This window comes from Zosterops lateralis (genome assembly GCF_965231275.1).
Source record: "Zosterops lateralis genome assembly, chromosome: 5".
NCBI lineage: Eukaryota > Metazoa > Chordata > Aves > Passeriformes > Zosteropidae > Zosterops > Zosterops lateralis.
In genome coordinates, this window is record NC_139766.1 from 42809280 (window position 1) to 42872601 (window position 63322).

Here is a 63322-nt window from a genome sequence, read left to right on the forward strand (position 1 = left end):
TCTTCTGTCCTTGCCAGTCTGAAAAGGACAAATAACCCACACATTCCAATTCATATTTTAATCCACATAATGGTAAAAGGTTTAAAGAACTCTACAATTTTTTCAAGTGCTCTTAATACCTAATTACCTAAAAAATACCCTCCCAAGAAACCCAACAAAACACTAACAAATAGAACATCTTGCTTAATGGAAGAGATTATCATAAATTTTAGCACAAAACATAGCAATAGAGTCCAATTGCTCTGTCATACTCTAGCATAAAAATGCCAGCTTCAACACAAGGATAAGTGAATCCACTTAGTTTCTGGTGAAAACTGAAGAAGTTTGAAGGACATACATGGAGATATACAGCAGACCTCTCTAATATATCCATTGCTGGAAAGTCGTTTTCTCTCTCTTAGCTATCTGGAGAGAAACAGAGCTGTTGGCTCAAACAACAGTGACTGAACATTTTTTCACTCTAGTGCACACTGATAAATAAAGGCTACATTCAACTGAAACAGGAATGAGCTTCCACAATCAGTACCTCAAGTTCCTTTGAAATATCCCCTGAAGGCAAACCTTTTGTTGAATAGTATCTATGAGTAAAATTTTCTACCATTTCTGGCGGGCTACAAAATAAGAATCAGAACAATACAGATTGAAAAGCTCTCATGAGATCAAATTTGCCTAGCTGAGGTTCTCCACTTGAGTTCTGAATACACTTGAAAGTGGATATTACATAATCAGTCTCAGATTTAATGTCTGACCACCCTCAATGTAAAATAGTTTTTCTACTACTAGATTGGATTTAGCTCATTGCGGCTTCTCTCTGATGCCTCTTGGTCTGTCACTTGGCACCTACCAGAAGAGTTTGGCTTCATCTTCCCTGTAACTACCCGCCAGACACTTTAGGACAGCAACAGCATCTTTCCTTCAGGCTAAACAAACCCAGCTCTCTCAGCCTCTCCTTGTATATAATTTGCTCTAACATCCCAATGGCCTCTCTCAGGACTTAGTCCAGTATATCTATGTATTTCTTGTACTGGGGATCCCAAAGCTGAACACAGTATTTCAGATGCAGTCTCACAAGCACCAAACAGAGGGAAATAATCGCTTCCCTCCACCCGCTCTCCATGCACTTGCTTTTCGTCTAGTATGCAGTTGGCCTTCTTTATTGAGAGGATACATCACTTGCACATGTTCAGCTTGTCTACAGGGACAGCTAAATTATTTTTTGCAGTTCCAAGTCCCCAGACTGATTGATTCCTGTAGATAGTAAACTCATCTTCATTGCTTATGTTTTTAAGAGCATCTGGGCTACAGTATCTCATATTTGAGTACTTCACACTGTCATAACTCTTCACAGCAAACCAGGAAAGCTCTGTTTATTGCTCTACTCTAGCATAGGATGTAAGCACAAAAGGCAAACCAAACCTTTTCATTAGGAAAAAAAAAAAAAAAAAAAAAAAAAAAAAAAAAAAAAACCTTTGATTTTCAACCAAGGCCAAGACAGCACTGGCAGAAAGCAAAGTTACTGTGTATCACCTCATAAATCCTGGACTCTGTTCATACTGGTATGGAGCTAGGAAAAGGCTGCTATGAGTCATCTCTCAAATGCTGTAAGGTTACACCAACCTGAGTGTCCCCATAACATCACTTTACAGCCACAAAATAAGTATTTGGGACTTTTGTTTGTGAACATACTATCATTTACGTCCTCTTCATTGATATGTGATGTACAGAAAGCATTCCTTGGTCTTCATTTGGCTCAGAAAAACAATCCCTGTCATGCCATTGGGTGTCTGACCACTAAATTATGTAATTAATCCTGTGGAGGAGGGGTTTGGAAATAGTACTTCATTATGAGCAGACTGCAAATCTCAGTCTCATTTTCTTTGCACTGTTTACTTCAATATAAAGATTAATGTATCTGTAAGCAGAAGTTAGAATGATAGATAACATCATACCCTAAAAATTTTGCTTTGAAAAAATAAATGTAAGCTAGCTATAAAGCATTTGATATTGTAATTTCCTGGTGTAGCTTACCAGGAGCAGAATGATCTTACCAGCTCAGTATCAAAACCGAATGCCTAATTCTTTACTCCTTTACAGCCTGTGTTCCTATACATCTGTAAGGAATGGGAGCAAAATGCTACCATTTTAGCAAGATATGTTCCCCACTTTTAGCAAAGAGTGAAATCTGCCAAACATCCCAAAGAGATTTTGCCAAGATCTTCATGTCCATTCATTGCAGCCATTACACCTGAAACTGATTTTTTCTGTTAAAACACAAATTTGAGACCACAGTTGAGCTTCCATGAAGACTTAGTAAAATAATCCTAAGGCAGTACTGAGGAATAATTGCGACAATTAGGTATGGACACATCAGCCATCAAAAAATAGCAGAATGGCCACTTGGTGCTGACACCAGCCTCTTACCTCCTCTTCTACTAATGCATTTAAAAGGAAAAAAAAATTACTCTCTTTCTTCCCACCTTATATATGAGTGTATGAGTTAATAACAGCTGTGCATTAACTACAACATATCAGAGTCACAAATAGGATGGCATTGAATACCCCTCCACTGAATACTTTGAAATGTATTACAGACTGGTGATAATATAAAAGGATTTGAGAAGACAAGAGATCCAGGAGAAAATTCAACAGTGTGCACATGTAGAACTATAGAATATCATGAGTTGGATGGGATCCAAAAGGATCATGAAGTCTAACTCCTGAATCCACACAGGATAACCTAGAAGTTAAACCTTCTAAGAACTAACACTCCTTTAACACTAACAGACTTGGGGCCATGATCACTACCTGGAAGATCTTGTTCTAGTGCTTGACCACTCCCTCAGTGAAGAACTTTTTCCTAACATCCAAACTAAACTTACCCTGCCACAGCTTCAAGTCATTTCCACAGCTATAATTTTCATGATCTGGCACACTATTTTATAAATTATGCCACCTCTACCTAAAGTCAGCTGTTCCTATTTTAATATCTGCTTTAGCTAACAGGATGCTCCAGATTTCAAAGAAGTAAAATACTAATAACCTCTATGCTTTTCTTGTTATTTTTCACCTCTTGTTAACTTGCTTATCTGTTTCAGAACAACGTAAATATATATTTCTATACCAACAAGACCAGCAAAAAAAGTTAATGAGGTTATGACAATGGTTAAGGCACTCATTAGTATGATGCTGACTTAATAAAAGGAATCTATTTTAAGAACAGCAACAAATGTAAAGATAATATAAAAACTGCTGCCCTTATGGAGGCAGGTGTAGACCCACACAGAACTCTGTGCATCAGCAGGGAGCACAGGGAATAACTAAAGCAGAAGTCACAGCTGCCAGCTCTTGGGACATGGCATATTGAGAAGCCACAAAATTAGATGACTCTCTGAAGTAATCATGCTTACCTGCACAAGGAAGCATAACTGGAAATAGTACCTTCTGGACATTCCTAGTCTGTATATCTTTGTAGGTACAGCACTCTTTGAAATCTATACCTATTTCACAGGGGAGAAACTGTAGACAAAAATCTGAGTTCCCACTCAAGATTTTTCTTCTTGAAATAAGCATAATATAGACATAGGATAGAAAAGAACAAGTCAATTTTAGTTAAATCTGGAGTTAGATATGAAGCTTGACACAATAGAAGAAACACTGTCACAAAGCTCACTTGCTGATCACAGCAACTGGACAAAATCAACTTTAGAAGCATTAAGGGGAGAAAAGCTACCTGCAGAGGATCAGAATAAAATAAAAACCAAAACCTGGGGGATTAGTGGGTTTGGGGACTTTTTGTTGCTTTTTTGGTTTTTTATGATTGACTAAGCAAAGCTTTTCAAACAAAGACATTTCCAGTATGTAAAAGGAGCCTACAAGAAAGCTGGAGAGGGACTTTTTACAGGTATATATAGGGATAGGACAAGGAAGAATGGCTTTAAACTGAAAGAGGGTTGGTTTAGACTATAAATAAGGCACAGAAGCCCTGACTGCTATAGCTTTCTAGTCAGGCAGCTGTTTCTTCAGGAAAGCCAGCATGTAACAACACAAGAATAAAAAAAACTTTTTGTTTTCACAGCTACACATTGTAACTTCCCCTTAAACAGCTACATTCTTACACAGTGCAGCAGATTATGATTGAAAAGTAGGGGAAAATAAGATTTAGATACTATATATCATATCACTGTTCCCCGATATTAAGTTATGTTTGAGTGCAATTGATTGTCTGTCACAACGGTTACACAGAGATCTATTTCAACCAGCACCTGCATCCTACATACAGTATTCTACAACACCAAAATACCATTTTCATCTCTGAGTAGGGTATACATCAGACCAGACAAAGTTTAAAATGGTAATATGGTACAAGATTGAGGTTTAAATTAACCCCTGAAACTCTAAGAGCAGATACATGTCACTGTGGTACAGTTTATTCAGTATGTTTTATTGATACATTTTGTGTCTGACTTCCTCTTCTGTACAAAAAGCCCGCTTGACTCAGCCTAATTCCCTGGCTGTGAAATACATTTACAGATAATTTCCAGACAACCAGATCTTAAAAGTTCTGATCACCTCTATGCCCAGTAATTTTGGTGAATTTTATTGTGATTTTCTATTCAGCAACAGATTTTTTAAAAACATGCTCATATTTAACATATTGCTTGCCTAAGCCACACTGAGATATTTTTAAGCATTCATTCTTTTTCCCACAGACTGACAGCATTTGACAGAAAAAAATATGATGCAACAAAAAGCCATGCACCCTTGTAAATACTTTTACATCAAGTGGTTCTTCTGCTATTAAAATAATGAGTACTCAGTAAAAAATGAGTTTGACCCTCTCTGTCTTGGTAAAGGCAACCTGGAAAATGTAGGTCTTCACCACCACCACCCAGAATCTCTTGGGAAAAGAACCTGTCATCTGTTGAAATACACCCTGAATAATATTGAACTAAAACACTTCTTTTTATAAATAACGGTGAAAAGAATTGTAAAATATTGCTTTAAAACATTTCAATTGCTGTATTTCAACACTTAAATGTCTTTTTTTATAAATAATATGCATCTCAAACTTACTGTAATACAAGCTTATAACATTAGACAATATAGTTCTCTGTATAAAGTAGGTTTATCTTCCATAATAAAAAAATCTATCATTTGTTTTTAAGAGAGCACTGTGTCAATTACATACATGTATACATTTCTTCTCTTAATTATCAAGTTCTCTGTAATTAGTTTACCTCTTAGATTTGGAATGGAATATCATGGCCCCAGTATAAGCTGGCATGGATCAGGCTGAAGGAGGAATGAGAGCATCTCCACCCTACTCTCTTCTCTGCCTCAGGTTTTCCTGGAGGACTCTTCTCCTTGCTCACAGCAGGAATACACCTGAATGTCTCCATAATATCCCAAAGACTGTGCTGTTAGCTGGGGCACCTCAGTTTTTCTTTAGCTACAGGTCAATGACAATTAGCTGAGAGTTGACAAAATATACTTTTGTAGAACCCTACTTTTGATCCTTCTGGGTGTATAGTTAATTAATAGTAAACACCACAGTAAACCACGACTTGGATTTTGTGTTTAGAAAAGATGAAAGAGGCCCAGGATTAGAAACTGGTGATAGAGGGTTTCCACAGGCTTTATACCATTAAAGGACAACTTGAAAAAAAAAATTTAACTCCTTAACACAAGGAAACTTGTGTTTTAAATTTCTAACTATTGCTAAGTACCTGCAGTGCAGAAAAGTAAAACTGCTTTCAAAGGTGGTAACCAAAATACTATATATAGTTCTTTAAATATCTTTTATGCAGGTTAAAACTATTCAGCAAATGGATGTCTTTTGTCCATAACTCATTGATTGACATGCATTAATTGATTTTCTTCCTGAAATAGTATCAGGTAAAAGTTGAACTTAAGTCTTGGACAAAGACCTCAGAGTAAGGTGAAGATAAATCACTTACAAACAGCATTTATATCATCAGTACCAATGAGGCTTCTTTGTTTATTGAAAGACTGTTAGAAAATGTATTAATAACTTTTAATTTAATAGACTGTACTTGCCCAAAATAAATCTAAGCCATTTCTAGGCCATCACAATTCATCAATTTAACTTATTACATGGGAAGAAATTCTTAATTGCCTCCAGAGTAATTTATTTTAAATTAAAGTGAAAAGAATTCATAAATTAATCATCCTTTTCAATTATTCTTTTCCAAAGCAGTGGGCCCACTTATTTTCAAGAATATTTTTCCTACTCACAGAACATAAGACCTGCACTCAGTAAAATTCACTGAACACCCAATTTAGTGCTGCATTTTGCTTAGTGACACAGCTTCTGCCCTGACATTTTCAGTCTTCAGAGTGATTACAAGAATCAAAGGAAAGCAGGCAAGGACTAAATTGTGAAGTCAAAACTGGAGTCATCTCTAATGACTAATCAGTATTCAAGAGCTAAACTTGTATTCAAACCAGTTTATCTTCTCTACAAATACCAAACACTACTTCAACAATCTGGAGTTTGATATTTCAATGAACCAAGTGCATTTGTAGGGATATTTCACTTGGCAAGTTATAAAGAAAATTATTTAGATTTTTACCATGTTATAACACTCTCTTCCTAGTCCCCAGAGGTGGTAACTCAATAACGGCAGGGTAAGTCCAGAAAAGAAGCAGTCAGAGGCTAAAATCCACTTGAGAGCTTTTCAATAAATTTAAGGAAGGTTAATCAGGCATGCCAGAGCGGTGTGCAATTTACCAATGGCCTATCAAGTTTCCATGATGCAGCACTTATTGCAATTCTAGTTAGGCATTATATCTACACTTTAGGAGAGAACTATGATTGAACTAATAGCAGACAGAGCAGCTGCTGTTCTTTGTCTTCTTTCTTATTTTGATTTGCAAAAGGTTGGAAAAGAGTCCTCACTTCCCAAGAGGATTGGAATAAAGGGGTGATCAAAACAATAGAGTCTGATGGGATATTCTTCTACTTAAAAAGGAAAATACAGCATATGGCATACTAGGCTTTCAAATTAGATGTCATTGTCTCAAGTCTTGGCTTTTGGATCTTTAAAAGGGTCAACGTCTCTATCAAAAGGAAAATGGATAGCACCAGCCATTTGTCCCAACATCCAAGTAAGATAGTGAGTATCTCCATTTTTGTCTGCACCTGACATCTCATGATCATGGGATGGCTGCACCAGCTGCTCACCAGGGACATCAGTGGCTGCCAAGCCTGCAGGCAGCCCTGGCCACTGCAAGATATAACTGGGAATCTTGAAGGGGACACAGTCTCACTGTGAAGGCAGAAGTCATTTTCTCTCCAATATATTTGACTCCAACAAGAATATATATTTTTAATGCTCCAAAAGGGTAAAGTCATCCCACACTAGTGGGTTTACTTCCTCTCCTGAAACACGCTGAAAATACAGCCAGGCCAGGCCTATCTGGAAATCATGACTCTCTGGCCCTTTCCCTGGTGGTGTTTTCCTGTACTGCCCCTGCCCAGCTGCCTGTGCTGCTCCCTGTGTGCTGCACGACTTAGAGGAAACCTTTGACTCTGCAGAATTGTCCTCAACAGAACAGAAGAATAAGAAATATTAAATTCCCTTTAATAAAGTTCAAGCAATGAAGCAAAATTAACCCAAATCTATCCAGATTCAAAACAAAGGATGTCTGAGTAGAGTTCTCCCACAGCTATAAGACTAATCTTAAGGAAAAGTGCACTCCCAGTACTTGCTTCCCCGATAAGCACATTATCTCTGCTTCATAGGCTGCCTACTGCATGGCAAAGATGAGGTGACAGGGTGCAGCTAGTGCAGGGTGGTTGCAGCCTCCAAAGAAATACACTCTTTATAAAGAAAAAGTCCTGTGGCAGCTCAAACTCAGCACTGTTTAAGGCAGCCTGCCCATGCAATCAGCAAGGGTAGATTTTAACATGGCAGGCTTGCTGGGGAAAATGAGCTCCTGAAAGCTCTGGAAGCTAGGCTGAGGTAAGCACCTCTTGACACAGCATTTAGTGTCCATTTTAATTGCACACATTTCCTTGGCTCCAAATTACGATAAATTGTTAAGGCAAATAACATCTCAGTTATTTAACTGCTAGGGGCAGCCAGCCTGTGCTGTAAATGGATGATGTCTCAGGTAATACATATTCTTCCCAAAACCACAAAAGTATATATTAAAAATCTTCTAAGCACTCATTAGTGCTCATTTCTTTTTGCCGTCTACAAATGTGAAATCTAATTTTTTAGGTGTTTATACTCTCTTTGCATTCATTTTGGCTGGAAATGAATGATGGTGTCAACTAAAAGTACTTTTTCTTAACATTGAAACGAAATGGATTGGGTTAAAAAACATTGTCAGTCCAACCTCTGCAGTTCCTTTTAGCTCAAATTATACATTATTTAATTCCACTGAATTCTTAGTCATTTCAAAATACTTAAGCATGACTAACTTAATGAGAAAAATTGTTTTGAGCACAGAAAATATTAACTTTATTGTGTATTGATGGTCAAACAAAAGAAACAGCATGTCTGATGTTGACCCTAGGTAGCCTGGTAGAGATTACTACAACTTCTTCAACCACTCCAAAGAGAAATTATGTTCAATTCAAAAGAAGGATAACCACCTCAGTCTCAAAAGAGAAAAAAAAAAAATAAAATTCTGTCTGCATAGAAACATACATGGTAACCTGTCAGTAAAGAGCAGTGCTCTGCTCAGAGCAACTGGCAACACATCCTGAACAAGTAGCAGAGATAACTGCTTCTCTTAGAGAAGCCAGAGCATGTACCAATCTCAGCCACACATCCACATCTGGCCATGAATATTATGTTTACATTCCCCAGAAATGACCACATAAAGACAAAAAGAGCATAGTTTGACACAATGTTTCTCCATCAGTATTAAAACCCAGTGACATGCTGGTAACTCAGTGCAGACTCTTGGTGGGGTTGACAGGCTCAAAGTCTAAAAATCTTTCACACAGTTTCAGCATGAACATACACATATACATCCTATATATATATATATATTTAATTCTTCAGACAAAATGTTCCCTCAAGAATTACCTCAATCTATTTTAAAACTATTGTTTAAAAAATATTACTGTAATGTTGTTAATTTTAAGTGAAACTTCAATGTAAGTGTTAAATTAGATATTAAACCCCTTTCATGTAATATTAAATATGTATTACTGTCCCTCATATTCTATCCTGTTACGTACTCATAGCCTTTGGACACTGAGCTATCACAACAAACACATTGTAAATGCTCTGTATGTGGCTAGCTAAACTCAACTACTGATGTAAAACAGACCTTGTCTTTCTGTGCACAGGTATTGTGGTTAGAAAGCAAAATGAGTGAGAGGCTCCAAGTCAGAGATACAATTTAATAAGAAGAAAGGTAAAAGGTAAAAGGTAAAAATAAAATAAAATAAAATAAAATAAAATAAAATAAAATAAAATAAAATAAAATAACACAAAGGACCACTGACAGAGTCAGAATACAACCTGAGCAGGGTGGTGGAAGCAGTCCAGGTGAGGGGCTCTTCCTGAAGCAGTGATCCTGTAGAAAGGTCTGGGAGCTCTGCTCCTCTGGGAATCCAGTGGGTTAGGGCTGCTTGCACTGTCCCAAATCCCAGCTTATATCCAGGTGAGAATGCTTGGCTCCTCCCTCTGGGCAGAGCATCTCACAATGGGATGATGAGTGTGAAGTGGGTCCTTGATGGCCCATTAAACAGAGATAACTCCTGGAGGGAGTTACCTGTGAGTCACGGGCCAGGCGTTGATGGGCCATTAGCAGAAGAGCCCAACACTAGAGCACTGCCCCACTTGGTTTGAACAGTTCATGAAGATGGTGATAGAATAAATACTTTGTGTACATCCTACACTACAACCCAGGACAACAGGTTAGTCTTGGACACAGACCTCACGTCTGAGGTGCAAATTTGACACTGGTTTTACATTGCTGACCTTCCCACAAAGGGCATTGAAGTGCTATGGATAAAAAGCACTTCAGGGACAAAGTATAACTTCAATGGCATTATAATCACAGCAGTAAGTCACAACTGATTCACATCAATGTGACTGTAAAATCTGTTCTTTTTAAGTTCCACAGTAAAACAAAAGAAGAAGGCGTTGCATATGAAACAGAAAGAATATAAAGTTGGGATGATTCAACAGCATTTTTGAAATATAATCACCCATGGAAAAAGTCAGCAAGCAGATCCTCCAAAAAGGAGCACAAAAATCTGTGTAGGATAGAAATAGTTCCTAAATGATGCTTTTGTTCTTTAATTTTGTTTCTCCTGTTAGGTGAATTTTGAAAGGCCTCTTAATCTCTTGCTGGATTCCTCTACCAACAAAGTCATTGAGGATGAATTCATGAAGAATATACAAACAAATTAACTGGAGCACTTACAGAAATACACAAAGTAGACTCTGTAAAACAGCATTACTTCTACCTAATAAGCCCTTTGTCCACATCTCACAGTCAAACAGTTTGATGGAAGAAATCAGAACAATCAGAGTGAAAAAATGTTTATCAACACTCGTGCCCTTAAGCCAAGCTGCACCAAATATTGCCTGAAATTCTTCCTGAAAAGCTGACCACTTAATCCACTTTCTTGAGATAATACAATATTTAAAAGACTGAAATTAACAATCAAAAAGCCAACAAGAAAATAAGACTTGAATTACCTGGATATGAGAAATTTTCTCAGTTGAGAATATTTAATGTGAATTTGTAGACACTGGCAACTGAGACTGGCAATGAAGACAGAAAATCAGAGTATCAGCAAATCCGATTTCTCAGAGAAAAGTCAATTCTCAGATCCCTAAAACTGACAAGACTTCTTAGTTCATTCTCACTCAGAACAGGTGTTGCTTCTTTCTGCATTTTTAGTTTTTGATTCACTGTTTGATTTTGATTTATTAGCTCCACTGCCACCCTCCTTCATTCATAATTCATCCCTTACTGACAAGACTGAAGAAAAACCTTTTTAAAGGAGATAAAGACTTCCTGGTGTTTAGGATATTCAGCTGAGATACAGACAAGTCAGGTTTGAGAAGCAGATCCTACAGTTATTTCATTATTTGCAAAGGAAGATCATTCTACCAGGAGAGACTTCATGGTCAACACACATTTGTCATGATCTACCTAAGGCAGCCCCTGGCACTGTTTGGTTATTCCTGCAAATCCAAGTGCTCCCATCTATAAATTTCTTTGCTTCTCAAAAATTTTAAAAAGTCCATTTGGGGGCTCAGAAAAGACAACTTCTGAACATTGGCTACATCAACACCACTCACTTGCCTTCACAGGAATAGATTTCACCTCAAGGCTGCAATTTTCACTTTGCTTTGCTTACATTTAATAATTGTTACCAGTGCAACTGTAATAGCAAACAACATCTCTGCAAGGTCTTAAAATAAGCAAATCCTTGCACGTAATTTTTCCCTTTTTAAGATTAAGAAGGGAAGCCTTTTTAAGAAAGAGCACTTAGCTCCATCTGCTGGATTTAGACAACTTCTCTCTGACTGAAGACCACAAAACACAAATGGATTTATTTGGCCTCAGTCCTACCTGAAGGTCCATTAATACATCTCATTAATGCTTTTAGGAGTAGAAACACCCATCCTTGGCAAACTTGTCTCCAACTCAGAAATAATTTCTTGTATTGTGCCCTGTTTGCTATGCTAATTATAAACACAGAGGCCAGGGTACACTGAAGCTAGGCTGCCCAACCAGATTTAATTAATTATTTCAAACAGCTAAGCAAAAAAAAAATCACTGGAGAAAAAAAAAAAAAAAAAAAAAAAACAAAAAAAAAAAACCACACCACTTCTGTGTCATGAGAAATTTTTGAAATGGGTGTTTTGCAGTTGATGGGAAGCAAATTCTCTTAATAAAGGAATAGCCTCATTTAAAGAAAACATCTTACAATGAGTTTAGAGGTTCTTAAATATATATTCATCATTGCTTCTTCCCTTAGTATGCATTGCTTCAGCTCATCAAATACTTCTAATGAGTAGCCAGAATGGGATACAGATAAGTAAAATTTCATTAAAATATATATTTTTTAAAACTATTTACAATTATAAAATTCTAAATCAGAGTTTCGGGGGGACAGAAGCATAAAAATATTTTCATCACAATACATCATTGTGGTGACTAGTGTAACTAATATATGGCTTACCTGTGTAATGAACCAATAAGAACTGTATCAATAAAGCCTTTAAAAAAATCAACCAAACAAAAACCCCAAAACAACATACCCACCAAACACCTCTATACCCTGTACTTTTTATAGGCCTTAATTCTTTTTTACAAGTATTATTTTTACAAGTGTATTTTGTTTTATCTTAATGAAGCATGGTTAAATTTACACTGGAGTAATTCAAAGCAGAGCAGGGACTGCATGCCTGTAGAATGAGCTCTCTGTGTACAGGCACAAAATGTTTTTATGGCACGGTAGGTAGTTCAGTGGAAAAAATAAAGCTTTCTGAAACACTTTGGCTGTCAGTCGCCTACCCTTGGTTGTTTGTTACACTTTCTTCCCCCTGAGCCAGTCACCAGAGGAGACACTGACTTTTCTTACAATCTCTCCTCCCGAACAAGATAAATTGAAACATCTATTTAGTACCCAGAGGGCAAATCCAGGGGAAACAAACCTTTTCCTCTTCCTATACTATACAGAATTTTTAATGCAAATCAATCTGAGATACATCTATTTTCCCAAAATAGGAGGAGATTTTTTTGCTTGTTTGTTTGGGGGTTATTTATTTTAATTAAAATAAAAATGAAAGCTGTGTGGTTTGCAACTACATTTCAGAAGTCCTTTGCTGCCCTCATGTGTTTCACGGGAGAAGTAACCCTTGAAGTCTAGATACAAAACAGCTTCTCCAAACAAGATTACATCTGTTTGAAAACTGCATAGTCTATAGAAATAATAACCGAAAAATAGCTGAAGGTTTATCTATTTGTTCTATTAAAGCTAGGTTGGCTGGTTTAAAATTTATTGACTATATATTTAGAAAAAAAAAAAGTATTTAGCTTAAGAATAATAATCCTGGAACAACAGATTTCAAGGGCAGCAGGCCAATTTAGAGAAAGTTGATTGTGCTAGATTGATGGAAGATCTTAAATTTTTAATGAAAAGTATATTTTTAAATAAAGCAAAACTTCAGCATCTTTCTGTTGCTTACACTAACTGGCAAACTTACATGACTGGCAAAGTAACTTCTTTCCTGTTGCATTATACTGCACCATAGAGAATAAACCCCTGTGAGTGCTGCATTAATGCTTCTGTTCCTCCCACAACCAGAACATCCAAAGCTGTGCTCACCATAGGGAGTTGTCCTTTGACACTCCTGCCAGACACCACACCCTGCACTGTCCACGAGGGCCTCAGTGCCCAGTCATAATCTGATGTAATTTGTCTGAGAATTTGGCTGCTGAGGTTCAAACCATCCTTAAAGAGGTTTCACCATTCAGTCCCTATGCTGATCCAAGACCTCAATCTGTCAATATGAGTTTGTAATAACATTTCCACCAAACACGGGTTTACAGTGATAAACTGTATCAGAATAACCAATAAAATCTGCCCTGGTAGCAAGCTCTTCCATATAAGAGCCATAAATAGCCTTTCCTTTAACAAACCTGGTCGCAGCTCAGCCAATCCCCCAACAGCCATTCCACGTGTCAGGGTCTGCAAACATATGTGGGGAACCTGATGGTTCGTTTTGGAGATCTCAAAGCGCAAAAGACACACCAGGGGACAACTCAGTTTGCCTAAACAAAAAATGCACTTTTATTTAGTGCCCACAATGCTATAGTAGGGAAAGAAAATAGAGAATAGTGAGAAAGATAGAGAAAGAGGGGAAGGGGATTATAGCTACCAACGTGGAGGGTCGGAGTCCTCAAGGCGTAGAGATGCCCATAGACGGGATCTTCTCCAGTGGGGTGATCACAAAGGTGTTCGGGGTCTCCAGAGTCTTTATAGGTTGGTTGGGGCGAGGATCAAGGCGAGTGGCACGGAGCCAAAGAGAACCAAGCGAGTGGCACAGAGCCGAGGCAGGAAACACCTGTGTTAAGGTTGGGTGCTCAGGGACAAGCTGCTCCTGGTACGGACAGGCCAGTTGGGACAAAAAGTCTCAGCTCAGTCCACCATAACCAGTCCCATTGCTCCTGCATTCCGCTCTCATGGAGCGACAGATGTTTCACCTCAGCCAGGCCAGGGGCTCCCTTTGGGGTCCCGGTCCCCAACCATCGGAGACAGTTGTGAGGCAAATCACATCCTTGGACAGACTCTGACACAAACCTGGGGCAGCTCAGCCGATCCCCCAACAGCCATTCCATGGGAGGAGGGCAAAGGCAAAGCTGGTTTGGTCCCCAAGCACAGCATTACCAGGACAGGGCAGCTGTGCCTTCAGGTCGTGTTAACAAGAGGGTGTGTGTGGGGAAAGCAGCAGGGAGAACTGTAACATACGGCAGGTTTAAAAAGTACAAATATTCTAAAACGCCTGGTGGTGGAAATTAATGAAGAGGGGGCTCTGTTAACCCATAGTGGCCTAATGGAGCTTTTAAAAGCTGAACACTGAGCTGCTCACTCAAGTCCCACCATGGCCGGTTTCTGAGGGAAGCCATGGTCTCTCTCCGTGTGCTCCATCAGCACCAGCTCCCTCACTGGGACAGGGGGCTGCGAGCACCGGGCAGCTCTGCCCTCCCCAGCCGTGCCTTCCCTTCATAAAGCCTCTAGCCTGCCTTCCCTCTCCTATAGCAGCCCAGCTTTCAGGTATCAACTAACTCCGCTCTCGGAGAAGGCCTTGCACGGATTTATAACCTGAAGGCTCAGCACGCCTTCGCCCCTCCTTTGCCCCGCCCGGCCCGGCCCCTTTCCCGCGGGGAGCGGCGGCGGGCGCAGCCTCGGGCCAGGGGCTGGGCCGGGAGGAGGGTTCAGCCCTTTCCCGCCCGGGGCCGGCTGTGGGTGCGGCCAGGCCCGCCTGCCATGGCGCGCTGGGCGCTGCTCCTGCTCCTATTCCTATTCCTGCTCCTGCTGCTGCGGCCGGGCCGCGCCGCCCTCACGGCGCCTGCAGACACCCGCCTGCGGGAGGAGGAAACGGCGGCGGCTCTGCGGGTAAGTCCGCCCTTCCCTCGCCATGCTTGGGGCCGGTGCGGGCTCTGCGGGCCGGGGATGGAGCCGGGAGGCGGGGGAGCTCCCCGCCCTCAGTGCCGGGACACGGCCCCGGGCAGCCCTGCGGGTGCCCAGCGACCTCGGGCTGCCGGGAGGAGGAGAGAGGCCCCTGGGTCATGATGCTGTTCTTTCTCTTCATAAAAAACCTGAAGTGATGGGGTTAACTCTTATCTGAAGGCGTTTTTGCATGTCTCTGCACCACAAGGTTTGTTGTGCTGCCAGAGAAGGGTATCAGATGAGTTTGAGAGCTTGCCTTTTTTGTCTGTTTCATGTCTTGCACTTAACAAATACTCTTTTAGGAGTTGAAATTAGTCTAATGGATTGCCCCTTGGTTTTCTATCGACACAGGATGGATTTGTGCTCTTGTCACCTAGTTTCATGTTTACTGTTGCTAACCTTTTCTTTTTCTGCTCTTACAGTTTTGTCCCTGTTGCTAACTTAATAATGCCCACCGTTATTTTTCTTATTCCTTCAGGAAAGTGCTAAAAGAATTAGATTATTGAATTCGTCATCAAAAGATAATACGACTGCTGTCTATGGAATAAATCAGTTTTCTCACCTGTTTCCTGAGGAGTTCAAAGGTACATTTTCTGGTTGCTTCTAATGCCTATTCTGGTTTGGTTTTTTTTATTCTTTCCCAGAATCTTGTGTCTTTCACATTTACAGATTCTTCCCATGCTGATAGTCAGCTAATTTACAATGGCTGGTACCAAACTGTGAGTACTTCTGGAGGATACAACAGTCCTCTTCATGGTCTGTAGTCTTGCAAGGTTCAATTGCCCACAGCCTGAACATATTTTTAGTATTCAGGCAGTTCTGGTTTTCTTTCTTTCTTTCTTCTCACTGCTCTTTAAAGCTTTCTTCAGTTGCAGTAGAAGAAAGGAAGATACACAAGGTTCTTCCTTTTTGAAAAAGGAAGTTACACAAGGTTCTCTAGTAAGTTCATATTCCCTACCCCAGCACAAAGTTTACTGCAGTCCAAGCAATGCTTGGAGATCCATGGCTGCATAATGACAACTGGAGCTTTCTGGAGCAATATGACATACTTAATTTTTTCCCCTAGAAAATTTGTCTGATACCTTCCCTTCTTGCTGTTCATGTCTCTTGTTACATATTCCATTCATCAGAGGATTTAACATTTTGTGTTAATTTTAAATAATTAAACAACATATTTTAGTGAAAACCCAGCAACTTGCAAATGTTTCAGAATCTTTACTTTATTCTCCTCTTATTTTCCCCTTGTACATGGCTAAAACAAGAAATTTTTAAGTAAGTAAAAAATTCCGGAAATTTTCAAGTAAAATTTGCTTTATGGAGTATCTGTGGTTATTGTTCAACTTCAGAAAATCTTCATACTTCCTACCCACATGCCCTACATAGAGTATTTCTGTTCTTTTTGAAACTGTAGAAATACTTATATTCATTCTGGAGCACAATGATTATTTTAAAATACATGAATTTTCTATGGATTTTAGAATGAGATACAATGGTTGTAACTGTAGATCAAAGTTACCTCTGAATTCTGGTAAACTAGTTGTTGATGGTATTTATATAATTTTGTTTGTTTGTTTGTTTTTCAAAGATTTATAGATTTTTGTATTCTGTTTAGCTATTTACTTGAGAAGCCTACCTCACAAACTTCCCAGATATGTCAAAGTGCCAAAGGGGAAGGAAAAGCCTCTGCCAAAGAAGTTTGACTGGAGGGACAAGAAAGTCATTGCGGAAGTGAGAAATCAGCAGACAGTAAGTCCTGGTGTTTTCCATTCCTGGTTCTCAGCAGGTGGTGTGGAGCACAGGGAAGGTTTTGCAGGGACCAGCTCTGCCTGAAGACTCCTTGGAGCACTGGCACAAGTCATGTAGCATTTTATGCAAAGCAGTATTAGGCTTAAATTAATGAGGTATAGAAATTGCGCATTTAGAAACTGTAATATATTTTTTGATCTAGTTAACTGAATCTCCAAGTATTTTGCACCATGTGCATTTTGTATTTTTCTGAAGGACCCAAGCTAAGTTCAGTACTTGATCTCATCCCACCTGAAGAGTTGTAGATCCTTCCCTGTTGGTTTTCTCCCATGACTGAATCCCCTTGGCTGGTCAACACACACATCTTTACCAGTGAATTCCTCAGGAGATGCATTCATAATAGGAAAGTAACCAGACCCCACACAATTACAGTTTATCCCAGAGTGGTTATGGTCACTGGGAAGAAACAAGATGTTCAATCCCCAATGTCTCCTTTCTGTGCTTCACATAGCACCTTGTGAGGAGTAAATTCAGCTGCTTATTTTAAATGTCACAGTTCAAAGAGCCTAGAATTGCAGTATAGATGGTTATCATCTAAGATTTTTTCTATTATGTTTAATTTCACTTTACTATTTCTTAAACTGTAATCTGTTTCTACAAAATTCTAGGAAAACTTACTAATGTGGTTAAAAACTAATTTCATTCTGAGGCCACTTTTTTTTTTTTGGAAAATAGATATCTAACAGTAAAAAGCATTGTCAGACCTATTGTCAAGAATAGAAATTAATCAGGAAGGAGTCCTTAAAGTAAGACACCTGTAATGCATTTCTAGCATTCAGAGATCAATTTAAGGGGAAAAAGAGTTCAGCGTTTCAAATGGATGATAACATTTCTTTATTGTTGCCTTAAAAACAGCATTCAAAGATGATGTTTTAAATGAAAAGCATTGGAAGACTCTTTTGCCTCTTTTTTCACATCATGTTTCAAAAACAAAGCTGACTTTTGCTTTCTCTGCTGTTTCCCTTTTCTCTCTATCAGTGTGGAGGCTGCTGGGCTTTCAGTGTTGTAGGTGGCATAGAGTCTGCCTATGCAATCAAAGGAAACACCCTGGAGGAGCTGAGTGTGCAGCAAGTCATCGACTGCTCGTACAATAACTACGGCTGCAACGGGGGATCCACGGTTAGCGCTTTGAGCTGGCTGAACCAGGTTTGAGACTCTTCGTAAAAATCCCCAAAAAACTTCATCAGCTTCTCTATTAGCATTCTTATTTACTGGAAAAAACTGATGGGGAAGGTGAAATATTTTTATTGATTATTTTATTTTTAATCGTGTGTGTGCATATATGCATACACACATGTGTAGGTGTCTATGTATGTATGCTTATTTATGTAGTTTGGAACCAAGAGAGAACTAGTTCAAGCAGAATTGGAATTTGATTGGAACATACAGGTTCTTGTGAATGTAACAAATCAGTCCACTGGGACTGAAAATAATATTCCTAAATTCAATTGCAGGCATACAGTACCAGTGTAGACAGAGTCACATATGCATACGGCATTTTGTGGATTTAAAGCAGCAGCATTTGGGGGAAAGGAAGGATCTTGACATTTTCTGTTTTCAAATCTCAATAGTTTTTGTTGCAAACACTGTAAAATTATGTAAAAGTATGTGTGGAAAACCTCAGAATAAAATGAACTGCATTTACCTTTGCTTCCCTTGCAGCCTAAAACATTGAAAATGCATTCAAAATTTCTACTTCTGTTGTTGCTAACACATTTCATTTCATTAAAACTTAAAAATGTGTGGTAATAACATAGGTAAACAGAAACTTTAATATCTTTGAAATAAAAAGTATTCAGATTGAATTACAAAATATAAAAATAATTCTTCACTTTTTTAATAAGAAAAAAAAAAAAAAAACCCCAGAATTTAAGAAAGGGTAATTCTACCCCTAAAGAGCAATATACCCATGGCTAATAGCAGTCTAGATAACTTGCTTAAGTTTGAATATCAAGAACAACAGGGAATACTCACCTTTATTCCTCTGAAGCAAAATTCCCTCTTACTTGGCAGCAGAGGAACCACAAAAGAATTAGGCTGTCATAAACATGCTGTACTGCAGAAGACATGAAAAGTTTAAAAGGCTAATTCATACATCATGTACTGGCATGAGAATTACATGCTAAGAACAGAATTGGACTTTACAGTATTTTATATAATTTTTGGGATACATGTGCTTCTTGAACTGTCCCAAGGAGAGTATAATTTTGTGTGTTGAAGTCATTTGAAGAGAATGAGCTTAATTAATATCTGTGTCTTGAAGTTGACAGGATTGCTTTTATGAGGTTTGTTTAAACCAGAGATGCCTTTTAAATTTAGTTTCTTATTTGAAGATTTCTGAATCCCTTCTAAAGCTCAGTGAACAAGGAAATTAGAGATAGTAAATACTTATTTCACAATGTGACATTCTTACTTCTAATCTTGCCCAGTGCACACTGAATTTTGAGTGGGTTATGTGGTCATTCTTTATATGTTTTGAGCTGCATAGTAGTAAAGTCAAATGCATTAAATTCTTACTCAATTACCTTCTTACAGACAAAAGTAAAACTCGTGAGAGATTCAGAATACACTTTTAAAGCTCAGACAGGACTGTGCCATTATTTTGAACGCTCAGGTTTTGGAGTTTCAATAACAGGATTTGCTGCATATGACTTCAGGTATGTATTACTAATTTTTTTTTTCTGTATTTTTCCTTCAGTGTCCAGCAATCTTCAGGTAAGGTGGAGTGAATAAGTGCATTGACCAAGCAAAGGTTGTGAGGTTGATTGCATCAGTTCTGTAGCTGTGTGCTGGAGAAGGATTAATGCATAACATCTTTGAGAGTTAAGGCTTACCACAAGCAATCCACTTAACACTGCCATCACTAAGCCTGTTCAAATGAGAAAGCTTGTGTCTTCAAAGTTGGTCTTTTAAATTGGCTATAAACTGGAACACAGTCAGTTACAGGTTTTAATTTATGAACATTACACTGCTTTTGTCATAAACAGTAAATCCTACCAATAGTAACTGGAATTTATTGAAAAAATTAGGAAGCATTCAATTACTTCAGTATTCATTTACACACCTACCTGTATCCTCTCCAGCCCATAACTTTAGAAGCAGTGTTGTCAACTGAACTCTATAAAAACTTCAGCTTTTTAGGTTTCTTTGTGAAGAAACTTCATTTCTAATATTTATCAGTACAGTACAGCTACTGAATAAAGACAAGAAGTATTATTCTGACTAGGAATTGTTACACTTCTAGGTATAAGTAACTAAAATCAATCATAACTTTGCCAGTCTGTATTTGCCAAATTTAGTTAATGACCAGTGCTGAACACTGAAGGATAAATGTCTGATAGTGGAATGTCCTGTGGTTTGGTATGTTTGAGACACATACTTTAGTGTATTACTGTGTTAAGAGGTGCTTCTATAGGTTTAAAAAACAGTGGGAAATTCTAATACAGACTAAAGTTTGTTAAAAGCTGGTTTTAATCGAGAAGAGTGATTACAAAAAGTATGTAGTGCCCACTGGCTTGACCTAGAAACCTGCTGCTTTTTAATAGCATTATGTGTTTGGAACTACACCTGCCCCATAGTTTGTGTGTCCTATATTTGTATCACTGTGCTGTAGTATATGAAATACATAATTACTGATCTGTGTTATGTGATATGTAGAACTTTGAGGAAAGAGTTTAATTACTTGATTTTTAAACTGTTAACAAGTAGATAACATTCAGTCAAAGCACTTTACTGTGCTAAGTTAACTTGGTATTTTTACTCACTTCTTTTGCAGTGGTCAGGAAGAGGAGATGATGAGGATGCTTGTCAGCTGGGGCCCTTTGGCAGTGACAGTCGATGCTGTTAGCTGGCAGGATTATCTTGGTGGAATCATACAATACCATTGCTCCAGTGGAAGAGCAAACCATGCTGTTCTTATCACTGGTTTTGACAGAACAGGTGAGTTTCCACCAGCTGAACTTCAGCACAGGGATTTTTCTTTTACTTACAAATTGCCTTTTGTGGGACATGTGATTAAAATCCAGAACTCGGTTTTCTGTTGGAAGCTGTTGGGTTTGATGTCATGTCAATTCTGAAAGTCCTGTGAATATCACATCATCTTCACATCAGCCAGAAGAAAATCTCTTCTTGTCATAGCTTCTTCAGTTCTGTGGGACTTCATTCTTGTAAAGTCAAGACCATGGCTGTGCTAGAAGAGCCCGTATTCAGTCCTCCCATATCAGAATATCAGCTCTGTTATCTATGTGAACAACAGTAGGTTTCATTGCCCTGTATCATCAGTCCATCAGAAACTGTGAGCTCCTGAAATGCTAATTAATTCTGTTTAGTGTTAGCTTCCCAAGTCTCACGTTGCCCCTTGTTCATGAAATGTCTCTTCCAGGTAGCATCCCTTACTGGATTGTACAGAACTCCTGGGGGCCAACTTGGGGAATAGATGGCTACGTTCGTGTTAAGATAGGTGGCAATGTCTGTGGTAAGTCTTGACAAAAAGTAAGTGGTAAATGCCTTGGGCTAGGATATGTTTCTCAAAGGCTCTCACAAATTAATATGATCATAATATAATATATAATACAATATATAATAAAGATATAATGAGATCCTCAGAGAGGGAGTACAGATCACTTCTATGCTTTAAAAGAAGTTAAATGAGTCCAGATAGAAAAATAAATAAAGTGGTTGCTAATTCAATGAAGCCCCGTGTAGTTGAATGATCGAAAAGCACCACGTAAAGGCAAAGCTGTATAAGATAAAACAAACAAAGTACTGTTGTACCTTACCATGCAGAGGTAATGGCATTGTAAAATATCCAGCCCTGTGTGATGGTTCTGGGTGGGTGCCATCCCTGTGCTCCCTGTAGGTAAAAGAGCTACTGTCCTTGTCTGGGTGGTAGCATCATCTCTGGGCTCAGTTTAGCAAACAAATACAAAAAGTGAATCTAACTGGGAATTGTGTACCCTGCTCATGGCTTTTCTTGTAGGACAGAGATACATCCTTTTAGTGCTAGTCTCCTGCCCTTTTGTTGTTTGCATGTATTTTTTCTTTGTGTTCAAGGGATTCAATACCCAGTTTGTGCTAGAGATGGAGGTAAGGCAAGCCAGGCTCAGGTTTATCATCAGATTGCTGAGCCACATTGGTGGGATATTTCCACTAGATAGGAAGTGTTGTGTATCTGTTGTAATTTTATGTGTTAGAATAACCCATTGGCTTTCCCTTCCATGTGTGTTTCACAGTAGGTCTCAGTCATTGCAAGAGGTGTTAGATTACCTGTGTCTTCTGCACATAAAGAATAGACAATATTCATTTTGCCTGCACTTAGTAAAGATCAGAGCAACGTATCCAATCATACCTTTCTCATGTTACTGGATCTTTGTTCTTACTGTTGTTGTATAAACAGTTTGGAAAGAGAGAGAAATTTAGAAGTAGTGGTAAAGCAAGTCAATTATAGAGATGGCATGGAGAACAGATGTGTTATTTTCAAAACCTGTTCTTTCAAAAAGCAGGATCTTTCTTGTTTTCTGTAGTGTACCACACTACCACAGCAAAGGACAGTTGCTCCTTTTCTCACAGAGATGTTGTCTTCTGATTTAGAAGTGCTCTGAGACCACCAGGATATAAAATTTTGTACGGAAAAGCAGAGGAAGGAGGAGATTAGGATTCAACTATACACAGTACCAGGCAAGGAAGTAATAAAAAGGTTGCAGATTATTCCCTGGATTCCTACTGTCATGGAATGGAGGGAAGAGGGCATTATGTGAATATGAATTCTGGGAAGTCACCACTTCAGTATTTATTAAAACCAAATTTTGCATCCTTTCTAGGTATAGCAGACACAGTTTCAGCAGTATTTGTTTGACACTTCTCTGGGCCTCTACAGCTGGTCAAAGACCACAAGTATCATGAGCACTGACACTGTATATGAAGATGTGATTAGAACACCATTTTCAAATATAAGAAATGGCTGTAAGGGCAATTCCTGCAACTCCTGGCTGAAGTTTAAAAAAATGTTTTTATTTGGAACTTGTATTTAATGCCAAATTTCTCATGGAGTAAGAAGACTGAACTTCAGAGTGCACAAATAGAAATTACAAAGATGGACTGAAGCCTCAAATGTAAGCTTTATCCAAGTGTTGGATACTACTCCATAGAAAAAACCTTAAGAGGAAAGAAATGATGACAAATAAGAAGGAGTTTGGATAAAAAAAATTAGTATAAGAGTATATTTGAAATTATTTGAATATAAGAATCATGACTAACAGTTTAGAAAGTTAGCTATTACAGAATACATCCAATAGAGTGAATGTTAAATTTCCCTCATTAATTGAATTCAGAGGTGGGACTTGCTGGTAATGAAAAGATGTTCCAGCTTTGGTGAGCTGTGAAACTGCAGCTGTGGGCAAACGTAGCTAGAACTCACAATAAAACATGTCATTTCTGAAATGCTCTGAATTTTTTACCTGGAATACTTTATCTTTTAAGAAGGCCTACTATGAAAAGTATTGAAGCAATTCTTGTATTTTTGCACTCAATTACTGTACTGTGTTTTTAGATTAGTTTTTTTATAACCTTTTTATGACAAATGCAATGAGTATTTATAATTGTCTGTTGTTAAATGTTGCTGTTGTAGTCCTTCTAATTGTTAATATTTTAAATGAAAGGAATACCAAAAGTATGATGTTTCTTTACTTCAAGTTTTGCTACTTGGCTGAAAAGTTCAGTTTTAAAAAATGTGAAGTCTTCTGTACTCTAAATGTTGTGTAGCCTGGCCTTCCCTGAGTGGCTTACAAACAACAGATAACACACTTCCATAACTGTAAAACAAAGTCCCTAATGGGCATGGATAAGGGTAATGTAGTCATAGCAATACGAAACACAGATGTGCCTCCAGTGTTTTTGAGGTGCTACTGCCAGGTATAAGTACCTGAAATGCTGTAGTAGAGAGAACTTACCAGAAATTCCAGCCTACAGTGCACAACTGTATTTCCAGAGGAAGCACTTAGAAAGACAAAAGTCCATTTAATGAGAAGATGATGCTGCTGTAACAATATTCTATAGCCAAAGTTGCCTTTTGTTGTGTACCAATTTAAATAAAAATCACTTTAAATGCCTGCCATACTCTTGTTTGCACTTTATAGTTTGCTTTAGAAGAAGACTTAACAAAAGGTGAGCTTTAATACTGCTTTATTTGAAATGCAAAGTAAGTGCCATATCTGCTATTTTTAACAGTATTTCCATGTAAGGGATTTCCGTTCACATGTAAAGAGATAGCAACATGATTCTTGATAAGTTCTGGATGGTTTGGTTTCTATAGATTCAAGACTTACTTTTTTGAATCTACCTTTTGAAACTTTTAGCCCAAAATTCCTTTTGAAATTGTTCTAGAGCTCAGAAACTTATATTCTTCTGAAGGTGATGAGACTGATTATATCCTCAACTAGACATAAATTAGTCACAGCCATTAGGCAAACAAGCAAATACAAAAATATGTACAGATAAGTCATGACCATAATAACTGCATGTAATTTTCTCCCTTTCTCTAGGTGTAGGCTTTAAGAAACCAACTAAGAGTTAAATTGGTCATTGGGTTGAATTGCCATATCATTTTAACATAGGCTAGCTCAATACAGATTTATTTTTTCTACAAGACATTAATTTCTTCCACAAGCCAATTGTACTATTCACAAAGCTGTCATACATAAATACATATTTACAGACCCACACTCTGTGAGAATAGGTGGGAGCACAACTCCAGGTGAAAGTCAGGAAGTTCTTGACAGCAACCAGCCTAGAAAGGCAGGCTAGTCAGAGTCCTCACTGCTGAAGTAGGAGCTGTCACAGTATTCTGCTGTGTAAAGGAATTTATGAATGCTTGGGTTCATCTTTGGTATCCAGTGTCTTGGCACTAGAAATGTTGAAAGATTGAACAAATCCACAAACACCTTGTATCTGTCACTGAAAAAGACAATTGGAACAATAACTCCATCAGCATAGAAGGCCATAATTTTTAAATCCTCAGTAATCATTCCTTCTCATGCAAATAATAAGATTCCTTGCACTAACCCTCCTGAATATTGCAGAGCAAGAATCCAATCCTAACTTTCTAGGGCACAGCAGACTAGGCTTAATAGGGATCTATAGTAACTTTTCTCTTAAAATGCAGAGTCCATATGATGGGACCTCTAGTAGAATTTATCCAGGAACAATCAGGTTAACCTGACATTAAGGAAGAGGGGGAGAGCTTTCTAAGAAAGACAGCGGGCATTCAATCCTCAACATCAGTCTAACCATCTAACATAGGGGAGATGCTAGAGTCCCAGAAGAGAATCAGCAGCCCTTTGGCCTCCAGTGAGCCATCTGAAATATGCCTCCCAGCAGTAGAGTATTTATGAACTGTGTTATTGCAGGTAACAGGGGAAACACGTTATTTCTACCTCACTGTTGAGCGCAAGTACTGGTAGCCTGATGAGCCTCCAGTGCCAGCCTTGCCACCAATCATTCTGTGCACCAAACAGACATGGTTATCTAAAGATACAACAGGAGAAAATGGCATTGGTTCAGTGTTTAGATATGACTAAAGAGCCACACTTATTAAAGTCACTCAGAGATCTTTACTGGGATACAGAACTATTAGGTCTTCAGCAATTCAGGAGTTAATTCTGCCATTCTTCAGTCAATTAATACAAAATTATTGTTAATTTAGAATGAACACACTAATTATTACCCATTACTATGCACTGTTAATACAGAATTGTACATCCACTTATGTATGTCTGGATAGGGAAGAAGGCAGAAGGAATGTTTGCATATAAAGACATGTCACGACTTTTTGGGATAAATCGAAAAATAGATACCTGTCCCTTAAATAAGATAGTAGACTTAAAGCAGGTCATACAAGTGGTAGCTATATGTATATATCTAATGATCACAGAAGCAGCTCTTGATCTTTTCTCTTGGCTGGAGTACAAAAAAAAATTCATTCCTAAAGCATGAACTCCAAAGCTCAATTCTAAGACTGGGTGTAACTCAGAGATAGAACAATTTATTTGCATCCAGAAGAGGGAGTGTCACAGTCAAAAAAGTCAAACTTACATCTCCATTTAGTCATGAGCACATCAAGATCCATAAGGGAGGTAAGAAGCTGAAAGGGAACTTGGAAACGAGGCTCCTCCCTTGGAAAATGAAAGAGAAGACAGTGAGACGTCTCGGCATAAGCTGTATTTTTCAAAGTTGCATTTCACCAGTGTTTAATGACTTAAAGTAGACTTTTTCTAAATTGGTACTGAAATATCAGTAGATATTTTAACAAATGATTCTGCTGTGTAAGTCTGGATCCGCCCCTCTGTTTTTGAACTTGGAAGAGGACTCCAGATCTTTCTAGGACAGGTGGAACAAGGCAACTACTAGTTACAATTGAGAAGCAGCATCTGGTCAAGTAAGGACCAGCTGCCCAGTGGGGATGTGCAACCTCCATCCTTGAAGATACTCAGAACTCAGCTGGACATGGCACAGAACAGTCTGGTCTGACCTTCGAGCTGTATCTGACTAATCAGGGTTCCTGTGGAGGGCTGAAATAGATTGCTTCCCACAGCCCATTCCAGCCTAACTGAACCTGTGCTGCTCTCCTCCTGCCAATCACCATCAAAGACACATCTTACAACATTACCTGTAGAAGTAGATCATCAAGGCTCCCTTCAGTGCTTTGTAGGACAGTCGTCTCTCTCCTGTAAAATACATGTGTCCTTAGTTTGTTGCTCATTCTCCTGCAACTTTAATGCTGTAACAAACATTTATAAATAACATGTTTAAAACATACAAAGTGCATATTGACATATGGTAATAAAGTCTACCTTTACTGAGCAGATGTTCGTGGCGTTTTTCATCAAATAATGACAGTAATATGTCTTTCTGTTTTTGGAATTCAGCCATTAAGTCATCTTTTTCTTCTGATTCTGCTTTGGCCTTTGGTATTTAAAACAAAGACAAGTTTTAGAATTCAACAGGGAAAATTAAGCACTTTAATGACTCGTTATGCAACTTTCATTTAAATAAATACTCTGAAATTTGCATGTTAGATGTAAGAACTGTATTTTCAAATAAGATACATGAGTCACTGTCCTTTGAAAAAGTACAATTATCAAGAAATGTGCGATTAAATAGATTTCAGATCTCAGATAAAGAATATTCAAACAAACTGGCAATTTATCACTTTTTTTGGTCTGGAGGCCTTAAAAAAATTTAATCATAATTTGCCTGAAGTCTGATTTATTTGTTTTCAAGGCAAAAAAAATTACATTGTTGTATAGCTGTGGGTAAGAAAATTGTAAGTAAAAAAGTTTAGATGAATTAGAAAGCCATAAACAGATATTCTCAGGAAGTTGATAAATTCTTGGTTTTTTTTTTCATTAAAAACAAAAACATTAAAAAACTTTATTTAAAGCTGCAGGTTTTAAAATAGGGATTTTCTGGTGCTTATTTGCCATTGCAATTCAAATTATCACAGAGCAGCAAATTGCCACGAGCAGCAAATTGCCATATACTGTTAAACAGAAATGGGCTATTAAGAGTGATATTCCATATCCACAGCTCAGGGGCTCAAACTTCATAGTTACTCTAGGGTGTAGATGCAAGTACTAACTAAAGGTGAAGTTGTAGTTTCAGTAAAATCAACTTCAGCCCTTCCATTGATACTAATACATCCCTTTTGCAATCCAAATCATCCACATATCTCATGCTTTAAATTGTCTTTTATGTCAAATTTTAAAAAAAATTGCTATTTCCTGAAGGATTTGCAATTTTTTCTGCTTCTTGCAGACAAAGACTGATGAAGATTAAGTGAAGTGAGAGAGAAACTTTGAGTAAGCTAAAAGCTAAATTTATATCAGAATATCATTTTGTCAGATGTCTTTGCTTATCAATAGTTCAAGAGCACACTATATACCTGCATCAAGGCAAATTCCTCTTCTAGGCCTTTTAAAACATTCTCTTCAAATTGTCCCCAGAAATCAAATTCTTCTGCATCAAGTCCTGGAGTTCTTTCCAGCCATGCCTTTAATAATAATAGTAGTAGTAATAATAATAATAATACACTCAAACAATAACAATGCAACTGCATTATCCTAGAATTACAAGTTATAGCAACATAAATCCTACTACTACAGTTCTGGTTTAGTGTCCTGTAGAAGTGCTTATTGCTAAATTCAGCATGTCCGTGTGGATGATTTACAGCTGTGTAATGGTGCCATACCAACCCCCTCATGTTCCAGATCGCATGGCCTATGCTGGAAGACAGAAGCTGGCTCATTCTAAGGATATCTTTAAAACAAACTACAGGAAAACAAATCTGATTCCCCATATATATGTATATAGGATAGTAGTAATGATAAATCTCAGAAGGAAGACATAGAGCTATCTATAGTTTTTAACCTAATAGCCATCACTAACAGTTTTTAGTTTTTCCTCCCGAAAGGGCTTATAGTCATGAAAAGCAATGCAGATGAAACAGTGCATTTACATTCTTAGCTCACACTTCCACAATTCAATTTACCAGTTTAACAGCCAGAATTTTCAGACAGAAGGGAGATGGTGTGAAAAATCAGTTGGTTTACTAAAAACTAACTCTTTCATGCCAAATTTTCCTAAAACCCAAAACACAATTGACACAGAATTTTCCAGCATGCTTGTTTCTCTTAAGATAGGAGAATTTGTCACTGACACTAATGAAAGATGTACTTGGGAGATGGGGGAAAATGAAGCAAGGTCCGAGACAGACATTGTTACCTCCACAAGTTGCAGTAGTGTTGGTTCTTGCTCTGATTGAAGCAGTAGTTCACGATCGTGTCCCTTGAAGTTATCACGGTAATGCCTTCTGTTATAAGGGACTCTCAGACTTTGGGGAACACCAATCTTGTTCTCTAGCAAGCGAAACTGCAAGCTCTGAAACCCTGAGGCTGGGCTTAGGTAGTATCTTTGGGAACAGAAGAAAAGAAGATAAAAAATGCAGGATGTTATTTTACAATGGTGGATTTCTCTTGTTCTCAAAAAAACCCCCGTATTTCACATCTGAAGAATATCAAATAGCTGAGGACATTTTTATATGACTGTCTTTAGGAAAAGGAAAAAAAAAACCAAGCAATTTTAATGCAACTACAATGTACATATAACATAATCTCATTTTCTAGTTCTATATTGTTTGTGCACACACAGGTAGTGCAAATGTAAGTGTGTGGATTTGTGCTTTAAAATGGCAGCTTTGTGCATGTGATGCACAGGAGGCAGTGTCAGTGAATATCATTTCCTTTCCAAACAGACTAAGCAGCTACACCCCAAAAAGCTGTTACAAAACTTTTCACAGCAACAATGTGGCAATGAATGCATTTTAAATAGTCTTGATATACAGCATATTTCCTATGTATTATTACATATAAGTCTATGCATGCAATATATATACATGCAATATTGTATATCGCCTTATTCTATACAGTAGAATACTGCTCAGAAAAACTTAGAGTGGGGGTTTTTTTTGAGGGATTCATTAATGGGAATCTTAAGAGTTAAATCATCTGACCATGCTGAAAAATAATTATTAATAAAAGTAATCTGAAATCCCACATTGCTAGATAATTGTAATGCATTTTGAATTGCGAGTACAAGATTTGACAGAGACACATCATTGATTTAATCTTGTGTTTACTTATCAAATGACAGAATGTGGTTGAAAAGCTGAAGCAAGTATGGATCAAAACAGATGATTAGCCCATGGATTTCCCTTGCTGTAGTGTAATGCTACATTCAAACAAGTGGAGAAAAATCGTTGTTTCCTGCTCTTTTTAATATGGAACATTAAAAGATAGAAGGGAAAGGCTACCAAAATACAGAAGTGGATGGGATGCTGGATTGCACTGAGGTCACAAGGCAGACAGATATGCACAAGTGACACAAGCAGGAGAAGAATAGGGAAGGAAGAAAGTGGATGGAGCTGTAATACATGGTAGTGTGGTGGAAGGACCTAGATGTAGTCAGGGAAGAGAAAGAAACACCATGGGAGAGATTAGGCAAACCAAAGGATCCCAGAGAACGTCTAGGAGAAAGCAGAAGAGGTACCCACCATCCAGCCCAGCAATACATTGAGCTGCTACTGGACAGAAGTTATTGGGGAAAAACTACAAGGGACATCAATGCTTTCTTCAGCCACTCGAAGCCTCCAGCACTGCAGACTCAAGGCAACACCATGCAAACCCAAGACAGCTGAAATACTTGTTTGATAATCTAGAGAGAGTGCATGTCTCTCCCCCAACCACTTCTATGATTTGCCATAGAACAAGGCTTCAATCTGCAGTGTCAAGTTTCAACTAAATTGCTAGCAGAACCATGAGCTATTTCAGTTGTTTCTGCTGTTTTAACTTTTGACCCTGAAATCAGTCAGCAGCACCGTACACAAAAGAGTCAACAATTCACTTGTACTTTTTGCAGAACCTGCTGGACTCACAGTCAGGGTCAATTTCATAATTGACCCTTGCACTTTAACGTCATTTACCTCTCCAAGGTGAGCTCTCAGCTTGCTGACACCAGCACACATGCAAAATTCACAATCAGTTCTAAGGATGGGAATTACCAGCTCATGAATTGCTGTGGAGGAATAAGTCTTTACCTGAAATCAAAGAAGTCCAATGCGCTCATAGTTTCCAAAACTGAGAACTGTTCCACAAGTAATTTCAGAATCAGTGAAATTCTGTTCATTCGAGTAATAACCTTCAGCATGTTCCTCTCATCTCTTACCTGTAGAAAAAATAAAGATCATAACCAGAATAATGTTTTCTCTAGATCCTACCTAGTTACTTCATGTCTTTTCACTATGGTACATCACTATATTCCCAAGTCCTTCCCATGTGAAATCCATAGAGGCAGAATCTCATATGGAATAGAGCACTCTGGTTTTAACTTAGAACTGAAACTCTAATTTTCAAAGATTGAAATCCATTTTTTTCTGACTGATGTTACATCACAGGTAGGCCTGTCATAGAGGGTTTTTTCTTTTCTATGTTTTTGACTAAAATAGAAGTAAAGGAAATTAAATTCTAAAGCATAATAATTTATATTTTCCAATAATTATAATATTATTGTAACTTAATATTATATAGCATGAAAATTACATACTTTCTGTTATAATTACTTCTAGAATAATTTCTATTCTACAAACCATAAGGCAGGTATGGAAATTACTTAAAAGTTGAGAAGCAAAATAATCTGACAGATATATCAGGAGAGCACATCTAAAACACGTTCATCAGAAACATGCATTAGCAAGCAGAAAAGAAGACAAAAGACTACATCTGGTGGGAAACAGAAAATATTACATGGAAACAACAGAAGTTCTTCTTTTTGCTAAGTTAAACACTTTGCCTGCAGAGGAGTCTGCTAAAATTCCTTTCAGTTTCAACGGGATTAAAATTCTCTCTAAAATCTGGGCATGCAACCAGGAAATATCAAACTACAAAAAATGGCAGATGATAATCATTTCCCTAATTGCTTGTCTGTGTACTTGACCTTAACACTGACATTTCAAATTATGGTTATAAGCAACGCTTCATTTTTCAGAAAAATAAATAATCCTTCTAAAGAACTGATTATGGTCAGTTACAATTTGATAAAATATTAAAATAAAAAGCCAACGAAATCAGGAATATAGTGGACAACAGAGAACATTTTCATTGGACCTTATGGTTCAAGAAGGTTCCTTCTTTCAATCTGATCTAGTTTCAATTTTTCTTTGTAGGCATATGCTAATGATCTACTCAAGGTATTTCCAAACTGCATGCAGTCAGATTTTTCTGTGGATATGGTATCAATTCAAGAGTTTTCCATTCCTACCTATTGTTAAAATGTGTGTTTAGCTTTGGACAAATGTGAAGAGTTGCTTTTTTTGTAATTTTCAGAAATTCCCACACAGTATTACATTGCTTTGTATTCTTGCTTCTCTGTTGGATTTACTATTACACAATCACAAAAATGAGTTCTCATCACAGCAGGTACTGGATGGAAGGAGATGGTGTGGAGACTTCAGAAACTGAACAAAGGCAGAAATTACTTTTCAACATAAGAATACCTGTGAGCCTTCTGCTTTTCTGTTTTGCCTCTGAGCCTGCTTTTTTCTGCAGTAGAATATTTCCAAGTTAAGTTTCTGCAGTTATGCAACACTAGCAGGAGACTATTGAGAGCATTTTGGCCAATGAAATTGGCCTTGGAAGGTGACCTACACAAAAGGCGTACTTCAGGAGAAAATAAGATTTTGCTGATCAAAAATTTGTACTGTCAGGATATAACAGCCACTCAGCCAAATTTTACTTGGTCTTTTGATGCTGTTTCTAAAAAGAGCACATGTTGCTTTAGTAAACCCAAGTATATCAGAATGAGAGGCAGGAAGCAAGAGAAAATCAGGGCTGAATTTTCCCAAAATAATATTTGTTTTTAACTTACGTGACCATTTTGAAAGATCACTCGCACAGAGTCCATTTCCCACAAAATCTGCTTAAACCAAAGTTCATATGCTACAACAAGAAAGACACTGTTAGTATCAACTTTGAGGTTACCCTGTTCTTCTTAGCACCAAGAAAGAAAAATTCTTACATGTTGATTTGAAATGAAGAGCCTACATTGACACTGCCAACGTGCAGGAAGATGTTGACACATACATGTACTACCTGTTACAGCATTCTTTACCTAAAGTATTAGACAAAATAATCTATAGTTGAGAATACTGACAGAATTTTTAAAAATAGGTTTTACACATCGGATATTTGATCTACAGATTGTTCATTACAAATGGAGGAAAAAGAAAATCCAGATCTGATACTTCAATAAAATCTAACTCCACATCTGCTTACGATCTATGTGTTTTCTGTCAATAACAGAAAATATCATCAGGCCAGGGTCTGAAAAATAGGTAGATATGGGCATTAGGGAGTGCCTAATGCATGTGCTGATTTCTAGACAGATTCTAGATGGTTACAACTGAAGTTTCAGAGAAGGCACGAGGCACACCCACAAAATTTGCCTAGCAGCCTGTTGCTTGGATGACACCAGGATTTTCACCACCTTAATTTCTCTAAGAATAGAACCATCCATATCTTGGTTTACCAAATCCTAAGATTATACTTATGGTTTCACAAGCATAGAGTTGATTACTGCCTTACAATTTATATATGAATATATACAAATGTAAAACAGATAAAAGACAGAGCTATTGCTGTGCTAGTGTCTAAAACGAAAATGAATAGTGTATTACATGTGTCAGCACCAAATAACTCCCTGTGGCAAAAATGTTGGTCAACCACCACTGCACTCCTCCACTTACCTTGATGTGTCACAATGAAAAGATGCTCATCATGGATTCTTTTCCCTTTCTTCTCACTCTCAAGTTCTTGAGCATTCAATATTTTGTTCAGCTTAAAAATAAAGATAAGAACTGTTATGTAAAGTTCTCAATTCTACTATAGGATGATGACTGGTCCCCCCTGACATAATCCTACCCCCTATATTTCTGAAATATATTTTTCCAACCAAGTATTCCGAACTGTCAAGGAAATTGCACAGAGCCTGCTGGCGTGCAGAAATAGCTGAGTGATTATTGTCAGAGTAAAGAGAGCTTTTTGTGGTGTGTCACTTTACAGTTTAGGCTTGCCAATATGGATAATTTCCTACCAAAACCCCCAAAATATCCATCTTCCTTGCAGTTTGAGGTCTTCCCACAGTCCACCTTGAGGTCCCGGGTGAGACAGGAACCTGTGCCTGTTACACCTGGAGATCTGTCTTAGTAACTGACTGACTGCTGGGAGAAATGTCAAACACAGGTCCTGCCTCAAGTTGTAAGAGCAACCAGGACAGCAAATATTAAATCCTTAAACTTACTTGTAGGTATTCTCCATAGATAAGCCCACCTTTGCTGGCTTTATTTATTCCTTCTTGAGATTTGTCTTCATTTTCATTTTCCAAAGATAGCTTGCTAAAATTAAATCTAAAAAGAAAATGAAGTAAATATGTGAACTATTTAATTAAAGAACTATGAATATACCTGCCTTTCTACTAATAGGTGCACCTGCAATTCAAACCATGCTTTATTTTGATAAACAGAACCAGTAAAGCAGACTTTTGATAAAAACTGAAATTTCTCTTGTCACATTTAGTTCATCAAATAACAAGTGCTCAGACAAGTCCTTGTGTGATCTGTATTAATTTAGCAATAGCTACAGCTATTTATTGATAATAAGTAATTCCTCTCTGAGATTTCATATTTTGCACTAACACTTTATCATTTGAATTGAATTTATAAAGCAAAACACAGAGATGAAGGACTCACAGGTAATTCTTCCCCGCAAAGGGGCACTGGCTCATGATTTCAGGATCCAAACTCGCTGAGCTGCACACTGGGGAAAATACCTTGTTAGTGCTCCTAAACCTGCTGCAGCTCCCTTATATGTAGCCTTATCTCACTGCCAAGGCCAACCCCCAAATTCCTCTCCTTAGCTCTCAGCCCATCCCCACTCTTCAATAATTACAGAAACTATCACAGCACTAAGGTCAGGAAGTTCATGTGTTGTTGGCTCTCCAGGACTCTGTTTTTCTCTGCCAGTTAAAAAATGAATGGATGACATGCTTGTTTTGTCCAATGGCACAAGCTTTTATTGCTTTTTACAGCAAAGTTTCTACCAGCTGCTTCTTTGGATGCAGTTTTAAGGTGTAGTGTGTGACATGTATGTCCATGAGAGGTCCATGTGTGATAAAAGGGCAATATTTTATAAATGCAGGACTTGTTAAAGTAGATTTTTTAACCTGCAACCTTTTGTATCCAGATACTATTACATTTTAAAAAATCAGGCACATGGAAAGAGAAAAGGGGGGTGGGGGAAGTAGAAAAGCATTTTTCTATGGCAGACTATATAGTGCTTATTCAAAGACATTTCAAATAATATATATGATTTCAAAAAATGTACACAGATTAAGAAAAGAACTAAAAGCATCATGAACCTCTCATGCTGGTTTTCCAAGTATTTAATTCACAATAATTTCTTAATTTTATCTCTTTGCACAAAAGTTTCACTCTCATTTATTGACAAATGTTACTCAACTCTATCTGGTCATCAGCTTAACACACAATGAAGTAACATGTAACCAGCATATACGTCTTTTCTGCCTGCCAGCCCTTTCTGAAAAAAAAGTTAATGCTCAGTTTCACTGCAAACAAAACTACAGGACCTCTGTGACCCTGGATCGTTTGCTCTCTGCAAGACTAATTTTGCTTAGTGGTGTCTGGTGGTGGTTTCAGCAGTTCCAGTCACTTAAGAGTAGTTTGCTCATAAAAAAAAATGCAGATGTAGGATGTGGGTGATGGAATGGATACCTATTCAGCCAGATGTCATTTGTAAGGCTTTACACAAATCAGCTTAAAATTAAATTGACCCACAAGAAATGTAGGACTTCAATGAAGCAACCCACCAGGCAAGGTCAAGGAGTTCTCCCGTCATGATATAAAACCTGACAGAAGAAAATAACCCTCACACACACCTACACATGTGCTCAGCAATGTGGACAACTAGAGACGAAAGTGAAGACATCAGAAATTAAATGCTGAAAGGCCCTTTTCACATATTTGCACTCAAACAGCTTGACTTGCAAATGTGGAAATCTTGCACATCCATAGAGCTCAAAAGACAAAGAAGGTTTATCTTGTCATTCCTGTATATCTTCACTTGAAACATCCAGACTGGGGCTGCATAATATGAAATCAAGCTGTTATCTTTTCTCATGACACAAACTAATACAAAATGTAAAATGAATAAAAATAAAGACAGTTGGAAAATACTGAGCGTTTAACCTTACAAAATATGTTAACGTGTGTTTTCTTGTGGAGTTTTATTTTCTTCTGTGGAATACAGAGAATAATAAACTTCCAGTGCAATGATGTCAGACTGGCAACCTTTACATTGGCTACCCAGTAGGCAAGGGACTTTGAAGTATCAGAGCCCTTTTACACTCTGTACTTAACAAAACATTAACTCTCTATTTGGGAAGTAATAGTACCATTAATTCACTCAGGATTAGCCAACTCACTTGAAACCTAAGCTGGGGATACTGACTAACCAACAGCTATACAAATTCCCCTTCTGATTCAGCAACAGATGGGCTCCAGTCAAAAAATAAATCATCCAGACAAGAGCAATTTAGAAAGTTTTTTCCAGTATTTCCAATGCTTCACACTACTTGTTTAAGGACCTCATTTCTGATTGGTCCCAGAGCTGTAAACTGACCAATTTCTGAAAAACTGGGTAATATTATGGATAATATTTGCATCCATTCATTTAAGAAAATTTAATCTCATGCTAGCTGAATTCAGCTTTCTAACCATTGCAACTACAATAGATGTCAAACTCTCCAAGACCAGTGGAAAAAGATATCTTGATGAGGATTAGAAAATCCCTAAAATAAAACCATAGACAATACAGATCATTCCTCTTACTGGCTGCCTTCATCTGATCTCAGTCAGGCTTCAAAGTATGTAATGAAATTGGTGATAAAATAATTTAAGGGGCTTGTATGATCTGATTATGAAACTCTCTGTTGGCGGTGTAGATGATAGCACAGCTTACAAGAGCCCTCAGGTCTGGATCAGCTCAGAGCCTTGAGCTCTGGCGTGGCTGCAGACAGCCTCAGAAATAAATGTGCTTCTGCCATGCTGCTCAAATCTGGGGCTCGCTGTAGGGACATGATTTTTATTTGAGCATCCTTTATAACCTGACAGAGATTTATAGCCATTTTGTCATCTCTCCCTACTACCATAACCATGAATGTATCTGAAAGCAAAACATAACCTTAATTTTAAATTATGGTATTTCTTTTTTCTCAAAATTTACCTTCATTTCCCTTTTTCATGTTAAACACTCAGAACCACAAAGAAACAGATCTAACCACACTCATAACTTTCTGTTCATGCTGCAGATGACTGAGCAAGGCTGTGAAAACCAAGAGTGTGTGTGCCCTTGAGCTTATATTTAGTTGTTTATTTACTTTTAATGCATGAAAGTCAGATAAAAAGCCTTCTTTTCATCACAGAGGACTCTAACCTTCAGCAGACAGTGAGAATGTTCTGTTTTGTGACTGGGCTGAATGCAAGACAAATAGTTACATACAGCAGAAAAAAAAAAAAAAAAAAAAAAAAAGCCCCGTCAAAACCACAGCTTCCCAGAACTGCTCTTTGTGGCCTTCAAATGAACTGTAATGGTTTTCATGTCCAAGCATGGGAATTGTTAAACACCATTCTTAATTCACCCTTGTCCCCTTTCCATTTAGCTCCCCTTCCCTAGGTGTTTGTAGGGTGGCTGGACTGGCTGCAATAGGGTTACAGAGCAGAGACAAACTGAAATTACTTGGCCTGAGAGAAAGGATTTGTATGGGCAAAAAGGGAGCCTCTCTCCAGCCTGGCTGAGGGAGGTTCAATGTAAGACAGAGGTGGCCTGCAGCATGATTTATGGACACAGCCAGAGCCAAGAGTTTGCATGTTCTCATTGAGGAGCTCTCTGAAACATTATGGTCTGGTGAGGACAGGTAAGTAAGACTGACCTTCTGTATACTGTCATGAATCCAAAAGAAGTATGAATTGCAAATGACCTGTTCACCCAAATCAAATCTCAAGTTTTCCTACATGAAATCACTTATGAAGAAGAAAAAGTACACACATAAGTGGTTTAGACGCTGTCACCAATTCTACTGGTCAAACTCTCATTCTGATTACAAAATCATCACAAATCAATTTGTTTTTTTAGCATTTGCTGACTTGAAGAAAGAGCTCAGAGAACTTCTGACTGCAAACAAATGACGCTTGAAGCTTCCCAACTCTCTTGTCCAACAATTGCAGACTAGATTGCTACCGAGCACACATGGCTCTTACCTGTGTAACAACTGCGTAACAATGCCTGCAGTGAGTCAAAGATCCAAGTAGGTCATGCCATGTGGAAAAGTTTCAAAGAGAAAGTAAAAGATTTCTTGGGAAGAGCTATTAGAACAAAAGAAACATTTTAAAAGATCCAAAACACCATTAGCAAAAAAAAAAAAAAAAAAAAAACTCGCAACAAACTAAAAAGCAACTTACAGTGTGATAATTTCTCCAGAACATCCATGTAACTTTCCAATTTTGATAGCCCAAGACTTCCTAAGATACCTGTCTCCTTGCATTTAATAATATTTTTGTGGATTCTGTGAATCCACAGCCTACAGCAATAAGTTTAATAACTGAAGTACATACCACGTGAAGGAGTATCTCCCTGTGCAAGTTTCAAACTTCATGCCAAATAATCAAATAATTTTCATTTCTGTTTGGTACTTATTCATGGCTAATGAGAAATAGATGCACTATCCCTTTGTAGTCCCAGTCACCTTGTTCTGCATTTGTGCCGATTCCACTGTGACCTTTGTGAGACAAAGTATTCAAAAGGAAAATATCTTTTATATGTATAGATATTGCATTGTTAACCTCATAAAATTATAGTGATGGAATAATTTTGATAACAAACACACAACTATAATAGTGAAATGCAGTACAGCAGCTACTGTTTTGGCTGACAAAGTGCAACTCAAATTGTAGAGGTGAAGCCCCCAATGTCCTAAGCCAGAATCTCATTATGCTGGCTACTCTGCCAGCACTGAAAAAAAAATCACTTCCTCACCCAATTTAATAACGTAACAAGAGATAAGTGAATAAAGACACATAAAAAGAAGGTGAAGCACAGAAGATAAACTTGGAACCAAAATGTGTCCTCTGCAGAAGTGTTTTGAGATTTTCCAAACTGGACCTGCTATCTAACTAGCACTTGAAATTAACAGTTGGTTTTAAGAAAACTAAAATTTGGTGACTCCATTCTAAAACAAACAAGCTTAAAGTTGATGCAATATTAATAATCCAATCAGACATTTGTACCTGGGGGAGGAACAGAGCTCAAGGTCTTGCAAACTACAAACAAAGAGATGAGATAGTGCTGGAAAGATTATTTTTTCTTTTTAAATACTGTATTTGTTCAAATTCTTAAACACAAAGAACTGTGTCATCACATCCCAGCATACTTTCAACTTCTATTTATGTTTCATACATCCCAGCACAACCTTCCCCCCACTGTCTCTTATTTGTGGCTCAGCAGAATGCAGCACTATTTCTTTCACATGCTGATAATTTTTAACAGATCATTATTCCCCCAGTACGGAGAAAATGTTCTTTTATTTCTATTGCTCAAAATCCCTGATTTCATCAATGTAAATGGATCAATGCCAGCCAGAACTGCAAATTTAGGAGTAACAACATATCTTGAACACATTTCACAGCACTGTCCCAAGGCAAACCTATCCTCTTAATGCCTTGCAGCCACACACTGCAGAGGGCAATTCTTTGGTAAAGGCTGTTTTCCCCCTCCTGAACCTGTTTTTGGCAGGCTCAAACCTGCTGTCTGAACCCTCCTGAACCTCCCCAATCCTGGTTACCCATCAGGTCCAGTGAAGCACAAACTTGAAACCATAAGCTACTCCCTTGCCTCCACGTGGCTCAGCTCGTGCTGCTGTTTACTCCATGGTACAGCTGTCTGGCAGGTGCAAAGGGTTGGTTTAGGACAAATGTTGATAAAAATTTGCTCATCTCATCCTATTCAGCACTAGCATTAATGGCTGGGGTGATGGAATAGGTTGAGCACTTCTTAAACTAACAAATGAGAACAGCCTGGAAACTCTAATGGCATGCTGGAAGATAGGAGCTAGAATTCAAAATAACCTTAATGCACTAAAAATAATAATGTGCAGCTTCTCTGATGCAAAGAGCAGTACTTTTGAACTTCAGCTGTGATAAGTAAACTTGCAAATAAGAAATTCTTTAGAGCAAATCTTATACTGTAATTTTTAAATAGAAACATTCTACATGGCATAGGATCCCTCATTTCTATCCAGAATTTATCTTTTATATTATGTCCTGAGAACCACACTTAAAGACAGATGAAGACAATGTGGAAAGGGTTCAGAAGAGGATAGCAAGAACAATGAATGTTTGATGTAGAAAATACAGCCCCTTAAGAAAGGAAAGGATCCACCTGTATAACTAAGAGAAGACTGTGGTTGGAAAAGTGAGAAATATCTTTCTTTCAAAAGGAAGGGCAATAAGCAACTTCCAATACACCGCAGGATGGGAAAAGGAGTAACCAGTTTAAATTATACCAGGACAACAAAGGCATGAGAAAACAAAAAATAAGGAAATTTTAGTATCTCTAAGCATTAGAAAACAATGATGAGAGCTCATAATTTCTCCAGTCATAGCTGATTTCTTGTCAATGGAAAGAGAGAGACTCAATGAGTCCTCAAACTCTCCTTGAGCACTTCCTGCTGCAGCCCCTTCTGCCCCCCCTTGCTGAATCCACTTTCAGTACATGCTCAAAGGAAGAAGCAAGACAGATGCTTGCATATACAATTAGGTACCAGCATTCTATGAAATGGCAATGACAATACATTATAACAATCCAGGTGGTGTGGTTACTCCATTGTTTTTTCCTCTGTTTTCCCAGGTTTTTTTGCTAATATTTTTGTATTAATTGAGTAAAAATATTTGTAGCCTGCCATATTAGTACATGCATTACTTCTGTCATAAAAGTAGATAATATTTGAGATGCTTCTATTAAAAGAGAGAGCTAAGCAAAACATCAAAAGCATTAATGTCAAGAAATCATTTATAGAGGGTCATGCAATGTAACAGGCATTGGAAAGAAACACTTTAACATATTCTAAAAAATACAATAATGTCCAATTAAAGCTAATTATACACCAAATACATACTTGTGTATGCATGTATTTTATCTCAGCAACCCATGAGAATTCTCAGAAGACATTTTGCTGCAACTAGGCTATAAGGAATTAACTTTATCAGAAACATGTAATCTATTTGTCTCAGGAAATAGCTATGTAGTTATGCTGGCTGCAGCATTATTTTTTAATTTAGCACCATAAGAAGTGAACAGCACTTAAGACTGACTTCAAATAACAATTTGAGTACAAAATTTGCATTTTGTGTGAACACAAAAAATGGTGACTACCTCTGTAAACAGTTGATTTTCCTAATCTTTACTGCATTAAGTATTAGGGAAGATGTGATTTAAACAACCAGATACATATGCTAGGAGTGAGTGAACAGAGTAGGCTGCCTGTGACCAATTTACAACCTGGAACCTGTTTGTCCAAGCCATTTGGGAAGGATGAACAAACATAAGATGGTTGGTCTTCGCCCCTTAGTGTTTGCTTAAGAATTAATATAAAACAACCATAAAAGAAAGAAATTTTTCAAAATAAATTTCTTATGTAAAACACAAGGGGACAATATAAGCCTTGCTCATGTAAAGTATTGCATAAGCATAGCAACTCTTTGTAAGGCAGCAACACAATTTAAGAAAAAAAAAAGTAACTTGAATAATTTGCTGTAGAGAGAGCCAAGTAACTTACAGTTTGTAGTTCTTAATTCTATGCACATAACATTATAAAAGATTGACATAATTTGTTCTGTGAACTCAAGCAGCTCAAGCAAAAGGTCTTGTCTGGGTCCTGTGAATTACAGTGGTTTGCATTAATAGGAGTCAATGGATCTGCAGAGCTCAAAATCTGCTTGGCAGAGCATCAGTTGGGCTCCAGTTACAAACAGATCTTAAAAACTGCTCGAGTCAACACAAGTGCTGTGCAAAGCTTGCCCTGGCAGACAGTCCTACCAGCGAGAGAACAGTGACAAATGGAGCTGGGAATTCCAAGGAGTAGACTACAGAATCCTGTCATCCAGGAAAAACCAAATGGAGTTCCGTGCTTTACCTTGTTGCTTGTAGTGTTAACAACACAGCCAGAAAATAGCAAACAACCAGACAATGAGGCATCATGTAGCCAAGCTTATCTGGGTAACCCAAGAACTCTGTAAGTGACCAACAGGACAATTACTAACAGAGGGAAAGAAATAGAGATCAGAAAGAGAATGTGAGGGGCATTTTTCTTAGTTTTTCCTAAAGCATTAATCAAGTACATCCCAGGTTTGAGTCTTCTAGTATTTTACTCACTTTTATTAGATGTTCAGTTCTTTTCTTGAAATAAATTCAAACAATAAAATTTTGCACATTAACAAAAAAGGAGTCTCAAATTCTTCCGCGTAAGAATTTGCTGGAATGATTGACCCTGCATGTACATCCATCCTTGCCTACAGGGTTAGTTCTTGGGAGTAACCACTCATTTTCACTGAAACGTCCACACAAACATGAAATCTGGAGCTAGTTAGGAAGACAGCTATTCAAAGTGTGGATGAACTGCATCCTGTTTCCTGGTGGGAACCTAGTGAGAGGTTTACTGCCTTCCAGACCAGAAAAGGGCTCCTTATTTACTTCAAGAGAAGCTATTCAGTTCTGAGCAGCAAAGTATTTTAGCAAGGATAATTAGCCTTTCTAAAACAAAAGGAAAATACATGAGAAGAAATTCGTAAGGTGATGCAATACACAAGTGCACTTGTACTACCATTAGCATAATAAGTAATTGAAATGTATATAAACATGTACATCTGATCCTGTAATCAAAATTATCTTCTTCATATTGCAGGCCGTATTAATAAAAAGGCAAAACATAGCAACCCTGGCAGGTAAATTACCCAGTCCCATGTATCATCGAGAATCACCTCCCATTTAGTGTTCTATAAAAGCCATTACCTAACAGTGATCTAGTGGTAAGGCAGTTTGTTATCCATCCCTTCCTTACTGAAATAAGCACGGCCTCATGCACCAGCTCAGGAGATTCATTCAATCGGATGCCAAAGGTATGTGACTGGGTATAATAGAGTACTTGACCAAGAGCTTTGTTATTTGTCATCTTGTTCAAAAGTAGCAATAATGTACCTTTTCAAGGTACAACAAAGAAGGGAGAGCTCAAAAATCTTGTAGAAAAATAACTGTATTTTTACTTAAGCAATTAAAGAAGACTTTAGCTATTGGCCCTCTATGCATTTAGAATAAAGCTAATACAGTTTTACCTAGGCAAATGCTAAATAGCATTTTCTAAAGAAATCTGGAAGTAGAGTGAGGATTCTTTAAGACATTCACGAAGTAGTGGAAATGAAAGCAGCAGCATGCTATTATCAGATAATCCTAGACATTAAAGGTAAATCTTTCAATATTTTTCTCAGGTGAAACATCATTTCTACACACTACTATTTACTGTACTAGCTATGCACAAGAGCTGAAATACAGCTTAGTTTCATGTTTGCTTAGCTTCAAAGTTACACCTCTGCTGATTAAGGTAGCTAGTGTTTTTTCATGGCACTGGACTTTCATGTAGGGACATGCTCTCACTCTCATACCTAGCACAGTACATATAGGAGAAATATGATATACATAAATATGATATACATTTCAGCATGATATACAAAACCACACATGGCTGAACAGATTTGCAGTGGGTTCCAATAATCACTCGAGCTAGGAGAGAAACTTTTGAACAGTTTTGTACTGAACAGACTGATGATAAAACAAGGTCATAGTAAATTATGTAACATTGATCAAAGTTCTTACACAGATCTTAACACCATAAAGTAAATTATTTCCCTTCAGAAACATTTTGAAATCCAGCACCACCTGGGATTTCATTATCACAGTCCAGAGACTGTGGACCAAAGAAATGCCCCAGGGTACTGATGTGGTCACGATGTGGCTGAGGTGGCTCTGGCAGATGAATCCTACATCCCTTTGTTCCTTTGCCCAGCTGTAATAGCCTCAAGTAAGTCAGTCATAAAAAGGCTGAATTCTCTTCCAGCCACACATGCAAAATATTCAACCTAATTTTTGGTTAAAAACAGAAAAGGGAAGCATTTAATTGTTGTTAAACACTGACTGAAATAACACATTTTCAGATATTAATAACTGTCTCACAAACTTTCTTTGATTTACTGTTCTTATCAACTTACTTAATGCCAAAATAAAGTAGTGGATAACAATCCATAAAGGAAGAACTTTGCAAAAAGAGTGACCCAATTATGACAAGGTACAAAAAAGGTCTTATGAAGCTTCTCTCATCTGGATATTTTGGGAGAAAAAATTGATGTTTAAATTCATGCCCAAAAGATTATTCAGCATTAAGCATAAGAAAGTTACTGCAGTTCCAGGTATTGATTACAATCATTATTAAACTTAGATTTAAAAATTGTTTGGTTTATTCTATTATCAGTTTATAGAAAACATGGCACCAATGGAAACTAAACCCATCCCATTTCAAAGCTATGGAATCAGACAAGTATGAAACTCAGAAAATGAGATTAGATATTCTTTTCAACCTGAAACCTTCCAAGTCTTATCCTGAAAAATTTAATACTGAAAGAGTGAAATTCCCTTTCATACCATTCCATATGGTTCATTTTTAACCTTATTTGCACGTGTGCAAGACCAGTCCTTTACTGAGTTGTTACTGTAAAAATGAGATGTTTAACTTTTCACATAAGCTCACAGCAATTTATGGTTTTAGACCCCTGAGGTATGTCAAAATCCAATCTTTCCCACAGAAGTGGAACTACTCTTAAGTTAAAGTGCTTAAACATTTGTGTGCTTGAAATACTGCAAGATACATAGTTTGTATTTGGGGCAGCACTGGCCTCATCTCTTAGCACACAACTCTTCCATCCTCAGAAGCAAGTTCATTACTTAAAGAGAGAATTTACAATTAAAGGGAAAATTTACATCTGCTTTTCATTATCAGAATTATGTGGATGGTTAAATGCTAATTATTTTTTTTAATTTTAACTTTGTTGCATATTCAGAAATACTGGAAAAGATGCGATTGTATTTAATAAAGAAACTGCTGCCAGATTTGGAAGACAGAAGGAAATTTCATGAGAAGTTTGCCTCATCCACTTCATTTCATGGTGTGCAGAACATTGTCCAGACACAGAGCAAGGCTCGCAGGGCACTGTGGCTGCTGATAGTCATAGGGGGCCTTGCCATTGTTATTTGGCAGATCTGCAGTCGCTTCATCTACTACTTCAGCTGGCCAACCACAACTACAGTGGTGGTTCAGTATGTGGAAAACGTCAAATTCCCTGCTGTGACCTTTTGCAACATGAACAGGTAAAAAATTATGTCTGTTGTTTGCTCTTGAGACACAACACATCTTTTATCTGAAAACAGTCAGGTTCCACAACTTGTTTGGACAGATCACATAAACCAAGGAAAATATGGCTATGAGGGGCATGTCTTCCACACCACCAGACCATACTTAAATGTAGATGAAAATATGAAAAACAAGAAAGAGAGGCTGCTTTTATAATCTTCCCCTTCCTTCAGATGATTTTTAAGTTTCACAACAGAAGTTAGAATAGAAAAACTCCTCTGGTGATAGCATTCCATGTATGATTTTGCTTTTCAGTGTAACTAAGGGACAGCCATCAGCCACATTCAAGGTAAAAACAAAAGGTAAGATTAGCAAATGATTTTAAGTAGAAACATCACGCAAAAGGAAAAATCTGAGGTAAATCAGATACTCTTTTTTCAGAGGTACTCAGCCTTTACAACTTCAGCTGATATCTGGGGTTTTTGCAGGAGGAAAGCATTTGGATTGTTTGGAAATCATGTGTCTAAGCAAGAATTTCACTACGAATTTCTGCATTTGAAGACAATGGCCAACATTCACTGCAGCCACTTCAAAAAAAATCTAATAAAATTGTGGCCTGATTTTTAGAGCAAATAATTCAGGAATAGTTTTAAAACACAGAAAGTTTATCCACATTTTTTTCATCAAAAAATAGTAAGTTTTCTTATTTTCTACCTTTTGCTGGCAGAATCAGCCAGAAGTCCATGTCTCAAAGACCTGAAGTTGTTCTGCCTCCTTATGCCACCTTCCATTACCCTGGGTTATACCACACAAAGTGCACTGCAGGCAGAAGTCCCTCTGGATGCAGTGGGCTGGCTGTTATGAACCTGCCTCACTTCTTGTAACTATAGCAGCAGAACACTGTAGGGAGTCAGCTGCTGAGCATGGCATTTTTCCATCTAAGTAACAGTTTGCTGCCATATTCATCTGCCAGTCATGCTGTGCTTATCCTCCCCTCCTGTTTTTACTAACTGGGGGTTTTATCATTAGCAGGACAAAGAGGCACAGCACTCCCTTTGTCTTTATTTTTTAACTCTAATTCAGTTGAGAAGAGCTGTTCCTCTTAATCTTCCTTAAACCAGGGCATTAAGATCTATTACAAAAATATGTTACATTATTACATTATTAAAAATAAGATAAAATGTCAATTCTAAAGAACATGGCATTACAATTTCATTTGTGCTTATTATCTCTTCAAACTTATAACTTCTGTAAAGCCTTACTTTACTTCAATAAAGAACTTCAACGCTGTACATAATGAAAGCGCCACCAAAGTCTCATCATGTTTTTGAGACTTTTCAAGTGGATTCAAAGAGTAAAGACCACCCTTGATTTAAACCACCATGCCATCAGCTCATAGGAAGGTACACTGTCTACAGTGAGGTGTAGTACCTTAGTAAAGCAGGTGCACAAGATTGCTGCAAACGAGCTTAGAAAATTCAATTTTCCAAATTAAGGAAGACAGCTTTTTTTAGAAAGGGACAGCTCCTCTCAGCCAGTTTCCCACATGTAAATGCAATTGTTTAGCATGTCATTGGTTCTACAAATCTGGTTGTTGGATTACATGAATGGTTAATCTACTCAGGGGATTTGCTTTTTATGTTTAAACAACAACCACGCACAACAGAAATGTTTCCTACATGACTGACCAGAATAGCCACAGGAAGGTGCCTATTTTCTGTTTCCAGGTATGGAAGACACATTCCTAGAGACAGAGACTATATTGTCTACTCATGTTGTAGAGATCAAACTGCAACCCAGTGACCAAGAATCACTTATACTTTGTGAGCAGACAGCAAACTGTGTCACAGTTCTGTCAAGAGCAGCCTTGAGACCAGTCCTATAACTACAGAATCCCAAGCAATTCTTTCTCCTTCTCACTTGACAGGTTTCAGGCTCATGCAGTGAGCAACCTCAAAGCAATTTTTATTATTTGGAACATTGTATCTGCAATTCTCCAAAAATTTTCTATGGATGATAAATATTTCCAGGAGTTAAATTACTTCCTTCTTGGGAACCAGAACTTCAGCATCAAAGACTTTACAAGGGAAAATGGGTTTTATCTGAACAGCAGCACATTGCTAGAATGTGATTTTTTTGGAAAACCATGTTACCCACAGGTATGTTTATTGAAACAGTAGCATGGAGAGGAAGGGGATATATTCTTATACTCAACTTAAGACATCTAGCTTTGCCAGCTGCTCCCCTGTGTTCCTTCATAGTCAGACAATAAAGAACAAAAGTCTTGCTCTAAATCCACTGACTGCAGAGACAGTCTGCAGGACTCTCTGAGCTCTAAGATAGGATTTCAGTTTAAATTGCTCTCTGCCTAATGCCACTTCTACACAGATAACAGCCTTTGAAAACTGTCATACCTCCAGGCTGGATCTAACAACCTTTTCCAGCACTGGCCGATAATGAAGAAGAGTTTGAACGAGTTTTTTTTTTTTGCACGATGTGATTCTGTAGGGTTGTTCTTGAGGTTAAGACTATAGACAGCCATGGTAATGAGAGTCCATAGAATTTTAAATATTGAAATGAAAATAGCCCATCTTCAGGACTTTGGGACAATAGCCAAAAAATACGATCATCTCGTTTTTACATCAATTCTTCTGTAAAGGAACTCTCAATTTAAACAGAAAATGTGAACAAAAGTCAAGTCAATATCCATTCAGTTTAATCTAACTTTTAGACATGCTTTAGTTTCTAAAATTAGGCATTAGAGACTTCTCTTAACTGGAAGACACTAGTGCCAAGAACCAAAACTAAAGCAATAAGATGCAGTCATATTAAAGTCTAAGGTGATTTCAGGAAAATATTCAAACATTGTACTTTCATATGTAAAGTGACTTTTAGTTTTTAAACAGTCTTCACTAAGCAGATGACAGAAAAAATTAAAAAGTTATTTTTTGAATATATAATTTCTATATAATGTAACAGATATAGCAATAACACAGGACCACATTAAATTATTCTGAGCAGCTCATAAATATTAATAAAAAATGTGAAAATTCTCCTTCAAACTTCATTTTCTGTAGAAAGGGCTGAAATACGGTTAAATAATTCATCAATTACCACTTTTCTGATTGTAATATTGAGGACTTTGTAGGAAAAAATAAAACAAAATAACCAAACAACCCCAGTAGTCCCTCTCTTGCATTGTAATTAACTAAAGAAACTGCATGTGCTCTTTCTTTCATTTCACTCTTCCCTATTTTCCTTTATTAAAGGATTTTGAACATATTTTCACTGAATATGGAAACTGCTTTACTTTTAATCACAATGATCTTTCAGCAAGAAGAGTGAGTTTGTCTGGAAGAGGCTTACATTTGCTTTTTGATGTCCAGCAGGTACAGTTATCCTAAGGATTATAAGCAATGAATCATGTACTAACTTGTAAATTAGTGGAAGGGTTTAATTGGCCTGGTTTGGGATTTTTATTTGATTGGGCTTACACGGACCTCCAGAATTCCATGCATAAAATTCAAAATCAAGACTATTTCCATGTGAGAGGGTATTTTAAAGGTCAGGTGTTGCCAGTTTCTAAGTAGCACCAGATTTTATTTACAGCAGCTGCAGCAGCTCAATGCCATCCAAGACCTGGTCTTTGAACTGTAAATTGTTTCTGACATTAGAATTGTCTTTGACCAACAAAAAGCAGAAAACAGGGAATATCCCTTTGTGAGAACAGGGAAGAAAACTAACAGATTGATAATCGACTTAGACATTGGCTTTTGTCCTCTAGGAATTATGAGTCAGGAATGAAAGGTTCTGAAGAGAATAACAGAAAGTTTGCTGAAATGTGATGGGTAGTTGCAAGTGAAAGGAAGAAATTTCCAAGTTATGAGTAAATGCTCATCCATGACTTCTTGTATTTAAAACTGGGGGATGCTGAAAGGAATTAAAAGGTTAAAAGTTTATAGCAATTTGAAGGAAACCAAGGGAGGTAATGAACAAAAGAAATTCAAGTCAGTTTGCTTCTATACTTTCCTGTAAATTGCCAAAAAAGTTACTAAATAGCATAGTACCACAATAAATATAGGTAAAGGTTCAGATGGGTAAGCAAAGCCAAAACTACTTTAAACAATTCTTTTTGTTTTAGGACAAATTCACTGACGAACCTACTCTTGGTTATACTGATGCTGGAATAACTTTTGTAGTCCATTCACCCCAAGAGCTTCCACGTTTTGATGGTTTAGGTTTACTGACACCAGTGGGGACACACGCACAGGTAGCAATCCGCCAGCTGAAGGTAAGGACGTTGCCAATCAACTGGAAATAGGGTTTTTTACTGTCTCTAATTCTCTTCTGAAGCACTGACAATGAATCAGACATTTTGGAATGTAAAATATTTATTATGCCTTAGTGGCTCCAAAAAATAACATTTCCTCCAGACACAAATTAAATTACTGCTGTTTGGGGAAGGATATCACTGGTTTTCCTAATTTATCAAAGTCAGCCTTTCTTTCCTGTAAATTTATCACCTCATTGACAAATAATGATAAAAGGACACCACAGAACTTCCCTATCAACACATTCTGCTACCATTAAGGGATTCTCACATTCCTAGCAGAATCCCAGCAGAGTGGAGTACCATTTTGCACTAAACTGTCTGATCAGGCCCTGCTTTTGCTGTCAGAGAGGGGAGATGAATTTTTAATCCCGAGAGCATGAACTGTATTTGCCTCTAATTAAATCACAGTGTTACAGCTTATGTCTTCAACAGGCTTCCTGCGGAACTTGAAAACATGGAAAAACAATATCTACATTTAAAACAGACCCCCCCAAAAAATGTATCTTTTGTTATTATTACCCTACAGTCAATTATCCAGGAATACCCATGGGGAGAGTGCAAGCCTGACATAAAGCTTCGGTACCACAAGATTTACAGTACTAATGGATGCTTGCTGGAATGCAAAGCCCGGTACATACAGGACTGGTGTGGCTGTTTACCATTTATTCTTCCAGGTATTTCTCAGGAGTATCATCACTGCACACACTGATCACCTTCTTGGAACACCTCACATATTATTGAATAGCCAATGAGATAAAGCACATATCTGAGGGAAATCGCCATCTGAGATTAATCAAAATTCCAAGGAAACAAGCAAAATATTTGGTCAAGCCTAGATCTAGCATCTGGGTCATTGTCTAGTCTTAGGATACAGCCCAAAAGATAGAAAAAAAACCAATTATGCCTCAGGAGCGTGAGACAGGTCTGTAGTCCTCAACCTGACTTCCTAAGGAGCTGGTACTAAATCTGTAAGAAGGCATATATTTTCACATGCAATCCAGACAACTTACTCTGCAGGCAGGTGTTCAGCAACCACAGCAGAAGAACTTGCTTGAAGACAGAATCTCAGGACCCATACATGAGCCACAGAGAGAGCCTGGCAGCAGCAAAGGCTCTACAAAATCCAAAAAGCTGTATGGAGCCTTCTAATCAGCCTCAAATGTGGAGCACCAGCTGCATGCTGTAATACTCCCCTACAGTATCCAGGCTTCTTAATCACTCTAGAAATGTAAAGCCGTAACACTGAGCTCTCACACCTTTTCAGCATTAAATGTAACAACAATACTGTCGCCTAAAGAAAGAGTTGGAACCCAAATCTTTGCCTTTGCACATCTTTTTTCACAACTGGTGGGCAAGAAAGCCACTAGATGAAAGAAAAGCCACAAGAGAGCCTGCACTTTCTGACTCATATTTTCTAAATATGCTCAAGCAAGGCAGAATGCTCTTACTAAAGTAGACCCATTAATTCTGGGGTTTAATGGTAGACCCATTAATAGACTGTTCTTTTGAGAACTCCCAGGAAAGGAGGTGGGCAGTCTTCTGCAAACTGTCATGGAAAAGAGGTTGCCAAGGCAATTAAGTCTGGGTCTCCCATGCCAAGGGTGACAGCTTTATGTAACTTTATACAAGGACAAGTTAGATAAAGGAGAGCAATGCCTTCTGGAACTGTGTTCTAAACTTCTACACATTTCCATGTGAGGGAAAAAAAATTAAAAATGGGGTGAAACTGAGGCCATCTGAAATCTGAAAATTTTGCTCTAGCTCAGCACAATATCTCACCCCCTAGGTCTCAAAAAACTCCTGTATGAAGTTCAAAATTTCTGCAGAAACACACGGGATGGAATCACATATAAAATCTACCTTACTTTGGGTTTGTTTGTTTTTTTTTTTTAATTTCCACTAGGAAAAGCAGAAATTCTTGTCTTTAGCAAGCAAACACAAAGAGTGAGCCACAAGCTTAAAGGCAGTTCAGACTGGTACACATAATGAAGGTGTTTGCTCCAACAGCAGCCTCCTGGCTTGGTCTGTTGTGTCTCTTCACTCTGTAACCCTCCTAGTGCCGGCAACTGGACTGTGCCCAACTGAATTGATTTCTCAGTTGTGTAATCATTAACATGAGGTGGTAAGCAGGCTTTGATGGTATCACATTTCAGTTTAGTACAAATAGAGCTAAGGGTTAGATGGTTAATTGAGGTTCCTAAGTATTTTTTACTTCTTTTTAGGAAATGGAACAGAATGTGACTTGCTGAAGTTTTACAAATGTGTTTATCCAGCAGTCTGTAAGTAATAATTTCATATTCATGTTTTTCAAGCCAATTCCAAATAGTAGACAATATCTATCAATTTAACCAAAATACTGAAAGTAATCTGAAATGGAGTACATCCCAGTTCATTTAATGTTCTGAAAACAGAGACCAGACAGAGCATGAAATACATGCCCATTACCAAGCCTCTGGCTAGGCTTTTCACATCTTCATGGTATTCTTCAAGATCTGACATTGTATTCTTTATGCAAGTAGAGTGAACAGCACAGTAATAACAGGTTTGTTGAGTGGTAAAAACATAAACCATTGATTTCAAGGTTTTATCTTTTTGAAAGTAAATTATAAATTTTAAAAGCACTCCAAATGCAATTTTTTTTCCATAAACAAATAATCTGTACACACTGGATATAAAATTTGTAAATCACTACAACAGACTGGAAAATACTTAAAATGGTAATGTGAGAAGTAAGTTTTCATTTACTTCAGAAAGCTTTGTTTTATAATCGTTTTGGTTTCAATTGTGTAATGTGACTCTGAGTGATTAGTAGACTCAGAAGTTGGTGGGGTGGACTGTTTTGATAAGGTGTGTGCAACATTCAAGCCAAACCTACTACTCTGAACAATTACTTTTTTTTTCCTGTAGCTATTTTGAAATGGATTCCACTAAATTCACATTCTTATATAACCATGATCTTTAAATGCCTGTCATGAGGGAAGATGTATATTATTTTACTTGATAGATACTCAGTGACTGAATTTCAAAGAAACCACAGAGCAATAAGCAAAAAATTACCCCAAATTCCTCTGAAGGATGGACAGAATTCAGAGCTGGATCCCAGAAGGTTTGTAGATATATGGTCCCCAGGATCTCATTTTAGGGGCTGTCTCTTCTTTGACAGTGTAGGAGAGATAACACATCTGATAACAAAATCTCAATTAACAGCACACTTATCCAGTATCTGGAGGACCTACTAAGAGCATTATTTAAGAACTCTAAAGGCTGCCTCTCCAGAATAAAATCCACAACCCCAGCATCTCTGGAGAGTATTTCAAGTCATCAGCTAACAGGCTGAGATAGCTCCTCCTCTGTGCTTTCCAAAAGTGAGAAGCCCACAAGCAGAGTGAACAGACACAACCTCTGCCACCTCACAAACAGGCAAATAGAGCATCACAGGCAGGAGATGACAGTACTCATCTCACAGTGATAGCTTATGATTTAGGAAATATTTATGTCTTACAAATTGTCATCCACAGTGTTTTTCTCTAGCTTTCCCAGATTTTTGTAATGATTATTTTCTGTAATTCCTTGTTAGATGAATGGCTTTCCACTGGTAAGTATTCACTTTTCTTGGGATAATTAATCCACACATTTATCAAAGACAATTAAAAGTAATTTAGTATTTTTTAAAGTTTTTAATCTGTGTACTTTTTTAGAAATATTATATAAATTATTTCTTCTGAAATTTCAGATGATATAGAGATAAAAGGATTATGTACAGTAGGAACACACAATTCCACTTGTCCTACCCCATGTGAAGAAACAGATTATCCTACCACTGTCACCTATGCAAACTTTGGAGGAGAAAACGCCATAAAATATTTTTCTACAAAACTGAATAAAAGCCCAGAATACATCAGGTAATCTGGCTTAACACCTTGTCTAACAAAGAAATTATTGATTCCTTTTAACCATGCTAACAGAGGGTATGATGAAAATATGACCTTAAAAAGGTATTTTATGTGCGGTATTATTATCATTGTCTGTGAGATAACATAATCTCTTGGACAAAACTGGTTGAGATTTATACAAATTCTTATCTATATTGATGTATATATGGATTACACACATAGATACATATATATATATATTTAGATACACCTATGACTGGATAACAAAGTAATATAAAAATGGGTAATGCAATTACAAAGTAATATTCTCAATTACCTTCTCAGTCAGTAATCTAACAAAATTTTTTGATCACTGTTTCAATTAGGAATAAAAAAGCAGGGTTATCAAATCTATTCACAATCAATTCAGTAGAGAAGACAAATCTTCACAATTCCACAAATTAAGGAAAAGGAAAAACACAAATAGATGCTGTATGAAGTTTTTCTCCTTTCAGCCTATTCCCAAAGGAAACTTTTTAAGTACTGAAGACCTGGGTTTTATTGTAGCAGCAATGCCACAGATTTATTAAGGTTTTCTATTGTTAGAAGAATTCCCTAATACCATTTATATCATAAAAGCTATTTAGAAAAACTTTGGTATCACATTAATTCTCACGAGGTAGCAGAAGAGTGAAACAGGATGGTTGTGGGACTGAAAGCACTACACAGAAAGAGGAGGTTGTTCTCCACCCAACAGAAGATACCTCCTAGTGTGAAAACATCTGAACAGCACTGACTACATCTTTTATGCAGGAAAAGGTGATAGGACTTATGTTATGCATAGAGCTGTGTTGCTCAGTATGCAGATTGCACTAACCTAATCTGCATAATTTTAAATTCAGAGATGCCACGTGTCCTTACACTTTAATAGACCATACGTGCCTTACTGTTACAATATAACAAATTGGCACCAGACTTCCTTGCAAACACAAGCATTATATATATAAAAAATTTAATTATTCCCAGATTTTTAAGGTTTTTTTTGCTAGAAAGGTCTGATCTAGTTGTCAAAGAAAATTTAATACAGTTTTATTCACTGAATTGCCTCTTACAGCCAGAGATGTCAGCAGTACAAATACGTATTAAGGCAGGTGCTATGTGAGCTCGTAGTATATACAACATGAAAGGACATTTATAAACAACTGTAGAAAATTTGATTCACGAAATATCTATGAGTTTCATTGTCTCAGAGACTTTAGTTTTCTCACTTTTGAAGCCATCAGTCTGCAAATGCTTCCATTGCTTATACATGCACAGGAACTATACAAATCATAAAATGATTGGGTTGGATGGGACCTGTAATGGTCAACTAGTCCAACTCCCCTGCAGTAGCAGAGACATCTTCATCTACATCAGGTTGCTCAGAGCCCAGCCCAACCTGACCTTGAATGTTTCCAGGCACAGGTCATTCACCACCTCACAGGGCAACCTGTTCCAGTGTTTCTCCACCCTTGCTATAAAAATGCCTTCCTTATACCTAGTCTGAATCTACCCTCTCTTAGTTTACAGCAATTACTTCTTGCCCTCTATCTACAGGCCCTATTAAAAAGTCTGTTCCCAATGAATATTATGAAAATTAAACCTGTGGTTTTATGCAAACTATATTAATCCCTTGAGTACATTTATCTTTGCTGATTATTTTATTGTCTGCAAACATCATGCACAACTCAGTAAGTATTCAGTTAAGCAAGGGAATATACAGGAAATTCCCCTGTTACCAGGCCTTAACCAATAGGAATCCTGCTAACACATTAATGAGTACACATTTCAAACTATAAAACATAGAGATGTATTTATTTCTGAAGATGTAAGGAGGAAAACATTAAATATTTATTGGATAGTTCTGCCAGCAAATCCATCACAAGGGTAGGAGCCTTACTACAGAATCCAGGGGAACAAGATTATTTTTATACACCAGTGCTACCTGAGTTTTAGAATTATCACCCAAAGAGCTAGAAGGGATGATTTTGTACAGAAAATACTTTATTTTCGTGGATATTGTTAATGAGCTCATCATTGCTGTCAGACTAAAAACCTGTACCTGTTAACATATGGTCCTTCCGAGCTTGTGCAACATTAACATTTCTGAAGAATCATAGAATGGTTTGAGTTGGGATCTTAATGATCATATGGTTCCAGCCCCTGTGGGCAGGGAGGCCACCCTCTACATCAGGTAGCTCAAAGCCCCATCCAGCCTGGCCTTGAACAGACAGGGATGGGGCATCCACAGCTTCTCTGGACAACTTGTTGCAGTGTCTCACCACCCCCAAAGTAAATACTTTTTTCCCAATACCCAATATTTTCCTAATCTAAATCTACCCTGTTTCAGTTTAAAGCCATTTCCCCTTGTCCTCTTCCTACATGTCCTTGTAAGAAGTCCCACTTCATGTTTTTTGTAGGCCCCCTTTAGGTACTGGGAGGCTATAATTTTTTCCCAGAGGCTTCTCTTCTCCAGGCTGAACAGCCACAAGTGTCTCAGCGTGTCCTTATAAGTGCGGTGCTCCAGCCCTCTGATCATCTTCATGGCCTCCTCTGGACTTTCTCTACATCCTTTTTATGATGGAGCTCGACCAAACACTCCTGGACGTCCATTCTGTCCCCCTACTCCATTCTTCTACACCTTCCCTCAGTGCCACAGTCCATGTCATTAAAAAACATGTTAAACAGTACTGGTCCTAGTACTCTACTTGGACACTGAACCATTGACATTATGTGTGCAATCAGTTTTTGTGTCTGTTTTATTCCAAACCCATTATTTTTATATTCAATTTAAGGCTTGGCAGAGTCCTTCTGTAGACAAGATACCACAAAGAGGAGCTCTTCACTCAGGCATTTCACAGGTCTTGCTCCGAGATTTACCTATTCTTCCACTTTTGCAGCAGGCAAGAACATAATTAGGTGAGGCTACTAGCAGAGGGTAGAACTGAACATCCAAGTTTTAGACAAGCACTGCTCTGCACAAACATGCCAATTGAAATAACCACAATTACATATGCAGTTGCACATAATCAAAAGTGGTAGGCTACACTTTGCTTGACATTTCCACTCAAGTTTCTCTCAGTGACCCTTAAAAAATATGTGTCTATCCCTCAGTACAAATCTAGAGCTACCTTTTCAACACAGCAGTAAGATCTACTCGATAAACTGCTGTTGTTATTAGGACTTTGGGTTTTTTCCTTCTCTCATGTAACTGATTGTGATAACACTCATCTAATTTTTTATTAAAGACACCATTCACTCTCCCTGAACTCAGACCGTGCTGACAGATGTTGGTAAAAATGAACAGCACTCCTAACTGTCTCAAGTAAACTCTATGTATTTGTCATTAGGCAAAACCTTGTGCGTATTGAGATTAAATACCATGATCTGAGCTACAAAATAACACAGCAGCAGAAGGCCTTGACTATCTCTGAGTTGCTTGGTAAGTGAATGTTTAATATTTATTATTGATTAATAACTAATCTAAAACTAATAATTTTAAAAAATAGACAAAAAAAACCCCAACATTTTTCTAATTCTCTAACCTCCTGAATAAAAAACTACACAGGCTTCTGAACAAGAAGCCGTATTTTTTATACTGTAACAGTAATAATCATGTCTGTCTCGTGGTCACTTTTGATACTGTCATTCCATTAAAGAAGCTGTAGTATGGACTGCAGCTGAGAATAAGAATTAAGTTTGGCACTAGTTTATTGCTTTATCACAGGCAGGACTGTAAGAACAGTGATGTTTTGGGGATTTGCAGAGGAGAGGGAGAACATAGGGATGAGAAGCACGGGAACATCTAAAAAGGAATAGAAGTAGTAAATATTTTAAGTATCTGTTTCACAGTAGGATGTCCTATGTTGTACTTGCTTTATTTAAATTTTTCAAAACACATTAGTCTTCTTCAGTAAACATTCTTAAGAATATTAATTCTGTTTTCTTAAAGTGATGGATTACATAGATTGAATTTATTTAACACTTGAGCCTGGCAGGGCTTTGTTTGCTTGCTAGACTAAACCAGATACTTCAGATGACACATGTTTATTTCCTTCTCTTACAGCCGATGTAGGTGGCCAGCTTGGATTGTTTTGTGGTGCCAGTATGATTTCAATCATAGAACTGCTAGAGTATATTTTCACTAACTTCTGTTGGATGTGCATCTTTCTTCTTTTGAAAGCTCCAGAAATGCCTCAATGGAACAACCCATCCCAGAACCAATCAACACACAAGGAAAAAAAAAAGGGAATACAAGAATGTTAGTGGCTTGTAGAAGTGCTAAGAACTAACTGGTTTTGCAAATTCCCTTTCTTTTTAAGATACAAAGGAGACAGTAATGTTTTACACAACTCCTTCCTCTGCAGTCCTTATTCTCCCTTTTATTCCCTAAAACAATAAAATTGTGCTAAATAACTTTAAAGCATGCATTTCACAAAGTCTTGTTTTTCTTCTCATATAAAGTAAAATGCAATCTTTAACTTCTATTTTAATAAATTAATTTTTTAAATAGCATGGCAAGTGATGCTGATATATGATACAATTTAGCATTCATGACCCAGTTTTTGTCTTCTGTGCTTTGAGTGATGAGAAACAATACACATGCCAAATGATCTCCTAGAAATTTCTTGACTACCATAAATGTGGGGCATTGCTATTCTTAAAATGCAGATTCCTTATTAACTCCTTTTCCCCCTCACTATTACCAAGCATGAGCACATTTGGCCCAGCAGCCCTATAAAAAGGTTGTTCTAACCTCATTGTCCAAGGCAGGTACTAGACAACACAGAAGAAGAATGGAAAGAACAGAGCAAACATATTGCATGTTTTTCTGTATTTCTCTAAAGACTTCTCCCAGCCTCCAACAGTTTCTAACTGTGGAATTCTTAAGCCAAAAGAAATTATAGGTTTGGAACTAGGAACCAGATATTATCTGACTTCTGGATAAAAAGAAAAGCAGGGTAAAGTTTAAACATAGTAATCTAGCACACCTTGTATTTCAGAGATCAAAGTGTTTTGTAGCTATCAATCACAATGATTTGGTTTCTTGGCTTCTACTAATAAGGGCTAAATAAAAGAACATTAGTATTGTAAGGACTAAATGAAACGGAACTGGTATTGTTTCTGTCCAAAAGTTCAAGTGAAATAGAGCACAGAACATGCTAAAAAAATCAGCCAAAAAAAGCACCAGTCCCCAGAAAGGGAAGGTACTAGAATCTTTGCTTTGTTTAACAGGACTAAAATGACTTTTGCCTACTTGACTGACTTTGGACAAGGACAGCTGAAATCACGGCTTGGTTAGAGATTCTTTTAACATACACGGCAGAAGGAGCTCTGAAAGAAAGCATAAAGACTTGTTTTGCCCAAGGTCAACTGACAGACTCAGATTTTTATTTTTTTTCAGCAATGGTTTGTGATAAGATTATATAAAGCAATTGATTCCCCAGCACAGCTAAATTTAGCAAGTGTGCTGTGCAGCAGAGCAGAAGTAAGGCTGCTTTTGTAGTTTGATGTGACTACTCCTCTTATAGCAATAAAATTTTTCTGTTAAGGAAAATGTGTTAAGGAAATGTCTGCTGGCTACACTGGATGAGTGACAATGTCATATCTATAAGGACAGCAGAAGCAAGGTATTTTAACAGTTTGAACAGATCATCTCCTAGTTTAGCCTCTTATTTATTCAGTTTTCCTTTTCACAGGCGCACATCCATGCGCCAAGTAAACACACTGGCAAGCCTTTCCCATAGTAATTGATTCTAACATGGTAGTTCTAAGGATTAGTTTTACATGATTGGGAAAGCCCCCTTGGGCTCCTCCCAAGTCCTTGTCTAATGTGCAAAAAGAGATGCAACATAGAATTTTGTGAAAAAAATTTCAAAATACATTTTTAAATGCATTCTGCAGAAGTCATTAAGCTTTATTTAATGCTGTAGAGAATCTCACACTGTTGCACACATTTTCTGAAGATCAGAGAGAGGCAATTTAGTTATGTGGATAATGACCCGTGTTTGGGAGCTCTGAATTTTAGAGTATAGTTGCATTTCCTTATGAATTTTATAAGTATTTTTCATAGAGTATTGTTCAATTACCTTATACAGAGTATTCATTTTCAATCCCTGGGCAGCTGGTCAGAGTGTCAGAGCTGGTACAAGGAAGACAGACTTAATAAACTATGAGAGAACTTGCCATGAGAGACTGGAGTGGGGGAAGGTTGGAGACAGCTAAAGACACAAATTACCCCTTTTGACAAGTTTCTTTAGCTCATTTCCCTTCTTCTGTCTCACAACACTACTATTGCAAGGCACGTGGCAGACATTTCTAAAGCAGTGCCAGAAATTATAGTATTATTCAAGAAGAAATTGCATTTTTTTTTCCAAAGAGTTGAGGAAACAAGTCTGGCACTTGCTTATTCAGCAAAGCAAAATGTAGAAGGTACAGAATGGCCTGTACAGAAGGATTTGGAGCAGACTTTCAGAGAGTAGATGAATTCACTGCAACTTTCCACCAGTAGATGCCTCACTTACCTTAGGCTGCTGTTCACAAGGCTTCTTTTGCACAGTTGATTTCTCAGCACCTATTACAAAATTTCTCAGTGTAACTGAAGTCAGATTGTTTCCCTCTGGTTAATGATGTATCAGCCAGGGAAATATTTCAAAGGAGCTTCTGGCAAACCTGCCATTATTTAGACTGAACTAAGAGACATCATCTTTGCAGCACTACGGTTAGATTGATTTCTGAGGAAAACAAACAAACAGAAGTATACAACCATTCCCACTATGCATCAAAATAAGCTGATCAAAGCATTTCTTAAGGAACTTATGCAAGCCAGCTGATTTAATGTTGCTTAGGGAAGTGTTGGCTAAAGTAAAATAATTATCTTCACCAACTCTTTAAACTGAAACTATGGGGAGGGGGGGAAGTGTTTCCCTATATAATCACTCAAGTTTGAATGTAGTTAGCTGTGCCTACACCCCAGCCCAAATACAACTGTTTGCACTGTGTGTGAATCTGGTGCTGGCAAAACTTCAGAAAATAACTCTTCTTCACCTAAGCAGTACCTCATGGCAGCATGAAACAGCCAAGTTTCTTACAAATAAACATTGCCTTGCAGTTGCTCAGTATTTTGGAAATACAAACATCATCATGCAATTCTAAAAACTCCCAGACCAACATAAACCATAGTGTTTCACTCTCACTGTCTCTTAAAGTATGAAGTGTTTCCAGAACTTCATACTTCTGTACACAGAAGTGAATATCCCTTATTAGGTTATAAACATTAGTACATCTTGTCATACTAACTGTATCCAGAGGCAAACACACTTTTGTGTTGGCAGTTGGTGTGCACAATAAACTTAGGATACAGGAAATATCTCTAACTTCATACCATATTAATTACTTTGTGCAACATCAAAACATGACAGGGTTATAAATGATAAATTCTGTATGGTGAGGATACTGCTGCAGATCCAGGAGTAGCATCACATCTTATTCATGTTGCTTATGGCTATCCTGCACTGTTAACCCTCTTGCACTCTGTCACTTTATCCACCAGGAGATGCTCACCTCTGCTAACTGCTCACTAAAAGCAGTCACCACAAGAAGGAAAGCTTCTTTAGAACACAAAAACTTCCAAATGGCTCTTCCCACTACACACACAATTGATGTTTAAACAGGGAATCCTCAGCTATCTCCTGTCTCAGGACATAAATGCCCAAGGTGGTGGGGTTTTTGTGGGCTTTAGTTTAGTTATTTTTAGCATCTTTTGGGATCAGAAAAACTACTTCCACAAAACTAGGAGGGAGAGGTTCACACATGTAGCTATTCTTTCCCGAGTGAAATGCTAAAAAGCTTCTATCTCCAGACAAGCATGTCATTTTGCAACAGGAAGCCTGGTTAAGTGCATATCTAGTTTTGCCTTGCCAATTTTTGAGGGTTATTTTCAAAGAAATAACCCTGAGCCCTAGAAAATTTAGTAACACTTCCAGTACACTTCAAGCTTCTTAATGGAAAGGATGATAGTACACATTGTAACTGTTAGTATTTCTGCCTACTTTGTGACACTTTCAAAGCCACTCTCACCTTAGCCAGTCACCTTGAGTTAGAGATGAACACTAAATAAACACAGGTTGTGTCCCTTGTGGGTCACAATCTGAGCAGAGCATTGGGTTCTCTTATCTACCTATTTAAGACTCAGCAAACAGGTGTGCAAGGCAGGATTGATGATTACACACTTGACCATTCCTGATGTATCCCTCACATACTGTGAATCAGCTGAATGATAAGAAATAGGAACAGTTACAACAAGGAATGCGTTCGTGCATAAGCTGTAAAAAACGTGGGTTTGTCAGGGCTGCACACATACCACAGAACATGCAAAAACAGTTCATTAAAAATGAAAAATTTCTTCTGGTGTTTTTCAACTCAACCCATATGCCTCCCACAACAGTGACTCAATTCTTATGCAGTTTCCATAACTGATACTCCCAATAACTTTAGCTAAGAATTTCAATATTACCCTTTTCCTGGGGTAACCAACAGTAGCTGCAAAGAAATTGTGCTACTGTACACAAAATAATTGTGTACAGTAGCTGCAAGTAAAACATACTTAGAAGGCCTACTGTGAATCCTAGCTAACCAGGACTAGCCCAGGAGTACTTTCCTGTTGGTCACTTGGCCCACTATATTTGTAATTCTGAATTACACCTGAATGTTTCTAGTCCCACTGTGCAGGACTCAAATTACTTGTTACACACTCTGATCCAGAGTTCAGTGGAAATTCTCCAGCCTTAAAATGCCAAACAACTTCAGACCATGCCCACCTAAATATACAATTCACCTATAGATTGTACATGCTCTAGTCTGGAAGCGCTGCATCATCTTCTCCTGCAGTCTGAATCAATGGAATTTTCTGGGTTTGTTTTAGTCCAAACACCTAAGCAATGTATGAATAAAAATGGCAAACAGTGCCCCACATGAAGCAAACCAGGCATGAGAAAAAAAGCTCTATTTAACTGGAGAAACGTCACAAAAGTCTGTTTTAAAACTAATTATAAGAAGCCGGTCACTGTTTAAACATGGAAGTCAAGCAAACAGCAGCAAGTCAGAGAAAAAAAATTAAAAAGGCAATACTGTTACTAAGAGACATACATAATTCTAAAAAAATACCTGAGGGAAGTGAAGTCATGGAGTGCAGCACGGCACCAGATTTTAGAGAATTCATTTGTCCTGAAGTGTACGTTGCTCCTTGTTCTTTATTTTCTTATTCCAGTTTAGACAAGGACTCTGCTGTGTGAAGTACTCCACAAAACTCAGACCCTGTTCTAAATGTCCTTCACCTTTAAAAAACTGTAAGGCACCTGGTTTGCTCCTCAACTCAAAGCACCTGTGTGTTTGGGATGCCACTTTACATGGTCAGATAAGAAAGTGAGGTTAGGTAGGCATCAGCAACTACCTTTTCTCTCATTCTCACTGCCTGCACAGAAAGTTTAGATGTATCAAAACAAATGGCCTTAATAGTAAGCAGAGAACAGCAACAGCATCATTATGTGATAGATACTACTGTTCCTGAGCCTCTCTTGTGAAGGCAAATGTGTTTTGTACCTGGTGTGTGAAGAAGGGTGGAGAAACAACAGTTTTGAATTATGTGGATGGCACAACTTCCTGTCACCTAGTTGTTTTGATGACATCTTTGGGTTTGCTCCAGCAAATAATCACCCACATAAGCTCTGCTGGTGACACTAGCAAATACTGCATTATGAGGTTTATATATCTATTTGGAGACAATCTATTTATTCCTTACTGCTGACACATGACTGAATTCTCACTGGCTGGCATTGCCATTTTCTGCGGACTCCATGGGAGGTTTTCAGTATAATAAGCCAATAAGGAACTCCTGCCAGAAAACTCTGTCTGAAAATCAAGAACATTATTAGCAAATTAATAATGGTATTCAATTCCAAAGATACA

General features: G+C 37.7%; 3 protein-coding genes across 3 annotated transcripts; 2 read left to right on the forward strand and 1 right to left on the reverse strand.

Annotated features, from left to right (window-relative positions):
• Window positions 1-14998: 14998 nt before the first annotated feature.
• CTSO (cathepsin O) lies at window positions 14999-24072 on the forward strand (the record flags this gene model as incomplete). The annotated part of the gene is made up of 8 exons (XM_083861070.1): window positions 14999-15127; window positions 15660-15765; window positions 16794-16927; window positions 17966-18133; window positions 19523-19644; window positions 20763-20926; window positions 21369-21461; window positions 22807-24072. The coding sequence occupies 8 exons, from the start codon at window positions 14999-15001 to the stop codon at window positions 22839-22841; spliced, it is 951 nt and encodes a 316-aa protein (XP_083717196.1). The 3' UTR covers window positions 22842-24072.
• A 77-nt stretch (window positions 24073-24149) lies between these two features.
• TDO2 (tryptophan 2,3-dioxygenase) lies at window positions 24150-34422 on the reverse strand. Its single transcript, XM_083861165.1, has 12 exons — window positions 34338-34422; window positions 33890-33995; window positions 33336-33426; window positions 32459-32529; window positions 30633-30760; window positions 28763-28949; window positions 27924-28031; window positions 26833-26944; window positions 26649-26706; window positions 26075-26154; window positions 25417-25507; window positions 24150-24937 (listed from the first exon to the last, which is right to left on the reverse strand). Exons 1-12 carry the CDS (start codon window positions 34370-34372, stop codon window positions 24784-24786), a joined length of 1221 nt encoding a protein of 406 aa, XP_083717291.1. The 5' UTR covers window positions 34373-34422; the 3' UTR covers window positions 24150-24783.
• Window positions 34423-42793: 8371 nt separating this feature from the next.
• On the forward strand, window positions 42794-57758 carry ASIC5 (acid sensing ion channel subunit family member 5; the record flags this gene model as incomplete). The annotated part of the gene is made up of 10 exons (XM_083862541.1): window positions 42794-42833; window positions 44823-45129; window positions 47040-47271; window positions 48382-48501; window positions 49254-49403; window positions 49972-50119; window positions 51668-51724; window positions 53179-53347; window positions 56707-56798; window positions 57423-57758. The coding sequence occupies 10 exons, from the start codon at window positions 42794-42796 to the stop codon at window positions 57620-57622; spliced, it is 1515 nt and encodes a 504-aa protein (XP_083718667.1). The 3' UTR covers window positions 57623-57758.
• Window positions 57759-63322: the final 5564 nt, after the last annotated feature.

Coding starts and splice junctions, on each gene's coding strand:
- TDO2 (XM_083861165.1), bottom strand. CDS start 34,372: ATGAGCCAGTGCCCCTTTGCGGGGAAGAATTACCT. Junction 26,945..27,923: donor AGGAATTTGCCTTGATGCAG/GTATATAGTGTG, acceptor TAAATACCAAAG/GCCAAAGCAGAATCAGAAGA. Junction 26,707..26,832: donor CGAACATCTGCTCAGTAAAG/GTAGACTTTATT, acceptor TGTATTTTACAG/GAGAGAGACGACTGTCCTAC.